General features: G+C 52.7%; 1 protein-coding gene, 1 long non-coding RNA gene and 1 other non-coding gene across 5 annotated transcripts; 1 reads left to right on the forward strand and 2 right to left on the reverse strand.

Annotated features, from left to right (window-relative positions):
- The first annotated feature begins 484 nt into the window (after positions 1 to 484).
- EPHA2 (EPH receptor A2) lies at positions 485 to 35,718 on the forward strand. Its single transcript, XM_001519901.4, has 17 exons — positions 485 to 902; positions 7,947 to 8,014; positions 9,510 to 10,179; positions 21,479 to 21,634; positions 21,972 to 22,304; positions 22,684 to 22,799; positions 23,037 to 23,190; positions 23,730 to 23,829; positions 24,258 to 24,313; positions 24,693 to 24,818; positions 24,975 to 25,160; positions 25,268 to 25,329; positions 25,588 to 25,797; positions 26,355 to 26,504; positions 27,111 to 27,304; positions 27,787 to 27,942; positions 34,446 to 35,718. Exons 1-17 carry the CDS (start codon positions 824 to 826, stop codon positions 34,549 to 34,551), a joined length of 2,922 nt encoding a protein of 973 aa, XP_001519951.1. The 5' UTR covers positions 485 to 823; the 3' UTR covers positions 34,552 to 35,718.
- Positions 27,593 to 39,643, reverse strand: LOC103168114. 3 transcript variants are annotated; one of them, XR_003759834.2, is made up of 4 exons: positions 39,416 to 39,643; positions 36,751 to 36,997; positions 30,700 to 30,809; positions 27,593 to 27,903 (listed from the first exon to the last, which is right to left on the reverse strand). It is a non-coding gene; the product is annotated as an uncharacterized LOC103168114 (long non-coding RNA). The 3 variants fall into 3 exon arrangements; XR_485324.3 differs by lacking the exon at positions 36,751 to 36,997 and having other exon boundaries at positions 39,443 to 39,643; XR_003759835.2 differs by lacking the exon at positions 36,751 to 36,997.
- Positions 39,644 to 62,452: 22,809 nt separating this feature from the next.
- On the reverse strand, positions 62,453 to 62,590 carry LOC114812387. The gene has a single exon (XR_003760041.1). It is a non-coding gene; the product is annotated as a small nucleolar RNA SNORA7 (small nucleolar RNA).
- Between the last annotated feature and the right edge of the window lie 7,180 nt (positions 62,591 to 69,770).

Genomic DNA, 69,770 nt, shown 5'->3' on the forward strand with positions numbered 1-69,770 from the left:
ATCTATCTGCCCCTTCTGCCCAGGCCTTGCGGGGGAGGGGGACGGAGGGGAGGTGTCCGGCACTCCAACCCTGTTTCAGCGCCACGAGGCTTACCGGGCCTTGCCAGGACCTAACCCCCGCAGGCTCCTGAAGCCCGGCAACAAAGAAGCGGGATCGGGGCCCCTCGGACCCCGTTCTCATTTTCGGCCCATAAAAACGTCCGGAGAAAGGAGGGTGGCGGTGGCGGGGGGCTTTCCTGGCTCGGCCATCCGCCCAGCCTTCCCTGAGGTGAGAGGCACTGATGACTGAGATGAGAGGGCTCATAAAAGATCAAAGCTGCGGGGGCCGACTCCCCGCACAGACGGTTAACAGGGTACTTAGCGGCCCCTCGCCCCCCGCCCTTCCTCCTCCTCCTCCTCCGGGCTTCCCCCCGCCCCGCCCCCTCCTCTCCCCGCCGTCCTGCCCCTTTAAAGACATTCCTCAGGGAGTGGCCTCGGTGACATCAGCCGAGGCATGAATGAACAGGATGAGGAGTTCTCACCGAACTTCCATTAAGCACTTGATGGCAGGAGGGAGAAGTTGAGGCAGAGGCCGGGGCAGAGGCCGGGCAGCCGGACCAGCAGGACCGGCGGCACCAGCAGGATCAGCGGTACCAGCTGCACCAGAGGAAGCGAGATCCCTGCCACCGGCAGCACCAGCAGCACCAGCAGCACCAGCAGCACCAGTGGTGGGGAGATCCCTGCCACCAGCAGCCCCGGCAGCACCAGGGGCACCGAGAGTCCAGCAGGAGAGGGGTCAGAACGTCCAACCTTTGGGGGCACCGAGAGACGCAGAGAGCGAACCATGAGGACCACCTGGGACCCGCTCATCTCCCTCCTGGTCCTCGTCGGATACACGCTGTCCGCTTCGCAGGGAAAAGAAGGTGAGGGTCCGAGAGCCGGCCTGGGGAGGGTCTGGGGACAGGGCGGGATGTCGTCGTCCCTCCCTTCTCGCCACACCACGCCACTTCTGGCAGAGGGTCCCCCGGGGAAGTCGGGGCCTGGGCTGGGGGCGGCGGGGTCGGAGGGGCCACCAGGTTGGAGTCCGTGCGGGGAGTCCGGCGGGTCCGGACACCGATCAAGAGGGGCTTGGGAACAGCGCGGGGCAGGCTGGTGACCCTCGGGGGCTCGGACGCCTGGTTTCTGGGGGTCTGGGGGGGATCTCCTGGGGAGAGGCGGGTATATTCCCCTTTGCCCCCCCACATTTGGGAGAGGGTCCCCGCTTCTTTCCAGCTCGGGCCTGGGACGGTGAGGGGGACGGACAGTGTCCTGTCCCCGCCCCTTTCCCCGCACCCCATGAAAATAGAGATTTTTCCATTACCAGGAAACTTATTGGGGTGTCGAGGGGCGCGACAGGAAATCTCTGGGCCCCGAGTTCTGAGAAAGGGGGTGACTCAGAGCACGATCACTCAGCGGGTGGGCGAGGGTGCTGCCTCCCCACCCAATTGCATGGAGGCTGTCACCCCACCTCGGGGGGAAAGACAGTCCGGGACTCCCTCTGGGGCCTGAATCACCCTTGGGGGCCGCTTGCCCATCCCTGCCCCGCCCCTGCCCTCTCCCCTGCCCCTGCCTTGGGGCAACCGCTCCCCTCTGCCTCCTTTTCTCCCCCAAACATTTGGGACGGGGAAAGGAGGGTGGGCAGAGAGAGAGGGTGAACCAAGGGAGTTGGAGATGCATCTGGGGGTCTGCCTCTCTGTAACCCCCTCCCCCATTAACCCCCCGGGATCTGCCTGGACCAAGCTGCTGGCCCAAGGGGCCACTTCAGCAACTTGACATTCCACCAGTGAAGGGGACATTCTCTCCCAGCGCTTAGCAGAATGCTTTGCACGCACTACTGAGAAACAGCGTGGCTCAATGGAAAGAGCATGGGCTTAGGAGTCAGAGGTCATGGGTTTAATCCCAGCTCTGCACCTGTCAGCTGTGTGACTTTGGGAAAGTCACTTAACTTCTCGGTGCCTCAGTTACCTCATCTATAAAATGGGGATTAAGACTGTGAGCCTCACGTGGGACAGTCTGATTACCCTGTATCTACCCAGCGCTTAGAACATTGCTCGACACATGGTACGTGCTTAACGAATACCAACATTATTATTATTATTATTATTATTATTACTATTATTACTACTACTAATAATAATGTTGGTATTTGTTAAGCGCTTACTATGTGCAGAGCACTGTTCTAAGCGCTGGGGTAGACACAGGGGAATCAGGTTGTCCCACGTGGGGCTCACAGTCTTAATCCCCATTTTACAGATGAGGGAACTGAGGCACAGAGAAGTTAAGTGACTTGCCCACAGTCACACAGCTGACAAGTGGCAGAGCTGGGATTCGAACTCATGAGCCCTGACTCCAAAGCCCATGCTCTTACTATATATCAATCATATTTATTGAGCACTGACTATACGCAGAGCTCTGTACTAAGCGCTTGGAAAGTACAATGCAGCAATAAAGAGAGACAATCCCCGACCACAACGGCACAGTCTAGAGGACTATTATTCATTCGTTCATTCAATCGTAATATTGAGCGCTTACTATGTGCAAAGCAATGTAATTAAGCACTTGGAATGTACAATTTGGCAACAGATAGAGACAATCCCTGCCCAACGACGGGCTCACTGGTGCTGCTGCTGCTGCTGCTCTTAGGAGGGCAGGCTGGCTCTCTCCTTGGCTCAGTCATGTTCCTGGTCCCCGAGCTCTTCCTGGACCCCTCCCTGTATCCCTCCACCACCTTGGGATTTGAGATTTCAAAGTTTCAGGGTAGGGACCCAGCCCCGGACCAGAGACAGAGCGAGTTTGGGGGAATTACCCTCATGCTCTCTGCTCAGCTGCTCACTGCTCAAAGGCCTGGGTTCTCCCCAAGCTCCCTCTCCTCAGCCTCCTTAAACAAAATTCCACTGCCCCAGGGCTCGCTGGACCCCGGAAAAGCTGTCTCCTTTTCGGCTCCAACTTAGAATATTTCAGAGCCGTGGTGGCCTGCATATCGGCCTCGATCCCCAGTGGTTTTTAAGTGAAGAAGAGAGACGATGTGGATAGATTAAGGAAAGAAAGATTAGGGAAATCCAGATCACCGTGGCTCTCTGTCTCGGAAGGTCTGGAGCCAGTACCTCGGCCGGGGTGGATATCAAAGGGTGTGACAACCTCATGGGGTCCATCATTCACCCCTCCCCCACAACCCCCATCGACCTCTCTTGCCCCTCCTGGATCTGTAGGAAGGCAAGAAGCTGCCCTGCAGTTCCAACCCTCCTGCTCCAATGAGTCCCTCTCTGCTCCTCTCCATTCCCAAACTGCAGGGGACTTGGGCCAGCTCAATCAATCAATGGTGTTTATTGAGAGCTTTCCGTGAGACTAAGCGTTTGGGAAAGCACAGTACAACAGAGCCGGTAGACACGATCCCTGACACAGGTTCCTTCCTGGTCCCTGGTTGTATGGAATTGGTCACTTGAGAGAAGAGAGATTTTTGATCTTGCCTCAGCCCTGCCTTGGTAGGAGGCGGGTGTCTGTCCAGAAGTCATCCTAGCATGAGGGTCCCCCACATGCCTCTGGGCTACTGGCCACCTGGCAGATGAGAACTTCCAAAGAGTTGGGAGTCACACTTTGATTATGGTATTTTTTATGGTGTTTGTTTGGTATCTGCTATGTGCCGAACACTGTTCTAAACTCGGGTAGATATAAGTTCATTAGCTCAGACACAGTCCCTGTCCCACATGAAACTCACAACTTGAGCAGGAGGAAGAACAGGTATTTAATCCCCACTTTACTGTTGCCGAAACTGAGGCACAGAGAAGTTAAGTGACTAGCCCAAGGTCACCCAGAGCCCAGATTAGAACCCAGGTCTTCTGACTCCCAGGTCCATGCTCCTTCCACTAAGCCAGGCGACTTCTGCTCCTGTTCTGTTCTCTGCTGCCACCCCCCAAAGGAAGAAGGGGAGGTTGATATATCTGAGTTGGGTGCCTGTGGTAGGGTGAGGGTAGTGGGCCTACAAGGGGCTCAGTATTAATTTAGAGCTCTGAGATCGCTAGAGGGCAAAGGTCTTTGGGTGGGTATGGGGGGTAGGGGACATTCCCTTTGGGAGGGCTACTAGGATGTTTACCAATGATTTACATCTCCTGACCCAAGCCTCTGTGCTGTGTATTCTAAGACAATTTTCAAATTACAGTGTTTCTCTTTGCTACCAGGGAGATGTTTATTTCTCTTCTCTGGTCTCTCAGTTTCCCATCCTCAAGCACCAAATCCCATAACCAAAAGCATGGGGACCCCTGAGGGTATAGAGAAAGGGAGAGGAAGGTAGACAGAGAGAGCCTCTAAAAATCTACTCCTGGACATTGGCTGCCTCCAACCCGATAATACAGCTCTGGGGACACTAGTGTAGGAAGGGACAGAGAACCCAGACTCAACGTCCCAGGGATTGTGTTTATCCACTCTATTGTAGTGTACTTGCCCACCTGCTTAGTACAGTGGTCAATACATGGTAGCTACATGCTAAATACCATTCACTGATTGATTGGAAGTGACAGTGACTTCAGGTGCAGCCGGCCAAAGGACACCTCTCATCCTCCAAGCTATTTCCTGAGTTTCACTGTATTTTATCAATCAGTGGTATTTTCCTGAGCACTTACTATGCACAGAGCACTGTATTAAGCACTTGGGAGAGTATAATACAGCAGAGTTGGTAGACACGTTCCCTTCCCACAGTAAGTTTGCAGCCTAGAGAACTGAGGCCATATCTTATGCCATAAAATGGGTGGAAGTGGGCAGGGGGCTGGCGTCAGGGGCAGCCAGGATTCCCGGGGAGGGAGATAGAGCTGCATGGGCTGTGTTCCCAAGAGGGAATGGGGAAGAGAACGTGGATATGAGCTCTGACCCACATCAGTAAAAGGAAACTTCTGCCACAGGTGACAGACTCTGGGTGGATAATTGGGCCGCGTGGGATCTGCAGAGGGGGAGTGGGTGAATGTTAGCTTTGTGGGGTGGTGCTGGGGGGAAGTCCGAAATCCAGCCTGAGGCCTGGGAGTCGGGAGCGTGAGGGGAACAGATCCCAGGGAATTTCCAGGCAACAGAAACTCCTAGAGGAGGCATTCTAATCAATCAATCAGTGCTGTTTATTGGGCGCTTACTGTGTGCGGAAAGTTATTGAGCACTTGGGAGAGTCCAGTACAAATAGACAAAGTAGGCACAATCCCTACCCAAGCTGATGGACCCCATAAAAAGCTGGTGAGGGTGACTCTGGGGAACGAATAGTTTATCACCAGGAGAGAGGGGATCAGGCTCCAGAAAGGGTGGAGAGCCCCGGGGCTCTATGATGCCTGGGACCTGTCACCCTAATCTGCTTCCTGGCCTCACGGTTGCCTCAGCCCAGTTTAGGGTGAGCCAGGCTCAGACAGGGCGGTGGTGCTTTAACTCTTACCAGCCCAAAATGACGTCCTGCTTCCTCTCCACCCGTCCATGTGGACTTTGGCACCTCACTGGCTCAGGGGAGCTGACGCCTCCAGTGTTGTAGGAGGTCAGTGACCAGTCACGCCACGTGCTGGGATAGGAACCAGAAATTCTAACTCCCAGTCCTAGGCCCCAGGCTCCAGAGCTCACTGCCTCCCCAGAGCTCACCGCCTCCCCGATCATGGTCGGCTCCTGCGGGGGAGCCGGAAGCCCCTGTGGATTCTTTCCTCTTCAGCCTGGAACATTCCATTTCCCAGCGTGGTCTGTGATTTTCCAGGACTTGGCCCTGGGCATGCCAGAACAAATCCTCTCCCGCTCCCCGGCGCCCCCGCCCCCTGCTCCCGTGGAGGTTCGTTGGCCGTGGGACGCTGCAACCTCTGACCTGAGGACAGAGCCACGTCGGATTTCCGATTCCGGATCTGAGAGCGGCTGATATCCTGCCTCTGGCAGGGCAGGGTGCCAGACCAAGCCCGGCCAGACCAGCCCCACCCCTCCGGCTTACTAGCCATTGTTGCCAAGGCCAGGAGGAGAGAGAGAGCAGTGAGGGCTCTTCCCCGGCACAGACCATCACAGCTCTTCCCTGCAGTGCTCCATTCTCTGTGCCTCTTGGCTCCCGGGACCTGCCTGCCTCTTGGTACCCTGTTCCTGCCCTATCTGAGTTCACCCAAAGCCAGCGGTCCCACCCCCAGGATCCAGAACAGAGGTGGCTCCAGAACATTCTAATTGGGCTAGTCTGTGCCTCAGGTTCTCCATCTGGACACCCGAAGCTAAGAAGGGTCTTAAGCTTATAGCCTGGGGGTTAATGGTGTCGCCTCCAGTGGTCTCCAGTAGCTGGCTGGGGCCTACTGGGCCCAAATGGTCTTTTTTTATGGTATTTGTTAAGCACTTACTAAATACACCAGGCACTATACTAAGTGCTGGGATAGATATAAGATAGTCACATTGGACACAGACCATGAGGCTCATAGTCTTAAGTGTCTTGAGACCTCACTGGATGGCCAGGGAAATAGCCACAAGGGAGCCAGACCTTGAGGTCCAGGGGGAGATAAAAGTGACTGTGGCAGTGAAGCCCAGATTTGGTTGGGGGGAATGGGCAGGGCAAAGGCAGAGTGAGTGATCTTGTCTGGACTAGGCAGAGGTCATCGGTTCCTTTTGCCTTTCTAGGCCCTATCTGTTAGAGCTGCTCCTCTCTCCTGCTCCCCAAAGGTATCCTCCTATCTCTCACCCCAAGATGCCTAGTCTACCTGTGTCACTCAGTTCACCAGCCCTGACAAGCCTTAGGGTGTGCTCCCCCAGCCCTGCCCCCCCGTCAGTCCTGACCCCTGAGGACCCAATCATTCAAACAATTTTAGATGAGCTGGGGTGGGGGTGGTGGAGGGAGTGTCAGGGGGCAGAGGGGAGCAGGGAGCTTGGGGTGAGTGCTGGTGGGGAGGTGTGGAAAAGAGAGGAAACAGCGGCTGCTCAGTGCTCCACGAGAAGCTCTTCACCAGAAATCAGGGTGCACAGGCGGTCTCCACCAGCTGTGTGTGCTTTTGGGGAGGGGGAAGGGCCCCTCTCTGCTGTATGCTTCATGCCTCATTTGTGGATTCTGTGGTTTCCCGGTGGGAAAGAGATTTGTTTCCCGTTTTTTTCTCTCTCCTCCCCTTGAGCCCTGGCAGCTTTCCCACCTGTTAACTGCTCTGTCCTCTTGGATGTCCTAAGCTGTCTCTCTCCCTACCCCCTCCCCTTTCCTTGGCCCCTGCAGGGTGTGTGTGGGCCAGAGGGGGGAGAATGCATCTGTGAGCACGTGTGTGTGTGTGTGTGTGTGTGTGTGTGTTTGTGTGTGTGTGTGTGAGAGAGAGAGAGAGAGAGAGAGAGAGAGTGTGTTTGTGGTGTGTGTGGCGGGGAGGGCGGGGACAAAGCCGGGTGGAGGGATGGGGAAGTGCTTGGGTGCTGGTACTTGAGGAGACCTGTGTGTACCTGTTGCAAAGAGAGGTGTGTAATCCTGCGTGTGTCAGTGAGTGAGTGTATTCAGGGAGCCAAGGAGTTTGTAGGCAGAAGTGTTGGGTGTGAGGGGATGGTGGACGGGGGGCTGCGATGTCACTTAATCCCCTCTCCCCTCTGCAGCCCCTCCTGCACATACAGCCCAGCTGCCGCTCTCCCACTGTGCAGTTTCCCTGGTCCTACTCCCTGGGCCTCACTCTGTCCTCCCTCTTTTAGGCTAGGGCTCCCCAGTCCCCGGTTGTCCCCACTCTGGTGGTGGGGGTTGATCTCCTTGGTCTGAGCCCCCACTTGCTCTGCGGGGTTCTCTCGTCCACTTGCACCCACTCCCTGGTCTTCCCCAAGTCTTTTCAAAGAACAGGATTCTTTCTGATCGGAGGTGTGGGGCCCCGGCCCAGGGAATCTCCCGGGCATATGGTTGCCCCTGCGGGTTAAGACTGTGCCCTCTACACTGCAGAAACCGTAGGCTGGGGTCCTTCTCACTAATGCCACCATCTTTGTGCTCTCTGTTTCAGTTGTGCTCCTGGACATGGTTGCAGCCAAAGGCGAGCTGGGTTGGCTGAAACATCCCTACAACCAAGGGGTAAGTAGCCTCTGCCGGGTTGACGTTCCTCTCTGCACCTGGGAAGAGAGGGAAGGGACAGAGACCTTAAGCAACTCCTCAGCTCAAGTCCCTCTCTCAGAGCCTCCTCAGAAGAGGGTAGTCAGGAAAAGTTGGAGGAGGGAGGGGCCAGGTCCCCCGAGCCCACAGCTCCGAGTCTGACGCCGAAGCCAGGACTGGTCAAAGACTCCAGGGTGGATGGGGAATCCCTGGAAGAGGGAGCCCCTCTCTCTGGCTTTGACTGACCGGAAAGAGGGCATGGTGTGGTCATAGTATGTTCTGTTCCAGGAGTCAGGATCCCAAAAAGATTTCTGGGAGAACAGGAGGGGATGAAGAGCTGGGCTCGGCCTCCTTCTGGAGTCTTAGTCGCTAAGATTTGGCTCATTCCCTGGGAACGGGATGCCCTGTCAGACTGGCTCTGGCCCGGCTGCCCCTGCACTCCCTGCTCCCTCACTGCAGGCACCAGACTGGGTTCCTTCCTTCCAGAGTCCTCCCCCTACCACTCCCGCATCCCCAGCCCAGCTTCTGCTTCCTCTTCCTGCTTCAGGGTTGAGGGTTGTTTTTCTTTGTTCCCATGGGTTTCCTATCTCTGCCCTCCCCAAGTCTGAGCCTGGGAGGTTAATTAGTGATGCTCGTGGCTCTGCCAACAGCATGTGTGGGGAGGGTGGGCGAGGGGGGGTTGTTGAGGGAGGGAGGGCAGGAACCCTGCCAGAAGCTCCCAGTTCTGTCCCTAGTGAGGGGACAAAATGAGGCCCCAATCCATCCTCACTCCTCAATTCATTCCCTCAGTTCTGGAGCACATTAGATTGAGGTGCTCAATAAATACCACTGATCGATCGATCAATTGATTGATCAATAGCATTGTCTACTGGGGTGTCCCAGTGGTTCCTCTTCAGGATAGGGAGTGGATGGAGCAATTGCCCCGAAAACCAAGCATGAGGTGAGAAAAAGGATGCTGGGGTACCTCCACTTTGGGGTCGGGGATCCAGCAGCCAATCTTTGTCCCCCGGAGGGGTGGTTGTTCAGAGGCTGCTCCTGCACCTGGGTCTCCATAGTCAGATCCCACACCCCTCAAGTAGCCAGACACTGATCTCAAACCCTCAGGTAGATCCAGACGCTAACTGCAGCCCACTCTCAATGATCTCTGGCAGACTTTTTGAGCAGTCACTAGCTGGGAGTCTGTCCGCTCTTTGACCTTCTCCCTGTGCCCTCCTGGGGCACAGCGAATCCTTAGCAGAGTCTGTTCGGGTCCCACTGGTCTGGGGCTGGTGTCGGGGGAAGTCCCGGGGGCTTCTGCAGCCCAACCTCCTCCTCCCTTATCCCGGCTACTCCACCCCACCGGACCTCTGCGCGAGCCCCGATAATTAAGGAGAGATCACTGATCGAGGGGGTTGGGGGAGGGAGTAAGGAAGTGGGGTCAAGGAGACCCCGGTCAAACTGTAACCCGGGTGTCCGTCCTTCCGGCTCCCCTCCCCAGTGGGACCTGCTCCAGAACATCATGGACGAGGCTCCCATCTACATGTACTCGGTGTGCAACGTAGTGGAGGGCGACCAGGATAACTGGCTGAGGACGAACTGGATCTACCGGAGCGAAGCTGAGCGCATCTTCATCGAGCTCAAGTTCACTGTCCGTGACTGCAACAGCTTCCCTGGTGGAGCCAGCTCCTGCAAGGAGACCTTCAACCTGTACTACGCCGAGTCGGACGTGGACTACGGCACCAACTTTCAGAAGCGCCAGTTTAGCAAGATAGACACCATCGCGCCCGACGAGATCACCGTCAGCAATGACTTTGCCACCCGCAACGTCAAGCTCAACGTGGAGGAGCGCTCGGTCGGACCGCTCACCCGCAAGGGCTTCTACCTGGCCTTCCAGGACATCGGGGCCTGCGTGGCCCTGCTCTCCGTCCGCATCTACTACAAGAAGTGCCCCGAGGTCCTGCAGGGACTCGCCCGTTTCCCCGAGACCATCGCCGGGGCTGACTCCCCTGCCCTGGCCAAAGTGGCGGGCATCTGCGTGGAGAATGCCGCCGTGGCCCCCGGCGGTGAGGAGCCCATGATGCATTGCAATGTGGACGGCGAGTGGCTGGTGCCCATCGGTCAGTGTCTGTGCCAGGCAGGCTATGAGAAGGCGGAAAACACCTGCCAAGGTAAGTGCTGCCCCCTTGCCTGTGTCAGGGGGTGGGGCGGGAGGGCCGGGTAGAGGGGTGGCTGAGGCTCATGTCCCCCCTTGCTGCTACTCTCCTCCATCTGGTTCTTTCCTTTGCTTCCCAATGCTGCTGAGGCTGCTGCTCCCACCTGCCTCGCTGTCCCTCACCCCCTCTCTCCCTCCTTCTCTCCTCCCTCTCCCAGGGTGCACGTCTTCCTGCTTGCCCAGCTTGGGTCCCCTAAACCTCTGTTATCCACATGCCTTCTCCCCAGCTGGCTCCTCTTAGGGATTTTCTCCAGGGCGGCTTCGTTAGGATCCGCTTCCTCCCCCAGTGCGGACCACTGGACCACGGCTCCAACCCGGCAGAGCCCCAGGGGCCACGTGGCAGCCCAGCCAGGCGGATAAGCCCGCTGGAGACAATGGCTGTTGGGCTCGGAAGGAATGGGGGGCGAGCCGGGGCGCGAACCAGCAGGCAGCGCTGCATGACATCCTCCAAGAGGAATGCCTGGGGCGGGGAGTTCAGGGAGAAGCCGGGGGGAGTGGGGAGAGCCCTGCCCAAAACTTTCCACAAGCTGATGATTCAGTCCCCAGAGAAAAATGTCGGGGTCTTTTGGGGGTGCTGCCAGCCGGCAGAGTCGGGCTCTGTGGGAAATGTTCCCCACTGGCAAGGGTCAGGAGTACTGGTGGGGTGTACTTTATGGAGATTAAGGGCTCACAGTGGGGCTGGTGGTCCTGAGAGTGGGAAGGAGGGAGATGGGTTTCAGAGAGATAAATCTTGGGCAGATTAGAGGAGGGCAGCTTCTGGCTTCAATGGGCTGGTGAATCTCCTCCTTCCCTCTCCCGTCTCTCCTCCTCCTTCCGCAGGACTGTCTGGTGCAACAGTTCTCACAAGGAATGTGTCTGTTATATTGTTCTATTGCACTGTCCCAAGAGCTTAGTACAGTGTTCTGCACCCGTAAGCACTCAGTAAATTTGATTAACTGACTGTGAGACATGAGAGCTGACAGAGACACCCCCAGCCTTTCCCCCAGGGCTCTGGACTCTCAGAATCCAAAGAGCCAGAATCTAGAAGCCTGATTTCTGGGACTCTGGTGGGATCAGAGTGGAAAATCCAGATCCCCATTGGTGTCCCTTTGCCTCCATTACTAGCAACTTTGAGTCTGGCTCCCCACAGAGAAAGCAGACTCTAGTGAGAGGACAGCTGGAAGGGGGAGACTGCTAGGGTGGTGGGCCCTGGGGTTTTGGTGAGCCTGACCCTTGGAGCGGGGGCGTCACAGAACTGTGGCTGGGAGGGGCCCTAGCTGCCAGTCCAAACGTCCCCTCACTGAGGATCAGGAAATGCCTTCTCTGAGGAAGGAAGTGGCAGAGGAAATGGAGAGGTGGGAACAGAGAAAACAGCGGGGGGCTGAATGGGCCAGTCCTCCCATTTGGCTGGTTGCCGGCTGGGCAGTGGCCTTGCCTCACCACGGGATGGAGTGTCCACAGGAGGACACCCCTTCCCAGGAGGGTTCCTCTCCCTTGACAGTCCCCTCCCTGGGAAGCAAGCCATGGCTTCCTGACAGAGATGGGGAGGTCCAGTTTGGGCAAGGGGCTGAGCTCGGGGCTAGGCCTGGGCCCTGGAGCTCTGAATCTCTTGAACCCACAGGGAGGCAAAAATGTGCCCAGAAACCATTGCCCCTCTCCAGCATTCCCAGTCCTTTGCCGGAGAACCCAGGGAGGTAGGGAAAGAGTTAAGTGTGAACAGCACTACAGTGCGATACCCCCAGCCCCAGGTGATCTGTGTGGCAGGGGCTGGGCGGCCTGCCCGGGAGAGCTCAGAGCTATGTTAGGAATGAGAGGAGCTTCATTCCAGCTTTCAGTACCCGCATCCGTCTCCCCCCTCCCCCACCCGGCCCTCACCTCCCCATCTCTTCCACTTCTCCCTAGGGTGGACGGGAAAAGATACGAGAAACTTACAAGCTAGACTTGCCTCCCCAGGGCCCCCATCTGTCTCTGCTTCCCCGGGCTGGCATCGGGGTGGGATGGTCAACCCCGGCACTGTGAAAGTGCCAAAGAGGTGGCCGATAGGGTGAACAGCTGGCAGGCATCAACTACCTTCCCTGGGCAGAGCCTAGAAGGTGAGGGAATGGGAGAGGGGGTGACGAGGCTCCCAGACTGGCCCCTTCAGGGATCCTGGATTTCACTCTGCCTCCCCCACCAACTTGGCCCAGAGCAGGAGGGGAGGGTCAGAGCGTGCTGCTTTTGGCTTTGTCTTCCGCAGACACATCCGGATGACGAGTTTGGGTGCTCTCGGCCCCGCCAGCCCCCTTTAGCCCCGGCCCAGCAGAGAGGAGGTAGAGAGGGCGGAGGCAGTGGCAACCTGCATTTCAGGCCAGCCAGGTTGTTTTGCTCTCCAAGGACTGTCCTGGTTATCCCTTCCCCGCCCCCGGGAATGGTAGAGGGCCAGATGCAGACGAGAGAGTCTGGGAGAGACTGGCTAGCTGGGGCCCCACTGCTACATGATTCCTCTTCTGCTGCTTCCTTGGCCTGCCTTGGGAGAAGAGAGAGGTACTTCCTTGGCTTGTTTCCTACACGCATGACTCTGCGGTCAATCTGTCAATCAATCAATGGCATTTACTGAGTGCTAACACTAACCGTGTGTAGAACACTGTGCTAAGCGTTTGGGAAAGTCTGCCCCACCTTGAAGTGCCTTTTCTTCAGGTGGGCAGATATGCAGACACCAAGCTACCTCCGGAAATGGATAAAACAAGGGAGAGGAAGTCCCCCAACCATTAGCTGCAGGCTGGCTGGCTTTGAAGCAGGCTGGTTTTTGGAGGGCTCCAGCAGGAGGGAAGACCATACTCTTTGGAAGGTGTAGACGGTCATCTGGGGGTTAAAAGGCAAGGGAAGAAGTCCTCTCCAATCCTTAGTTCTCTGCAAGGAAGTACAAGTCTGTAGAACTGTGAGAGAAGCTCCTGGGGCTAGCCTGGTGGGCTGGAAGTTTCCTGTTTCCATCGGTTTTCTCCAGAGTCATCACTAAACTTGCCCTCACTAAACTTGCCCCCTCTCCCCCCATCCAACCCCGGACCCCACCACCACCATACCTCCAGGAGAAGGAGGGGGTGGAGGGGGCTCCAGAGGTAGATGGATTTATTGATTGATAGGAGGAGGCGGGGAGGAGGGAGGAAATTGTGGTCAAGGGGTTTCCTAGAGCTGCTCTGGCTGAGGTTGGAGTGGCCTCCGGGAGCTGCCATCTCAGGACCGGAGACCTGAGGGGAAGGTGGCAGGATCACTGTGGGCTGGAGCTCAGGGGTAGGGCACAGAGGGGCTGCCAAGCACTGTCAGGATCCAATTAGGGGGTCAGTTGACTAAGGGGCTTTCTCTGTCCTCCCTCCCCTCTACTGAAAGCCTTGAGTCTTGACTCATTCTCCTAGGAGGGATTGGGCTCTGCTACCTGATTAATGATAGTAATAATAATAATAATTCAATAATGATTAGTTCCTCGTCCTCCTTGTCTTGGTGAGGTGACTCCTTCAGCGCCAACCCCCCGGCCCCTCCCATCTTCGGGGCAACCTCTGTGCTGAGAGCAGGATGGGGGCAGGACCGCCCTGGGGCGCCCGGACGGATGGCCCGCGAGATTGGCAAACACAGTGACTGGCAGCATTGCTTCACTGCAGCCGTATCCTCCATGTCGGGGAGATAAGTGGGTCCCCAGCGGAAGGAAAGAAGGGAAAGCAAACAGGATAACAAGACTTTGGATTGCAGAGGTGGAGGGAGAGGGACGGAACTGGCTGGCTGGCGAAGGGGGGAGTGGGGTTATCATGACTGGGTCCAGGAATGCTAAGTGAGATAAGCTCTTGGGATTTGGATAAAGAGTGTCTGTGATGCCCAGGGGAGGGGGCGCAAGGGGCCTGGATTTGAGGGGGAGCCGGGACAGGAACCAAAACAGGGGCGGATTCTCTAGGGGCAAGTCCTCGGACTGGCCCAAACTCCCTATTTGCCCTCCCAGTCTTGGCTGAACATGAAAAGCCATCAGTGGGGAGCACGGGGGAGGGGAAGAGGGTCAATGCACCAACGACTCTGCATTGCAAAGAGCTGCCCTTATCGGCCTCCCTTTATTTGTTGAGATAAGGACACTCTGATTCTCCAGCCACTCACCACTGGCTGTGAGCAACCAGAGGACAGAGTCCGGGCCAGGGGGCGTCTCTCTGTCGGGGCTCTGGGAGTTAGGGCCTTGGGGTCAGGGAAGACTCGGCAGACTGGGGGCCCAGGGGACTTTCTAGAGGTGTGCTGCCACCATGGCCTCTTGACCTTGTGACCTCCCCGCCACCACCAGGTAGGGAGGTGGCTCGGGCCTCCGGGGGAGAGGTTCAGGTGGTGCGCCCGGATAGGGACCGGGCCTTGCGTCACCTGGGAGGGCGTCTGCCCTTGAGTCAGTGAGCGGGGTGCCACCTGGGGGCGGGCATCCGAAAAACTGGAAAAACCAGGGGGCAGCGCCCGGGCACAGCCACACTGCCCTAGTTTCCCTAACTGACCTGGGCTGCCACCTGCCCCGGCACGATAGGCGGGCAGCTTAGCTGCATGCCAAAGCCTTGCTCCCGTGCCCGGGTGGGTGAGAGTGAGGAGAGTGTAACCAGCTCTCCCTATGGGCAGGATCAATTGTCTCAACATGGGCAGGCGCACTCCCGCCAACAGCCTGTGACGAGCTGGTCTTAATTTGGGCGCTTGGCGTTGACCTCCCGCGACCCGACGCCGAGGAATCCCAAAACATTTTGGGATCTCAAGAGGATTGGCTGCTGGAGGGCCAGACAGACGAGGCAGGGTTGGGGGTGGCAGAGAGGCTACAACCCGGCGGTCCTCAGTCTGAGCAAGGCCTAGTGGAATGAGCATGGTCCTGGGAATGAAAAGACCTGTGTTCTAGTCATGGTTCTGCCCCATGCCTACTGTATCATCTTGGGTAACTCATTTCAGTTCTGTGCTTCAGTTTCCCCATCTGTCCCATGGGGATTTTTCTCCATTATACTGTGAGCCCCATGTGGGACAGGGACCGTATCTAACCTGATTATATTTTTCAACCCCAGAATTTAACACAGTGCTCCACACATAGTGAGCACCTAACTAGTACTTATTCTTAGACCACCCCAGTCTAGGCAGCCGGGTGCATAGACTCTTTTCCACAGGTGCTGAGATGTCAGTGGGTGGGAAAAGCAGTCGGGGGTACGAGGGGGAAGGAAGGCAAGGAGTGGGGAGCCTGACGCATTCCTGTCAGGTGAACACATGCTTTGTTTACTCTCTCTCCCCAGCGGATTCCAGCACATCCTCAACGGAAATCTCTCCAAATTCTTCCTTTCCTGCCGGTAGTTAGGCTGCCCCTCGGGCATATCTGCCCGATGAACCAGAGCTAACTCTTTCTGCATAGGAATATTCCAATTTCGTTTTCTTCTAGTTCCAATCGTTAGAGTTGCCAGGGGAACCAGAGAGGACATGGTGTTCTGCCGGGTCTGGACCAGGGCAGGGGGACGAGAGAACTGAGACCTAGCAATACCTCTTTCTACTCCCTCCCTCCCCATTCTGGGCCTAGGCTGGTGGGCATTGGGTTTCACTGGAGAGTTCAGGGAGTTCAGAGTTCAGGCACTGGGCAGGCCTAAAATAACAAGGAGGGGTGGATATCTGCAGGTGCTCAGCGATGGTCAGAGAATCCCAGTGGCACTCAGCGTCGACCTTGGCATAAACTACCCTCTCAACTGTCAGTGTGGGGCTGCTGGCTTTGGCATAGGCTCTTCCACATTCAGAATTGATCCATGCAAAAGGAGTCTAGACGTGTGGGAGGACCAGTTTCAGCTCATGTCTCTGAAGGCTCTACAGATTCTTTTTTTTTTCTTTTAATGGTATTTGTTAAGTGATTACTGTGTGCCAGGCACTGTATTAAGCACTAGGGTAGAGAAAAGATGATCAGGTTGTCCCACGTGGTCACATAGTCTTAATCCCCATTTTACAGATGCGGTAACTGAAGCACAGAGTAATTAAGTGACTTGTCTGAGGTCACAAAAGTGGCAGAGCTGGGATTAGAAGCCAGGTCCTCTGACTCCCAGGCCCCTGTTCTTTCCACCAGATCAAGCTGCTTCTCTTTCAAGAGGCAGATTGAAGCTCTGGACTGGATGCTCAGAGGTTTTGGGGTTTTCTGACCCATTGAGCTAGATGTCTCTCTTTGTCCCCAGATCCCATCTCCCCAATCAATCAATCAATGGTATTTATTGAGTGCTTACTATATACAAAGTACTGTACTAGGTGCTTGGAAGAGTACAACAGAGTGAGTAGACAATATGCCTGACCCTGAGGATCTTACAAGCTAGCTGGGGAGATATACACTAAAATAAATTGCAGGTGGGGGAAGAAACCAATTATAAAGATGTGTACAAAAGCTCTCTTAGAGGGGATGAGTGTCTAAGTGCTTAGTGAGTAGCGACTCAAGTTCACAGGTGACACAGTAGGGAAGGAAGATAGGATGGGGAGATGGGAGATGAGTCAGGGAAGGCTTCCTGGAGGCTTCCTGGAAAATATGTGATTCTAGTAGGGCTTTGAAGATGGGGAGTGTGGAAATCTGTCTGATATGAAGGGGGATCGAGTTCAGATGTCTGCACCACCTGATTCAAGACTCTGCTCTGGGCAGGCAATCCTCAACCTCCAATGAGGGACTCTCGCTAATGACCAGAAGGTGGGCAGTGAAGATTGGGTCAGGGATTAGGAATGGGAGAAGGGGCGAGGGAGGATAGCAAAGATCACAGTTTTCTATCCTGGAGCCCTGAGTCCTGGGGACCAGCGTGATTACTTCTCAAGGATTTGGGCTCTTCTCCACTGTTGCTCAGGAGAGACGCTCTGAAGGAGAAGGGGAGGTTAGATTAACCCATTACTAAGAACAAATCCTCTCAGAAGGTAGAAATCCATCCTGAAAGTTGGGCAAGTCAACCCCCTTCCCCAGCCTCCTCTGGGACTCTGCCGACAGGCACTTTTTTATTCTCGAAGGGATGGAAGAGAGGGATGGGGATTAAGGCTTGTGGGAGTCCATTCGAAGATGAGAGCACAGATTCCCCAGTTTTGGAGTTAGTTCTTGCTTCCTCTGTGGTCCCTGCTGTTTGCCCCCCTGCTGATGTCTCTCTGGGGGTGGGCCTGGGAACTGGAGGAAGGGGGGTAGTGGATTGGACACAACGGCTGGAATTCCCTGGTCTGCTCTGCAGTTGGGAGGAAAAAAGTTGAGGTTGGAATTCAGAACAGGGACTTCAGTGGGGGATTCTCTTTCCTGGATTCTCCTCTGACAAACCCTCTGACTCCAGGGTCAAATATCTGAGAAGCCTCCCTGTGACATGCCCCCAACCCCTCCAGAACCCTCTCCTTCTACGAAGTCCCTGAGGCCTGGTCAAAGGCGAGCTTAGTAACTATAACAACTGCCCAATGATTTCCCTTCCAGTTCTGACCAAGGCCCTCTGCCCCATCCCTCACAGATTCTTGTTTCCCCCCTGGCAGCCAGCCTGGAGGCCTGACCCTCATCAGGTGACCTCAGCACCCCATTCCCCAAATAACAGCGTCTCTTGTGTCCTTGTCCCCTCCGAGTGAGGAGGGAGCCAGCCTGGCTGTAGCAGTGCCAATATCATTCTGCCAGAGGGGCCCCTGGACACCCACGCTGGGGTCGGGCGGGCAGGCGGGCGGGCGGCCAGCGGGCACTGGCACCTCCCGCCTACCCTCTGGGCCAGCTGCCCTGCTTAGAGCCCGATACTGGCCTGGGTCCCCCGGTCTCCCTCCTCCTCCTCCTCTTGGCCTGATCACAGGCCAACCACCCTCCCTATAAGGCCTACTCCCAGGAGGGTCCCATCGCTCTTATTTTAGGGAAGCAGCATGGCCAAGTGGAAAGACCATGGACCTGGGAGACAGAAAACCTGGGTTCTATTCCCAGCTCCACCAGATGTTTTCTATGTGAGCTTGGGCAAGTCACTTCACTTCTCTGGTCCTCAGTTTCCTCATCGTTAAATTGGGGCCTAAATACCTGTTTTCTCTTCCCTTTAGACTTGAGAACCCCATGGGGTAAAGGGATTGTATTTTATCTGCTTATCTTGATCTGCCCCAGAGTTTAATACAGTACTTGGCACTTAATAAACACTTAAATGCCACAGTTATTATTATTATTATCATTTTACTCTAGAATAAGAAAGATTCAGTGACTTAGCTTTCAGTTGGATCACCCTGACCCACCGTCAAGCAGGGCATTAACACCTCTTTTTCTGCTTCTGCCCTATCCCTGGGATATCTGGGAAATGAGTAGAGCTGCAGGGGTCAAGGAGAGAGAGTCTGGTTGTTAATAAACAAGACCTAAAAGAAGCAGTGTGGTCGAGTAGATAGAACCCAGGCTTGGGAGTCAGAGGACCTGCATTCTATTCCCAGCTCTGCCACTTGCTTGGGGCTTGGCCTTGGGAGTCAGAGGTCATTGTTTCTAATCCCTGCTCTGCCATTTGTCTGTGTGACCTTGGGCAAGTCACTTCTCTGTGCCTGTAAATGGGGGTTGAGAATGTGAACCCCATGTGGGACAGGAACTGTTTCCAACCTGATTAGCTTGAATCTACCCCAGAGCTTAGAACAGTGCTTGGCACATAATAAGCACTTAACAAATACCCTAATTATTACTATTACTATTACTTAACTTCTCTGGGCCTCAGTTACCCCATCTGTAAATTGAGGATTAAATCCTCCTCCCTCCAATTTAGACTGTGAGCTCGCTGTGTGGCAGGACTGTATCCAACCCGATAAACTTGCAACTATCCCAGTGATTAGAGCAGTGCTTGTTGTATAGTAAGCACTTAACACATAAAAAAAAAATTTAAAAGGGACTTCATCTCCCCGTCTTCCTCCTCCACTTTCTCTTCCACCTCTTCCTTTACCTCCTCCTCCTCCTCCTTGTGGATTTCTGAGTGACCCAGCTGTGGGATGGAAAGCCTCAGGGTCAGAAACCCAAGAAGTCCAGGTCACTGCTAACATTTCAGAGCTGCATTCCTGCATGGCAAATGAAGACAGGAAGATGAGCTGTGGGAGAGGACGCTTAGATGAACAATGGAAGAGTTTCAGATATACACTTTCTGTCTTAGCGGTTGTGGGAGTGAACCTCCAAAGAAGTGACTCGGGGCTAGGGGCTTGGCTGCCCTATGAGGGGGTGAGAGAGTGACTCAGTCAGTGGTATTTATTGAGTGCTTACTGTGTGCAGAACACTGTACTATGCACTTGGATGAGTACAAGAGTTGGTAGACTCTTGCCCACAAGGACCTTACAATCTAGCGGCAGGAGATAGACATTGGAATAAATTACAGATGTGGATATAAGTGCTGTGGAGCTCCTGATAATACCATTGATTGATTGACCAGCAGTGAAGGCTCATGCCGGTATCCATGTTTTGTGTGTACAGAAAAGAGATCTTTATATAATTTGGGGCTTGGGGTGAAGCAAGTACTAACTCAATAAAGCGTTCCTCTCTGGGGCTGTAGGATCACTAAGGTTGCTCTACATTAACCTCTTTGGACCACCCCACAGATAAAATTCTGCACCAACTCCATGTGCCCAGCTCGGCTGGGATGAAACATTTTCTCCTCCTTCCTTCAGTCTCCAGGGGAATTTGATCTGGGTAGCCTCTCTCCTGATCGGGTGCCCGGTCTGAGGTTCTGCAGAGCTCAGAACCGGCTCCACTGGGGGCTTACCAGAGGGGATCTGGGCTATCTGGGACAGATACAGACGTGGGAGCTCTGGGAAAGGACAAACCCCAGAGCTGGTAGTTTCTATCGGCAGCACTCCCTTCCTGGCCCTGGCTTCCCTCCTCTGTGGTCTGTGGAAGTCCTACATTTTCTCTCATCAGTCAGTCACTAAGTCCATCAGACAATAGTCTGCATTGAGCACGCCCACTGAGAGGGGGGCCCCTGTGGGAGGAGAAGACGCCTTCCTTCCTTCCCTCTGGGAAATCAGTGCCCTGGAAGCACTATGACTCCATCCCCTCCCCCCCCCCACTCCCTGGGGGCACAGGATTGAGGAGCCGGAGAGGAATCATTCTCCCCTCTCCATCTCGGTTCTCAAGCTCCTGAGTTTACAGACCTGCCATTGTTTTTGCTCTCTTGATCTGCTGTCTTCCGGGGCAGCTGAACCTGAGTGGAAGGCTATCTGTCTGTTCAAAGGGGAAGCGGGAGAATGGAAAACTTTTCAAACCTCAAGGCCCGGCTCTTGTTTCCCCTCCCCTCCAGTCTCCTGTACCAGGCAGAGGGGAGGTGTCAGGGGCTGGGTGGACCTCTCCCCGGCTCCCTGTCCTGGGACGGACATTGCAGCTGCCTCCTTGGAGGGGGCCCCTGTGTTTGGGCAGCTGCCTTCTGGGGAGCGGGGAAGAGGGCAGAGGGAAGGGAGCAAATGGGTGGAGACAAAGGTGGAAATCGGGGAGCAAGGGAAAAATCCAGTCAGGTGCAGAAAGGATGCAGCAGCACCAAACTCAGAAAAAGCTTCCGGAAACAACGCTTCCCAACTCTTTCTTCTCAAAGGAAATGACTCTGGGGCTCATGGGACCAAATTCCGATGGAAAATCCTTCTAGGATGTTCCCTTTCCCCTCTCCTTTGCTGGGCAGCAGCGGTCACTCCCCAGAGAGGCAGTGGGGCTCTTTAATGAGCTTCCTCTCCCTCGACCTCTTCCCCTCCCTGGACGTTTTCCTCACTTCACCCTCCCCCATCTCCTACTTCCGGCCTGCATGGGAAGGATGCTCTATGGGCTTGGGAGGCTGGATGGGGCTGCAGGGGAAAGAGAAAGCAAGCTGAGGGTGGAGGAGGTTAGGAATCAGTGTCTGACACACATCATGACCACCACCTGAGCCATAAGGCTGACACAGTTACCTGGGCATTAGATCCTTTCATAGTAATAATACTGTTGGTTCTTGTTAAGTACTTACTATGTGCCAGGCCCTGGGGTATACACAAGATAATCAGGTCAGACATTGACCCTGTCCCACATGGGACTCGCAGTTTAAGTAGGAGGGTGAATAGGTACTGAATCCCCATTTTACAGATGAGGAAACTGAGGCTCAGAGACGTGAAGTGACTTGCAGAAGGTCGCACAGCAGGCAAGGGGGCAGAGCTAAGATTAGAACCCAGGCCCTCTGACTCCCAAGCCCACACTCTTTCCACTAGCCCACGCTGCTTCCACCTGCCTGAGCTCAGTATATTGCTCTCCCCATCTCTCCCTCCCCCTAAATCAGAGGTGTAGCAGAATGAGGTCCACGTGTCCCATACGATCAGCCTTTTCTTTTCTGCAGCCTGCGCCCCTGGCTTCTTCAAGTCCGAAGCCTCCAACGTTGCCTGCGAGGAGTGTCCCCCGAACACGCTGGCCTCACCCGAGGGTGCCACCTCCTGTGCCTGTAAAGAAGGCTTTTTCCGGGCTACAATGGATCCTGCTTCCATGGCCTGCACAAGTAAGTCAGCCCCAGCCCCGTTCCCACTCAGTTCCGAGGAAGACGGTTCTTGGCTCTTGTGGGCTCTGTCCTGCCCACTCTGAAGAGCAACTCCTGCAAGGAGGTGAGAGGTGGAGGGAGGGCAGGCTCTGGCATGTGGCCACAAGCACACACTAAGCACTAACTAAATACCACCGGTTAAAGGGAAAAAGATGCTCCAGCTGTTACAACTCAGGGGAGCTAAATCCTCTAGTGGGGGTATGTGTGCCCAGTTATCTCGGCTATACTGTCTCTTGCCCACTTTCAAAGTGCCCGGGTGAGAGCACGACTCAGTCCCTCCCTCCCCTCCACCCTTTAGGTCCCCCTTCTCCCCCTCACCACCTCACTGCCATCGGCATGGGGGCCAAGGTGGAGCTGCGCTGGAAAGCCCCCCAGGACACAGGAGGCCGGACGGACGTCACCTACACGGTCACCTGTGAGCAGTGCTGGCCTGAGACTGGGGAGTGTTTCCCCTGTGAGTCTAGTGTGCGCTACTCAGAGCCACCCCAAGACCTGAGCAGCACTAGTCTGACTGTGAGTGATCTGGAGCCCCACATCAACTACACCTTCGCTGTGGAGGCCCGCAACGGGGTCTCCGGCTTCGTGACCACCCGCAGCTTCCGCACAGCCAGTGTCAGCATCAACCAGACCGGTGAGGACCCAGGGGGCAGCGAGGGCCCAGGCCAAGGGGCTGTGGGTCCCCACCTATCAGCTCCCCACATGACCTAGACTCCCGGGCTAGCTTTGGGTTTCCTGGACTTTGTCATCCCTTCATCCCTGTAGGTGATTGGGGGTCAACTATATCATAGAGCTTAGAACAGATGAATGGGAGGGAAGTGGGATGGAGTTTAAAGATTGTCAGAGGGTCAGGAGGGAGCTGGGGCAGAGTGGAACATGACTACTGGGGAGAGGAGGAGCAGATACCTGGATAAGTGGCAGAGGACAAGGGGTCCAGGGGAATGTCTTTGGGAAGTAGCGTTATTCTTGTCCCAGCCCTTACCTGACCCCAGTCTCCCGCTCGGGTCTCCCAGAACCACCAAGGGTGAATCTGGACAGCCGCAGCACCACTACCCTTAGTGTGTCGTGGACCATCCCTCTCCGGCAGCAGAACCGCGTCTGGAAGTATGAGGTCACCTATCACAAGAAGGTAATGAGGGGGCCTCCTCTACGATTGCCAAGGAAACAGAGGCTGGGGTTGGAGAGGCTTTGGGGAAGGGCCCCCGGATGGCCATGGGATGTTGCCCTGATGGTAGAATGGAGGCCCCGGGAGATGTGAGAGTTGGGCTGGGCCCAGGTCAGCCCTCCGGGGTGGAGTCCAGGGTCCATGGAGGGGATGGCAGAGAGCTGTGCCAACAAGGCTGACCTCCCGTTCTTCCTCGGGCAGTTGGACCCCAACAACTACAACGTGCGTCGCACTGAAGGCTTTTCCATGACACTGGATGATCTCATACCGGGCACTACCTACTTGGTACAAGTTCAGGCCCTGACTCAGGAAGGCCAGGGAGCTGGAAGCAAGGTGCATGAGTTCCAGACCCTCGGTAAGAGATGATGGGTGAAAAAGGAGAGGGAAGGAGTCAGTCAGTCAGTCAATTGTATTTATTGAGTACTTACTGTGTGCAGAGCACTGTACTAAGCACTTGAGAGAGTACAATAGAACAATAAACAGACTCATTCCTTGCCCACAGTGAACTTAGAGTCTAGAAGGGGAGACAGACATTAATATAAAAAAATAAGAAGGGAGGGTGGCCACCCATTGAGTTTCTGAGGGGGAACAGTCCAGAGGATCCCCCTGGCAGGATCCCAAAGTTGACAATGAAACCAACATTCCTTAATCACTAGGGGGAAGCAGGCTAAAACCACGGTAGGAGCTATTCAGAGAGCAGAACTGAGATTGGCTCCATAGACTGAAACAGAAAATGATGGGCTGAGTGGGCTTTGAGATTCTTTTGGCAGAGGATTAGGTGGGGCGGAAGAACCCGTTGGCTGGGATGGGATTTGGGAAAGACAGTCAGGACCCAGGGACCAACATTTCTCTGCCTGTCCCTTCACCGGACCTCACCCTTCTTTTCCCCTGCAGCCATTGAGGAATCCAGCAACATGGCGGTGATCGGAGGAGTGGCTGGAGGCTTGGTTTTGCTGCTGGCGCTGGCCCTGGCTGGGCTTTTCATCCACCGCAGGTATGGTCTTCCCTTGCTCCTCCCGGCATGCTCTCGCCCCTCATGTTCAGGGCCCCACCTGGCACTCCAGGGATCTAGCTGCTAGTCAGGGCACTGAGACCTTGAATTTGAGGATTTGAAACCACCTGAGCCTATTGTTTTTCTCATCATTGCTATTAACCAAGTATGCACATATGAACAATGCAAGTAGGAAAGGCTAATTAAGGGTCATGATTAAAAGTCCAATTATGGTCACTTAATAGGACAGCGAAGGAGGAATAAGGGAGCTGAGTTTTCCACTGGACAATTTCCTCCCAGTTCTCTCCCCTCCCTTTCCCCTTTACGTGGTGAGTTGTGGCAGAGTTGGGGGGGGGTCTCCCACTGGAGTTGGCAAGGAGGGGTTGGGGAGTTGCTCTTCCCCAGTGCTTCAACCAACGATGCCATTCCAGGAGGAAGAGTGCTAGAGCTCGCCAGTCTTCAGAGGACGTTTACTTCTCCAAGTCCGGTAAGGACGAGCCCCTCGCTGCTCGCCCGGGGTTTGGCTCAAGTCCCCTTTCCTCAGTCTTCCCTGCCTTCCAGTTCTGTCCTGCCCAAGGCTCAGCTGCTCCTATCTCCCTGCCCATCCCCTGCTAGCCACCCTGGGAGGGGCCATTTGGCACCGGGAGAGGTTTTTCTTTCTTTGGGAGTTGGGGCTGCTGGAACCCCTGAAGCTCAGGACCCAGGCGGCTCTGGGTAGTTCTCCCTGGAGAGGTCTGGAAGTGGGAGAATGTCTCAGGACACAGAGGATTCTCCTATCAATAGTGTCCCTTTTCCCCACATGCTCCTGACCTCCTTATCGGACACCTGGCTCCTGGCTCCTGTGACCCCTGCCTTTTTCTCTCCAGAACAACTGAAGCCCCTGAAAACATATGTGGACCCCCATACCTACGAGGACCCCAACCAGGCTGTGCTGAAGTTTACCACTGAGATCCACCCCTCCTGGGTCACACGGCAGAAGGTGATTGGTGCAGGTAAGGCCAGCCCCCTCCTACATGATGAAAGCACTTGGTCTGGGTGGATGGCCCCACGCCTCATAATGCCCCAGAGTGGGGGATGTCCCAAAGTCCTGGGAGGGGCCGGAGGCCGCCTCCAGGTGGCTCAGATCCTCTTCCCCCCACTGGTGGCAGGAGAATTTGGGGAAGTCTTCAAGGGATCACTGAAGGCCCCAGGCAAGAAAGAAGTTCCGGTGGCCATGAAGACCCTGAAGGCTGGCTACACAGAGAAGCAGCGTGTGGACTTCCTGAGCGAAGCCAGCATCATGGGCCAATTCAGTCACCACAACATCATCCGCCTGGAGGGAGTTGTCTCCAAATGTGAGTGCTTTCCTCAGTCCTGGGGGAGGGTGGCCGGGGCAGGGCAGACCAAGGGGGGAAGTGGGGAGAGGCTGCCGAGCCCCTCTTAACTCTCTGGGCCTTTGCAGATAAGCCCATGATGATCATCACAGAGCACATGGAAAATGGTGCCTTGGACAAGTTCCTGCGGGTGAGTAGGGAAAGGGAGAAAGGGGACTTCCCCATCCCTGGAGGGTGGGAGGGGGCACCCACCAATCAAAAGGCCAAGCTGGAGGAGACAAAGATCAGGGGCAGGAGCCAGAACCTAAGCTCATGCCAGTTCTGGGGGAGCTGTGCCCATCCCCTGTTGGGGGAGGAGGAGGATGCAGCTGTGGCAGGAACAAGAGGGATGCCCTTCTTTCCCGGTCTCCCAGCATTTTAAGTGTCTGTTTGTCCTGTCTCTGGTCAGGAGAAGGATGGTGAATTCTGTGTGATCCAGCTAGTGGGCATGCTGCGGGGCATCGCGGCGGGCATGAAGTACCTGGCCAACATGAACTATGTCCATCGTGACCTCGCTGCCCGCAACATCCTGGTCAATAGCCAGCTGGTGTGCAAGGTGTCCGACTTCGGGCTATCCCGGGTTCTGGAAGACGACCCCGAGGCCACCTACACGACCAGCGTGAGTGGGGCCGGATCCATGCAGGATGGCAAGCGGGCGGTGGTCAAAATGCATTTAGCAACAGGGCTGGGCATCTGGCGGGAAACTCTGTAGAGTTTAGACATTTCCCATTGAGATAATGGGTCATAGTCTAGTGGAAAGGGCACAGGGCTGGGAAGGGGTGACCTGGGTTCTAAGCCTGTCTCTGCCACTGGCCTACTGTGAGACCTTGTGTATGTCGCTTAATCGCTCTGGGCCTCAGTTTCCTCATCTGTAAAGTGTATGGGAGGTGGGCAATAGATTGTCAGCTCCATGCTGGTCAGGAACTGTGTATGATATGATAGCCTTGTATTGACCCCAGTGCTTAGCACATGATAACTACTTGATAAATCCCACAGTTTACTATGATCAGGCAAGGGCAGGTTGTCTGGAAAAAGAGGCCTGTGTCTGAAGAGGCCATGTGAGCCTCAGACCGATCTCTACAACTGTTCAGGGATGTCTGCCCTCATCAGGCCAGTTTGCTCCAGGGGTTTGGTCTGTGGCACCCATGGTGACAGTGGCTCATTGCCTCTCTATAGGGTGGGAAAATCCCCATCCGCTGGACGGCACCTGAGGCCATCTCCTACCGCAAGTTCACCTCGGCCAGTGACGTCTGGAGCTATGGCATCGTCATGTGGGAGGTGATGTCGTACGGCGAGAGGCCCTACTGGGAGCTGTCCAACCATGAGGTGAGGGTCAGTCAGGTGGGACTCTGGGGGCTCCTGGGGCTGCCTTTGGGGCCCAGCTCTGCCCCGAGCTGACTTGGAGGGTGCCTCTCTAACAACCTCCCCCTTCTCCCGGCTGAGCTCTGAACCCTGGTGGGTTGTTCTGTTGCCCTCCCACGCCTGTGACTAAGGTCACCGGAGGTGCTCTGCCCTCTTCGGGCTTTCCCTAGGCGAATACCCTTTCACCCACCCAAGGGTCCTGGGGGTGTGTGTGTGGAGAAGGAGCTTGCTTTCAGCTGCCATCCCCTCCTGAGAGGGGCTGAATCCTCTTCCCTTTAGTCAGCGTCCCTTCTCCAGGCTCTCTGGCCATTTCCCCAGTACTACCTCTGCTGACTGAACCCCAGTCAGTCCACAGTTCTTCCTCCAGGGAGGGATTCTTCCCTCCACTGAGGGCTCAGTTCTGGAATAATTGTGCCCTCCCCGGCCCTCTGGCCTTCAGAACTTGGGGGCCAGAATCCTGGGCCCAATTTGCCAGGTTCACCACCCCCCTGAGAGCCTCTGGTGCCTTTCCCCACACCTGCCCTCTGAGCCAGAGCCCTGTCCCAACTCTGGATGGCCTTTTCCTGATAGGTTATGAAAGCCATCAATGAGGGTTTCCGGCTGCCTGCCCCCATGGACTGCCCCTCCGCCATCTACCAACTGATGATGCAATGCTGGCAGCAAGAACGTGCCCGGCGCCCCAAGTTTGCCGACATCGTCAGCATCTTGGATAAGCTCATCCGAGCTCCCGATTCTCTCAAGACCCTGGCTGACTTTGATCCCAGGTGAGGGCCCCCCCAACCCCTCCTGAACCCCAACTTTCCTCTCAGAACTGCCCTCTGCTCTCCTGCTTGGGCTTTCCACCCTGTGATTTCAGATGAAGCAGGGAAAGCAGGGAATGGTAGAATATGAGGCATCTCAGTCCTGGTGCCAGGAGCCCTTCATGCCAAGTGGGCGGAAGCTCCCGGGGGGAGGGTGGCTGCGCGAAACTGCCTGCACGATAGGGCTTTTTCCTGGCATTCTCGCCGGTGCCAAAGGCTGCCATACAGCGAGGGAAAGACCAGGGCCGACTGTTGAGGCTGCATCCTGTTCCCATCCACCGGGGATTCCCATGTGTGGCTGGCTGATTGGTCCTGGCTCCTGTGGGGTGAGGCTGAGGGGGCTGAATGGAGCAGAGCCTCTGGACCCTGGGAGGTCTTTGGTGTCCTGGGGGTTGCCTCCGGGGCTCCACCTCAGCCCCTTATCCTGAGGATCTGGGTCCTTGCAGAGTCTCCATACGCCTGCCCAGCACCAGCGGCTCCGAGGGAATCCCCTTCCGCACCGTGTCCGAGTGGCTCGAGTCCATCAAGATGCACCAATACACAGAGCACTTCATGACATCCGGCTACAATGCCATCGAGAAAGTGGTACAGATGACCAATGAGTAAGTCTTAACTCCCATTCCCCAGACCCTACTAGCAGCAGTAGTTGTAGTAGCGATGGAAAGAGTCCGGACTTGGGAGTCAGAGGTCGTGAGTTCTAATCCCGGCTCTGCAACTTGTCAGCTGGGTGACTTTGGGCAAGTCACTTAACTTCTCTGTGCCTCAGTTACCTCATCTGCAAACCTGGGATGAAAACTGGGAGCCCCACGAGGGACAGTCCGATTACCTTGTATCTACCCTAGTGCTTAGAACAGTGCTTGGTACATAGTAAGCACTTAACAAATATCATCATCATCATCATCGTCGTAGAAGCAGTAGAAACAATAATAGCAATGGCATTGATTGACTACTGGATGAATGTACTTGGGAAGTACAGCGATGCCCCAGATATGTTCCCTGCTACAAGGAGCTTCCATTCCAATAGGGAAGAAAGACTGCGCTCTTCTCTGGGCCCCCATTGTCCACCCTCCAGCCTGCCCCCAAAGTCTTCTGTGCCTTCTGAAAGCTCTACCCAGATCCTTGCTCATCCTGTCGGTGGCTCCCTTGCCTGCAGGGGAAGATAGCTTTGGCTCCCAGCCACTGGCACGGCAGCGACCAGAGAAACTAGCTTCTGGATTCCGAAACAGCTGTTAGGATGGGCCAAGGGCCTCTCCCAGAGTTGAGGCTGGGCTCTCTCCCCATCCCAGCCTTCCACTTCCTCTACCTCTGAGCCCCAACCTGTGGATACCAGCCTCCAGGGCTCCACTCAGGAGGCCAGAGTTCCCTCCCCTCTCCTTAGCCTAATACCAGCCACCTACCCCACTTTGGATCCTTGGGAAGGGGAGGCCTCCCCCGCACCATCCCACCTGAGTCACTCTTTAGCCTTCTCCCCTTGGACTTGGGATGGAACTAAAGGCCTTCCCTTGGAGGAGAAAGCAGGGTGGGCTCTATCTTCTTCTGCCTCCCCACATTTGCTCACTAAATGCTTAGAGGAATCCACTGAAATGGTCTATCCTCTTCCCTCGTCCTCCCAGCATCTCGAGCCTTGGCTGGCTTCCGATCAGTGCTGGGGATTGGATCGCTGAAAGATCCCAGAGAAACGTCCTCCTTCTCTGGCTCTGGGAGAATCTCTACCAAGTGCCGGGACCTTTCCCGGAATTGCCTTGCTAGGGAGGTGACTCAGGGCCTGGGCCAGGCCTTAGTCACTTCCCATGGACCGACCCCTCTGCCTGGGGTGGAAGGAGGCTTACTGTTCTCTCCCTAGGAGGGGGATAGTTGCACTCAGGGTCTCTGGCCTTTTAAAAATAGTCACAAGTTTAAATAACCCAACTTGGGCTGGGAGCTGAGGTCTTCACTGCAGTGAACTCTCAGAGCTGAGGAGTTTTCCCTGGGATGAACTTGGTGACCAGCCCCAGGGGAAAGCAAGGAGGACTAGGCCCCGGCACGTTTCCTGGACCATGTCTGGTCCATGAGCCATTCCTGGGGGACTGGCCAGGAGCCCTTGACTGGGACTTTTATTTTTTAATGATATTTCTTAAGTGCTTACTATATGCCAGGCACTGTACTAAGCATTTAGGTAGGTACAAGATAATTGGGTTGGACACAGTCCCTGTCCCACATGAGGCTCACGGTCCTAACCCCCATTTTACAGATGAAGTAACAGAGACACAGAGAAATGAAGTGACTTACACAAGGTCACACAGCAGACAAGTTGGGGAGTTGGAATTGAAACTCAGGTCCTTCTGACTCCTGGGCCCACACTCTTTCCACTAGACCGTGCTGCTTCCCTCGCCCTTGTTCTCATGTCCTCTCCCATCCTGAAGACACTGAAGGATCGCTTCTAAAGATAGCAGTTAAGGTGGGGGATTTTAGGGACAGCAGGGAGCCTCCAAGGCAAAGCAGAGGGCATCTCAAAGTCTCCTCCTTTTTTAAATGGTATTTGCTAATTACCTACTATGTGTCAAGCACTGTCTAAGTGCTGGGGTAGATTCAAGATTATCAGGTTAGACACAGCTCCTTTCTCATATGGGGCCCAAAGTCTAAAGTGGAGGGAGGAAGATTTAATACCCACTGTATAGATGAGGTAACTGAGGCCCAGAGAAGTGAGGTGTCTTGCCCAAAGTCACACAGCAAGCAATTGGTAGAGCTGGGATTAAAATCCAGGACCCCTGACTTCCAGGCCTGTGTTCTTTCCACTAGGTCATGTTGCTTCCTCCCTTTCCTTTCATCTCTGTCCTCACCTCCAGGCATGGTCTGACCCTCCCTGCGCTGCTCAACACTGGGGGTGGGGAAGAAAGGACCTCGGGTCTCCTTGGGACACTATGAACCCCACCCTGCCCCAGGCCTATTGGGTTTAGGAGGAAGTCAGTGGAGAAGGAGTTAAAGGAAACACACTCAATCCCAGAAGACTCTTGAAATAGCCCTGGGTTCTCCTTCGCTAATTCCTTTCCCATGAGCCAGGAGAGCACTATCTTGGTTTGAGGGTTTTTGTTTTTTCTTTTTTTAAGCATTGGATAAATGCAGGAAATAGTTTAAAGATCTCCTCCCCCACTTGTGTTTGCCCAGAGACTGAGCTCTGATGAGCAAGCCAGAAAGTCATGCCCTTCCGGTTCTTGTTATTCTGGGATCTCAAAGCACTCATTCCTTATTTCCTTCCTGCACCAGGATGGAGGGCAGGGGCTGGAGAACTTAAGAGCGTAGGCAATATGACGGCCAGATCCGTTCCGTGGTCCGTCCGGCCCAATCAATCCATCAAACGACGGTATTTGTTGAGTACTTACTGAGTGTAGTGCACAGTTCCATCTTGGACGGTGGCACCAAAAGATGCTGGGAAGAGCAGTGTGTTGGCTGACCCACTGGGTACTCGGCCTCATGGTTTGGACAAGGAGACCTGTGAAAGGGGTGCAATTGGCTCAGGCCACCTCCCCATCTCTCACAATCAATCAGTTGTATTTATTGGGCACTTATGGGGTGCACAACATTAGACTAAGCGCTTGGGAATGTGTACATTACAGTGCAGCAGGGAGAGACAGTCCCTGCTCACAGACAAGGAGCCTACAGACTAGAGGGGGAGACAGGCATTAATGACTCAATTAATTGTATTTATTGTGTACTTACTGTAGGCAGAGCACTGTTCTAAGCACTTGGGAAGGTACAGTATAACAGAGTTGGTTGACATATTCCCTACCCACAAAGAATTTACAATCTAGAAGATTATAGGACAAAGTATAGATGGATATATATATATATATACATAAGTGCTATGGCGGTAGGGTGAAAATCAACTGCTTAAGGTTTACAGACTGCCTTCTGCTTCACTCTTGCACTTGGATTTGCTCTCTAGGTTCACCTTTCCCTCAACCCCAAAGTACTTATGTACTTTTCCATAATGTATTTATTTATATTAATGTTGGTTTTTCCCTCTAGACTGTAAACTCTCTGTGGCAGGGAAAATGTCTACAAACTCCATTATAGTGTACTCTTTCCAGCACTTAGTACAGTGCTCTGCACATTGTAAACACTCAAAAAAAATACTATTGATTGATTGAGAGGGCAAATAGAGGAGATGATGCAGAAGGGAAGGCAAATGAAGAAAGTGACGCAGAAGGGAGGGCAAATACGGGAGATGAGAACTTAGTCAGGAAGGTCTCTTAAGAAAAGGGTCTGCAAGTGGGACCCAGATGTCCTACTGACCCCGCCCATCGATCTAAGCATAGGAATACCTGCCGCCCTGTTATAGGGCCTCTGGTTAGGAAAAGAGAAGGGGAAGTGGGGGAATCCCACAGAGGTGCTCAGTGGAGTGTCGGGGGATCCAGCCCCTAATCACGTGAACCTACAATGAAGTGCTGGACGTACAGTTGGGTGGAGGAAATCCAGGGCTCATACTAACCCTCCCTGACTGGGTCAGAGTGTCCCAAGGGGAGATGCTAAAGTACGCTATGAGAGGACCAGATCCAGCCTGCTGTGCCTTCATCACTAATGTGGTAGCAAGAACCTTGAGCACTTTTTAGGATCCCTGGCTAAGAGACTTTTAAAGGTCATTTAGTCCATTCTCCTGCTTCCAGGAAGCATCACACTTAAACTCTGCCACATTCCCACCCGCCTTGTTTTTTAATCTCTCTAGAGAAGCATGGGCCTAGTGGATAGAGCACAGATCTGGGAGTCAGAATGACCTGGGCCCAGCTCTGCCACTTGCCTGCTGTGGGACCATGGGTGTGGGACCATGGGTAAGTCACTTAACTTCTTTGTGCCTCAGTTACCTCACCTGTAAAGTGGGGACTAAAAATGCGAGACCCATGTGGGGCATGGAATGTGTCCAACCTGATTAGCTTATATCTACCCTAGCACATAATAGTAATAATAGTAACTATGTTATTTGTTAAGCACTTACTATGTGCCAGGCACTCTATTAAACTCTGGGGTAGCAGATAGGTTTGGACACAGTCCCTGTCCCATGTGAGGCTCACAGTCTCAATCCCCATTTTACAGATGAGGTAACTGAGGTACAGAGAAGTGAAGTGACTTGCCCAAGGTCACATAGTAGACAAGTGGTGGAGCTGGGATTAGAAGCCATGCCCTTCTGACTCCCAGGCCCGTTCTCTATCCACTATGTGATGCCACTCCAGTGCCTGGCACATTGTAGGTACTTAACAAATACTATTTAAAAAATGGAGGGATCCCACTTCCATCCATGACTTGTTCTCACTTCTTACATCTCACCACCCTTCTAGTAGGGAAGTTCTTTTGCAAATCCACCTACCATAAATCCCTGCTGCAGTTGGGAGAACATTCTGAGGTCTGGGACCCCTCCCTGAGATAGATATGGGAGGTGCCTCCGTCCTCTAAGACAGGCCCTAAGGCCCACTCCCCCGTCCCCCGCCCTAAGGAGAAGCAGGGAACGCCTGGGTTTGCAGTTATCCTGTACAACACACCCGACTCTACTGGCTCCCAAATTGTGTGGGAAAATCATGTCTCAAGAGATGCAAATAGGAGAACACACTATATAATTAACTCCCTTTACAACCCAGGAACAGGCTCATAAAAACCTGGGTGTTTTCATCTGTTTGGCCTGGTGGTGACAATGTTATTATAGAAAAGTAACAAAGTATGCAATAAAAATCTGCTTGGGGGCTGCAGGGAGCATAAGTGATTTTACAAGGAGAGTCAAGAGAAAGAGGGAGCAGGGAGGGGGCCAAAACCCTTCAGGGCTGGGGGGAGAAGAATAATCAATGGCTTCCAGCACACCCCCTCCACCTCCCCCATCCCATTTTGTAGGGCCTTATTGGGTGACTCATCCTCTCCAGCCTCAATTTCTCCCTCTTGGAGGGGTGGGGAAGGAAGTGTTTCAGAAGGTGATGAGGAAGAAAGTTATTGTGAAGTAGAGTGCTTTGAGATCACTGTAGAGCAAAGAAGAGGGTATGGGCCTGTTGTAGCCCAAGTCCATTTGCAAAATATCTACTGGAACGGAAGGTCCCTGGGGACAAAATCGTGACCTTGGAATGGAGGGTCTAGTGAACAACAGTGGAAGAATCAGAATCCTTTCTCACTGGCCCAGCAAAAACAGTGAGAGCTAAGTAGCTGTTTGCAAGATGAGCTAGTGGGATGTGTTATTATTATTATTATTATTACTATTATTATTGTGTTTGTTAAGTGCTTACTATGTGTCAGGCACTGTTCTAAGCATTGGGGTAGATAAAAGCTGATCAGGTCGAACCCAGTTCCTGTCCTACATGGACTAACAGTCTATGTAGGAAGGAGAACAGGTATTGAATCCCCATTTTACAGTTGAGGGAACTGAAGCACAGAGAAGTTAAGTGACTTAGCCAGTAGTCACACAGCAAACAAGTGGCAGAGTTGAGATTAGCACCCAGGTCCTCTGACTCCCAGGCTCATACTCTTTCCACTAGGCCATGTTGCTTTCCTCTCTGTTGACCTCTCTGTCCAGAAACAGGATCCACCCAGGTGTCCATCTGGCCAGTGTGGCTCTGGAGAGCCCTGTAGCCCTTGCCTAATCCCAAATAATAATAATAATAATAATAGTAATAATAATAATTAAATGCTTACTGTGTAGCAAACACTGGGGAAAATACAAAACAAGCAGATTAGACAGAATCCCTGTCCTACATGGGATTCTCAGGGTGGAGAAGGGATTTTATTCCATTTTATAGATTTTTTTATGGTACTTCTTAAGTGCCTACTATGTGTCAAGCACTGTTCTAACTGCTGGGGTAGATACAAGTTAATCAGGTTAATCAGACTCAGACCCAGACCCTGTCCCTCACGGGGCTCAAAATCTAAATAGGAGGGAGTAGGATTTAATCTCCACTTTTACAGATGAGGTAACTGAGGCACAGAGAAGTTAAATGACTTGCCCAAGGTGACACAGCTGGCAAGTGGTGGAGGCAGGATTAGAACGCAGGTCTCCTGGCTCCCTGTCCTGCGCTCTTTCCCCTAGTCCTCTCCAGCTGTCCACAGTGCTCACTTCTCTAACTCTGCCCCCCACCTTTTCTCTCTCTTTCTCTCTCAGTGATATCAAGAGAATCGGAGTCCGTTTACCCGGCCACCAGAAACGCATCGCCTACAGCCTTCTGGGCCTGAAGGAGCAAGTCAACACTGTGGGCATCCCCATCTGAACTGAGCAGCAGAGGGAGGGATCCAAGCGTACGTGCAAACCGGAAAATACTTGAAGAAATGTAGAATTGAAGTAAACGCTGGTGTCGTCCCCCTCAGCCTAGAGCATCGGAGGACACTGACTGCGCCCTAGAGTCCTCCCCCTCAGCTTTTTGGATCCGTGTTTTACCTCGACAGTGATTGCTTTATTTATTTTTTGTGTACTATTGAGCGGTAAATCTCCGGTGAATATGGACCCTCAGCCGCAGCTGTGCAATGTGACCAGCCCCAACACGGGCTGAAGGGGTGCCAGATGTTTCCGAGCAGTGGACGGTTTCCTCAAAGACTTCAGCCCCTGGGATGTACGGGCCCTGGGATCCTCCCTCTGACCGTGGAGTGTCAAAGACTTCCTCTCCCTGTCCTCTCAGGGCCATTGGTAGGTGCCGTGAGGGCTGGCCAACCAAAAAACCGCTCCACAGATGCACAGCTCTGAATTTTCTCAGAAGTCCTCTCTGGCATTTTCCCCTGTGGCCTTCACTCTGGTTTCCCTTCTCATGAGGCATTGGGGGCTGACCAGGGCTCTGACATTCGCCATGGGAACAGGGTAGTGCAACCCTTCACTCTTTATAAGAGGACGGTGACCAAAGTCTGTGCAAACGATTCCTCCCTGACAGACTGCGACAAAGAAGCCAACTGACTCCCAAGTTTCAGGGAGGCGGGCTGTCTCCGCTGTCTTCCCCGAGCACTGAGGCACTCTTCCTCTTCAACTGTGGCCTTTCGAAGGAGCTGAGGATGGAGAGGGCCCACTGGCTGTGGTTTTTTTTATACTTTTTGTACTTAGTTGAGAGTGTGTTTGTGTGGTAGCCTCCCAAGGAGAGGAGGGGGCGGTGGCCCAGGTTTAGCCTGACATCCTACGTCTCTGAGCTCAGCTGGGACGTGGCTCTGCCGGCAAGAGAATGAGGCAGGTCCCACTGGTGTGAACGCCTCATCTTTCCTCCTATTTATTTCTGCTTTCTGAACTCTCCCTACCCTTCGCTTCTTTAACTGTCATTTGCTAGCCTGTCAGTGTTACCTTTGATTTATTTTTGGGACCCTAATTTATTATATTTTTTTTATATTTATTGATAGAAAAGTTATTTCTACTTGCCCTGAATTGCCGTTTGGAATAAAATTACAGACAATTCCAACAATGTCCTGGTTTGGATCGTGTCTTTCTCGTGGGATGGCACCATGGTGGAAAGACACCGTGACTCCTGGGATTTGCCTCTCCCTCTTTTGGTGGTGCCTCTCTCTGCTGCTCAGGCCATGGGAACATCCCTCTCACCCCCAACCCAAATGTTCCATTCCATCATCACCCACTTCTGACTGCTCAAAATTTATTTACGCATTCTTACTCAGAAGGACAAACACATTGTGTTACTTTGGGAAAAGGGTCAGGGCTGCCTTCCAGGATGGTGGACCCAAACAACTCTCCTCTGTTCTTTGGTTGTCCTGCCCCATCCCATGGCTCTATTGCGTTTGAAACTTAAGTTACTGAAGTTGGGCAGTAGAAGAGGAATTAGGGTGGAGGGAGAGGAAGTGAATAAAAGAAATTGGACTCAGGTACCTACAGAGCTCTGCTGAGAAGACAGAATTTCTTCTCTCCTGGCTGGATCAGTGCTGTCCCATCTGCGACCAAAAAAGCCACCTAATGGCCCCCAGCAAGTCATCAATCAATCAATATGTGGTGTTTATTGAGGCTTACTGTGTGCAGAGTCCTGTACTAAGTGCTTGGGAGAGTACAACAGAGTTGGTAGGCAGATTTTCCTGCACACAACTGAGCTTATAGGCTAGAGGAAAAAATGCAGATGCAAAGTACACAGAGAAATTTGAACTCACAATCTCCAATTTACAAGACCAGCACTCTAACCCCTGACCTACGGAGTCAGCATTCAGTGTTGCCTCTTAACTTTCCATCGTTCCCATCAGCCAGCTGAAAGAGTTTGGGTTGGGAGTAGTTCCAACTTGAAGGCTTCTGGGTAAACAACCAACCAAATAATAATAAATAATAATAAATATCTGTTTAAAGCTTTGTGCTGAGCACTGTATGAACCACTGGGATAGACACAATCTGCGCAGATCTCCCAGAACAGAACTCATATTCTAAGGAGGGAGGAGAACAGGTACGTTAACCCCATTTAACAGATGAGGAAACTGAGTCATAAAGAAGATAAGTGACTTACCCAAGGTCACTCAGTTGACTAAAGAATGTGGGCTTCCTTCTCTTTGTTGTAAGAAAAGACTAATGCAGTGAGTGAGTTGGAAAACAGTTAAGATGAGAAAGCTGAAAGCCTCAAAAGAGCTTATTGTCTCTGCCTGCTCACATTGGCAAGAGCAAATGTTGGATAAGTTTCTGGAGCTAGTGGAGGGCTTATCTTCTCCCAGTAGGAATGAAGTCTTGAGTCCAGGTGTCCTCAACCTGGGTTAAAGCTAAAAAGTGGGGAGTTGGTAATAATAATAATTATAATTATGGTATTTGTTAAGCGCTTACTATGTGCAGAGCACTGTTCTAAGCACTGGGGTAGATACAGGGTAATCAGGTTGTCCCACATGAGGCTCACATTTTTTAATCCCCGTTTTTACAGATGAGGTAACTGAGGCCCAGAGAAGTTAAGTGACTTGTCCAACAGTTGCCGGCTGGAGGCATAGCCTATTGGATAGAGCACAGACCTGAGTCGGAAGGTCACGGCTTCTAATCCCGGCTCTCCCACTTGTCTGCTGTGTGATGTTGGGCAAGTCACTTCACTTCTCTGTGCCTCAGCTACCTCATCTGTAAAATGGGAATTGAGACTGTGAGCCCTATGTTGGGCAGGATCTGTCCCAGACCTGACTCCCAGTCCTGGACTCTGTCCACTAGACCACACTGCTTCTGAGAAGCCTCAAAAAAGGTCTGTCCGGGAAATTAGAGCTTGTCTTGCTCCGCTAGCCCAAATGGCCTCGCAGGGACGGGCAGACCTGCCGTGAGGGTGCCCCCGGGTGACCGAACCGAGCCCGGCTGAGTCATGGGCACTCAGGGGTGGCACCACCGCCGTCCCTCCCCACTCCCTGAACACTCCCCGTTGGCAAACCAGTTCTCCCCGATGGATGGTGGATTAGTTTAGGAAAGGCCGGGGTGTCCCTACGGGGACCGGCCGGCCGTGGGAGCGCAACGAGGCCACACTGGAGCCCCACAACCTGGATGGTCAGCTTCCAGGGGGGCAGTGGGAGTAGCACCTGCCGGTGTCAGAGTCTGAGGTCAGGGTCCGGGGTCGGCACCTGGGGTCAACTCCAGAATGGTGCCTCGGGAACATGTCCTCCATCCCGCTGTGATCTCAGGTCATCTTAGGCCCAAGGGCCGGGGAAGTGGGAGAGGGATGCCCCCAGGAAGTCCTCTGGGTTGACCCCAAAATCTGGGGCTTCTTTCAGTCTGTTCGCAAACTTCTGGGGGGCAGGGTTCAGATGGACAGAATGGGATCTGGGTTCCAGGGTCTGAGGGTAGGGGGGTGGTGAGGCAGAAGGATGCTTTGATTCCTCCAGATGAAAGGGTCCTGAGCCCTGCCAGGGGCTAATTAGCCGGTGTAGGGATGAGTGTCCCTCCCCTTCCCTGCTTCAGGCACTACTCGAGCAATTAAAGCACAATACGATTAAGCACCGTGCGATTATTATTTTCTAATTAATTAGTGAATTTTAGAGGGGAGGGCAGGGGGAAGGCAGAGGACTGTTTTCGGGCCAATTGGAGAGACCTTCCCCTCCCCAGATCCCAGAAGGGGCAGGGGTCCTGCAGTGCCAACCCCTGAGGCAGGCCAGTCCGGCCCAGCCCAGCCGGGGTGGGGGTAGGGAAGTGGGAGGGAGCACTAATCCCGGGGTCAGGGCCCCTGGGCTGGAGGAGCTGGATTTTCCAGCCGGGCAGGCCCAGGACTCTTCCTTAACGGGAAGCGAGCGGCGGCCGGTTCCCCTTAACCGCAAAGCCCAGTCCATCTTAAGCCCTAGGAAGCAAAGGCCGCTGCCGGCCTTTCCCTGGCTAGGCAGATTGTGGCAATCCCAAAAAAACCCAGGGCTGCCTGCTTGCTTCCTCTTGGTATCGCTTTCTTAAACCAAATAACCTCAGCTAATCACTGTCGGCAGAACTCAGCCCAGATTTTCTTGGAAAGAAGCAGGCTGATGATCGAGTTGTTAGCCCACTCTCTGATTTTCTCCCTACCGGATCTGCTCCAGAGAGCTGGGCTCATCTGAGCCCCCCTCAGACCACTGGGACCCCCTTGGGGCGATGGGAGGTCCTGATTATCCGGGCTGACCAGCCCTGGGGAGGGAAGATGCTGTTGGAACTCATCAGAGGGTGATTGAGGGCTTTGCTAACCACTTACTATTTGCCAATCTCTGGGTAGTTATAATATAATCAGGTCAGACACAGTCCCTGTAACACATGGGGCTCATAGTCTAGGGAAATGGGAGAAAAGGTATTGAATCCCCATTTGTCAGATGAAGAAACTGAGTCACAGAGAAGTGACTTGCCCAAGGTCGAGGAGCCAGGATTAGAAGCCACAACTCCTGCCTCCCAGTCTTGGGCATCTTTTATTAGACCACACTCATTGTCAGAGGGAACAGAGAGAACGTTTCCAAACTTTCATGCAGGAAAATCTGTTGATCTTGGAGGGTCAGAGTCCTTGAGATATTGCAGAGAATGGGGTAACCAAGAGAGAGGCTCACAGGGTTAGGGTGTAGTACTAGGTTCTCCTGGAGAGAGGTTCTAACATGTCCTCCCACCCCCGCAGTCTGATTCCAAAAAGGGCTTGCTTTGCTGACTCAAATTCGAGAAACTCATTTGCACAAAATTTACATGTTGGGCTCACAATATTTAAATTCACAAACCTCATTCTGTCCTTCTGGTTTCCTCACCTCCTGCTGTTTTCCTCCTTAGTGGTCCACTTCCATCCCCTTTCTGGCCAAACCGGACTGAATCGCCATTCTGGAAACACCTGTTGCAGATGAGTAATTCCTGACCTGGGACTGTATATTCGCAAATCTAAGTGATGAGGTGGATACAGGTTAATAAAGTTGTCCTTAACTGGGCTCACAATCTAAGTAGAAAGGAGAAGAGGTATTAATAATAATAAAAATAATGTTGGTATTTGTTAAGCGCTTACTATGTGCAGAGCACTGTTCTAAGTGCTGGGTTAGATACAGGGTAATCAGGTTGTCCCTTGTGAGGATCACAGTTTTCATCCCCATTTTACAGATGAGGTAACTGAGGCACAGAGAAGTTAAGCAACTTGCCCACAGTCATGTAGCTGACAAGTGGCAGAGCTAGGATTTGAACCCATGACCTCTGACTCCCAAGCCCCAGCTCTTTCCACTGAGCCACGCATTTTTAGTTGAGGTAACTGAGGCCCAGAGAAGTGATGTGACTTGCCCATCATTACCCAGCAGGCAAGTGGTAGAGCTGGGATTAGAACCCAGGTCCTCTGACTCCCAGGCCTGGGCTTTATCCACTAGGCCACACTGCCTTGGAATGAGAAAGAAGCCAGGTGTCCCAATTTCCCACTCCTGGCTCCACCCAGCCAGGGTATTGCCCTTCTTAGTCTCCTCTTGCCCTTGAGCCCTGGCCCATTTCTCAGGGGCCCCTATGTCAGGGGTTGAGCTGCAAGGCAAGGTAGACCTGAGTCCAGGTTGGGACTGGCGGGTGCCAAATTCCTTTTCTTGCCTGGCTGTGCAACGTTGGCCCTGTTTGTGACATCACAGCAGGAGATCGTGATGTCACAGGGCTTTGCATTGTGGCATCTCAGCAGGAGCCAGGAGGCTAGTCAGCCCCCAGGCCTGCAATCCTGTTAATGGCCAGGCATGGGGGACAAAAGGGACATGGGGGAACAAAAGAGAGTGAAGTTTATGTTTTAACTGTGTCTGAAGTGAGTCACTGGCAGAGAAGAGAAGAGAAAGGCCTGGCAGGGGGGGCCTCCAGAAAGACCAAGAGACAAGCCGCTTCAATGCATTCCTGAGGCCAGGCCACAGCTCTGCCCAGATCTCTTTAGGAGCTGCTCTCACTGAGTCTACAGAGAGTTCTGGGCCATCGCTGGCCTTCTCTCTCTCTCTCTCTTTTTCCTATGGGATGGGGCCTGGCTGTCTGCCTTGTCCCAATTCTCCAGGCAAACCAGGAGACCAATCTAAGGTTAGGTTAATGCCACAGTCGGTTCACAGGTCTTTACTAATTATCACCCCCCCTTTGTTAAGAGACCCCTGGGGTTTATGTTAAAGAACAGGCAGGGTCTCTGCTCTCTGGGAGCTTGCAGGCTAACGGGAAAAGAAGGCTGACTCTTACCTCTGAGTAAATTCAGTAACGACAAGATTCAGTTGTCTATCAGTCATTAGATCAATCAATCAATCAATCCCTGGAATGCATTGAGTGCTTATTGGGCTCACTGTGTTATATACTTGGGAGAGTACAATAAAGTAGACTGGATCCCTGCTGTCAAGTAGCATATTCTAGAAGGGGTAGGCAGACATTAAAATAAATTTCATATAGGGGAAACAATGGAGTTCAAGAGTATAAACATGAAGTCTGTGAGATAGGGACGGGTGAGTACTTGCTTGGGGTAAGACAGACTCAGTAAGGAGGGAAAATGGATGGGGGGGAGTTGAAAGACTAATCAGGGAAGGCTTACAGGAGGACAGATAATTTTAGTAGGGTTTTGAGGATGGGGAGAGTAGTGGTCTGTCGGCTGTGAGTTAAGAAGAGGGAGTGGGAAGGGGAGTGGGAGGGATTGAGAGTGAGTAGAATGAAACCAGGATGCCATGTTGGAGAAGGCATCCTTATACTAGGGAATAAAGGAGGAGAGGGAGGGAGGGGGCATGGCAGGCTGCATCTGGGAAGCTGGTTTCTTGGTAAGAGACAAATTGGACATGAGCCCTGCCTGGGGGGCCTAGGGGGCCTGGGGTTTGGCATCTTAATCAGGGACTTTTGGGCTTGATGAACCTCCCTCCCCCTCCCATCCCCCTACCTCCAGAGCTCCAGGGCAAGGATGCTGGATAACTGAAACCTCCTTCTTAAGCCCCCCTCCAATCTTTCTCTCTCTCTTTCCCTAGCCCCACCCTCTCAACCTCAGAGCCAAATCCCCTGCCAAGACTGAGAGATTCGATCAGGAAGGAGCTGTTGTTGATCCTTTGATCTGTTCAGACCGTTTGGTTTTTGATGTCTTCTATTAGTTCTGGATCTGAGTTTTCTTCTGGTTCTTTTTTTCATGAATTGAACTGTGTGTGTGTGTGTGTGTGTGTGTGTATGTGTGTGAGAGAGAGAGAGAGAGAGAGAAAGAGATCTCACCTCTAGATTGAAAGACCCTTGTGAGTATGTGTATATATTTATTTACACACACACACACACACACGCAGAGCAACTCTTTCCACGCTCTGGCTATTGCCAGTTGAAACTCTCCATCTTCCTCCTGTTTTCTCTACTAGTAAATAATTGGCGTCTGCCTGTCACTACCTGAGAAGGCATTTTTTATTTGCACTGTCCTCTCCCAAAAAGGACAAGATTCTGCATACAGCAGGTGCTCAGTAAATACCATTGATGATGTAGCTACATTAACTGAATCATCTAAATATCTCTTAACTTGCCTTCAGCAGGCCCAGGTGGTCCACCACACCCGTCTCCAGATCTTTCATCCCCTGCCACTTATTCTGGTCCCCGTAGCTGTTTCCCTCCCTGAGTCTGGTAGCTTTTCCTTGAGAGACCCATTTTGTTGACTGGAGGGGAACAATTACAATAAATGAATTATTATTACAATGGCACTTGTTAAGTGCGTACTATGTACCAAGCACTGTACTAAGAGCAGGGTTAGAGAGAGATAATCAAGTTGGACCCAGTTCCTGTCCCACATGACGCTTGCAGTCTTAAGGAGGAAAGACTGGTATTAAATCCCCATTTTACAGATGAGGAAACTCAGGTCCAGACACGTTGAGTGACTTGCCCAGAGTTACCCAGCAAGTCAGTGGTAAAGCCAGGATTACAACTCAGGTTCTCTGACTCTCGGGCCCTTTCCACTAGGCCATGCCCAGTTCCTCCTAGTGACAATGACCTGTTGCCACCATTACACTGGATGAACTGTCCAGCGTGAGAAGCAGCATGGCCTAGTGAAAAGAGCATGGGCCTGGAAGTCAGAGTACCTAGGTTTTTAACCTGGCTGCACAACTTGTCTGGTGTGTGACCTTGGGCAAGCCACTTAACAAATAATACAAAAAAGTCCATCTGACCCAGTCAACACATTTATGGTCTGATGCTCCTCCTGTTGCTCTACTCTGGGTTGCCAGGGGCACCAGTTTCCTCCCAGGGAAGGGGCCACAGAGGCAATGGGCAGGAGTGGGGAGAAAGAAGGAGGCAGTGGAGGGGTCCCAGGGAATCATATCAGCATCTGGCTCTGAGATGCCCCAGCCTATTGGGGTTGCTGGGGTGGAGCAGTCTTGGTTCCAAGGGGAAGAGGATCCATGAATGGGGAGTCAAGAGCAAATGAGAAATGGATGGATGGAAGAATGGATGTTACAGGGAGGAGTGGTGGGGGGACTGGCCAAACCTAATGCTCTAACAGCTAGCGCAGAAATGTTTTCCGGGATCTTGTGCTATCCTTTGCCTGGGGGGGGGGCATCGACCTGAGGTCATTTTGGATCAGGCACGGTTAATGTGCTCCATCCTTTCTGGTAATTCCAGTGGAAGAGTAGGAAGGGGAACAGGGGGATAAGGTCTCAAAGGGGGACCCCATTATTATCTGGAACAACTTCTCCGCTTCTCTAAGACTGTAAGCTCCTTGAGGGCAGGGATCAACCCCTCTAAGTCTATTGCACCCTTTCAAGCACTTAGGATAGTGCTCAGAAACTATTATGGATTGATTCTGAACCATCTTGCAGCCTAGGGGAGGAAGCGGGAGCTGGCACCTGGGATGATAGAGTCCCCTCTAGCCCCCCTCACCCCGGCTCCTCCACCCCCACTCTCCCCATAGTCCTGGAGCTCAGAGAGTGGGTTGTCCAGTGGTAGCTTCCTTGTCTTGTCCCCTGCTTCTCTGGAACACCTAAATCTCTGGGTTACTGCTGCCCTTAGTAGGGTGCTGGTTTCTGGGAGCACTGGAGGAAGGGCTGGGAGGCTTCTTCCTTAGCCTTCACCCTGAGCACCATGGGAACTTAGGACCAGCCGGGAGCAACCATGTCCTTTCCTAGTTGGCCCCAGTGCCTGGCTAGAGCTCACCATGCCAAAAAGCAGCATGGCCTCACTGGAGAGAAAGCACAGGCCTGGGAGTCAGGGTACCTGGGTTCTCATCTAGGCTCCATCACTTACAGGCTCCGTCACTTACCTGTTATGTGATCTTGGGCAAGTGACCTCACTTTTCCATCCCTCAGTCTCCTCATCTGTAAAATGGTGATTCATTACCTGTTCTCCCTCATCCCTCTACAGTGAGCCCTTTGTAGGACAGGGACTGTGTCTGACCAGATTTATTTAGATATACCCCAGCATCTAGTACAATGCTCGGCGTGTAATAAGCAGTTAATAAATACCAGAATTATTATATAATGCCGGCATCTGGTTTAGACTGGCACAGGGATGGGTAACTGCCCCAGTCTCTGGCAGCTCTTCCCTAGGCCCTTGATTAGGGTTAACAAGACTGGGGGTGGATGATGTGATCAGCTGGTGGGGGTGGCTGGTGCTCAATGGAGCCCAGCCCCTGATGTCCAAGGTGGAGTCAGGGGGCTCCTAGAGCCCAGAGTTACATCAAGTGCAAGGTGACTAATTAGAGGCACTTGTCTTATCTTGCCATTTTAAGGTGTCACAGACAGGCTGGGGCTGTGAGGAGTGACCCTGATGACCTGTAGCAGTGAAGGAGTCTTGGGCCAGGGTCACTGGGGTCCCGGCCCCCGTGAGGTCACATTGCCAGCCATGTGTCTGTGGCTTGCCTAGGGCCTGCCCCCAGCATTTGCCAGGCTAGCCCAGCTCTTGGAGGGATCCCGGCTGAGATGAGCAATCTGAACCCGCTTGTCCCTTCCAGGGCAGCCCTGCCAGCTGACCTGTCCTGCCCTTGACCTCCCCAGGGCAGATCTGGCTGCTGGCCCTGGCCGCAGACTTGTGGCCCAGGCTCCTTTAGGCTCAGGAATGTGCCGGTGGCTGGCTGGAGGGTGGGGGGAGGGGCGTTCCCTGACTGCAGAGGGGTGAGGGGGATGAGAGAGCAATGGCTGGGGAGTGTGGAGGGGGGACACAGAAGAGGCAAAGGGGTGCTCCCCTGCCTCTCCCTCATCCCAGCCCCAGGAACTGGGGTAACGGGTCTGTGTTGGTCCCTTAGTTGGGGGATTTGGACAACTGAGTTCAGTACCCTGATCTTCCTGAGATTGCAGGGCGATGGCAGCAGCTCAGCCAGGCCAGGGGGCCCTCCCAGCCACCACCCTCCCTGGGTTACTGTGGGGTGGAGAGAGGGGCTTCCCCATCTCCCCCTCCACCCGCCTCAGGCACCGATGGGCAGGGGGCAGCAGCCTGGTGGGAGGCCTGGACACAACTTCAGTCTCTAGCAATTGTCTGGGGGCAGGAGGAGGGGGGTCTGTGGAGGCAGGCGGGATGGGGGCTCTGCATTCCCCAGTGATTATCCTCATGGCTGGCCCTCCTTCAGATTCAGCTGAGACCCTGCTGCCAGCCGCAGCCTCTGTTGTCAGGTTAATTACAGTGCCAGCCTCCCAAAGCTTCCTGCCATAAAGCCAGGAATCTAAATTAGAAGGCAGCAGCCGCCTGCCCGCCCGCCCGCCCCCTTCCCCCTTCCCACCGTCTGAGGGGCCCCCTCTTCAGGGACACGCCGGCTCCCTGGCTCTGAGCCCCTGATCCTCTAGGCCAGAGGTCTCTGGACCAGGCATGGGGCTGGGGGTAGATTGTGTCCACAGGAGGGGAGACCTGGCTTCAGGCCTCCAGTTCTGGTGCCCAGCCAGCAGGACCAGGCTATGGGAGCTTTGACTGCCTGGTCATCCTTAGGTCAGGGTCAGTCTGTTTCCAGGTGACACCCCCCCCCAATATTGGGTGGGGGGTTGGTTTTGCCAGGATTGATCTGGGGAGATCCTGCACGGGGGGCCAGTGGCCTAAGGGAATAGATCCCCAGTCCTGAGGACCTTAGTCAGACAGTCAGTCAATCATATTTATTAAGCTCATACAGTGTGCAGAGCACTGTATTAAGCACTTGGGAGAATACGATACAGTAATATCAAGACACATTCCCTGCCTACAGTGAGTTTACAGTCTAGAGACCTTAGGGAAATGGTTAGTCTGGCCCCCACTCGCTGTGGTTCCGGTCCATTTTACTATCTGGAATGGACCAGGGATCTCTCTGGGACATCCCTAACCCAGACTGTCCAGGGTCCCTGGGGTCCTAGGTGGAAGCAGCCCTCACCCTCAGTCCCAGGATTCATTCATTCATTCAATAGTATTTATTGAGCGCTTACTATCTGGACTCTGATTCAGTTTCCTCCATGCCCAGATCTCATGCCGACCCAGGGCAGACTGGGCAGAGTATTCAATCAATCAATCAAATTTATTGACTGTTTACTCTGTGCAAAGCACTGTAATAAGCACTTGGGAGAGTACAATAGAATAGTGGGCTCATTCCCTACCATCAAGGAACTTACAAGATCGCCTGGCAGGGAGAATCAGTTAATCGATCAATCAGTAGTACTCATTGAGTTCTTACTGTGTGCAGAACACTGTACTAAGTGCTTTGGAAAGTGCAATAGAGTTGGTAGTTTCAATCCCCGACCTCAAAGAGCTTACAATCTTTCTAAGAGGTGTCCTCTACCCCCAGCTACCACTTGACTGGGAATTCCCTCTAAGGGGCAGATGTCCTGGGGCTGAAGGGTAGGGTGGGAAGGATAAGGGGTAGGAGGGAGGGAGGGAGGTGGTAGCCTTGGCTGGTCTGGCTATGGCTAGCCAACCTCCCCTCTTTCTCCCAGGGCTGGGCAGGAGGGAAGGCCTGGGAGGATGGTATAGACAGGCAGACCCCAGCTTAGGACAGGATGTAGTCAGAGGCCTCAGGAGAGGGCATTTCTGTGGGCAAATAAATCCTCAGCAGGGGTCTAGTGGGCCTTTCTGCTTTGCCCAGAGTGAGCCAGCCCCACAGCACTTATATACATAGCCTTATACTTTGCTGTTCTCCCTGTCATTTACTTTCAGAGCCGTCTCCCCAATTTGCCTGTAAACTCCTTGAGGTTAGAGATTGCAACCATCACTCCATTGTACTGTACTCTCCCAAGAGCTTAGTATAGCACTCTCCCCAAAGTGAACGTTCAGTAAGTACAAGTGATTAATCCATAAATTGACTGATCCAATTGTCAGGGCTGGGGGCTGGAGAGAGATCCATGGGTTCTTTCTCTCTATCAGATGATGATTCCTTCTCCAGGCCCAGATGGTCCTGCTTCACAGTCTACCAGTTCTTCTCATCCTCCTCTTCCTCCAGAGCAAGATTCCATTTTTCAGACTTCCTCTGCTCAGGTTTCAAAGTAAAATTCAACGTGTGTGTTTATGTGTGCATTCATGTGGGTGTGTGTACGTGTGTGCATATGTGTAGAGGATGGGATTAAGGCTGAGGGAAAAAGTGCTTGAACACGGAGCTCTTCCAAGGAGTGGCCTGAGGAGTTGAGAAAACGGTGGGGGGGGGGGAAGTGCGGGGGAGGGAAGGGGGCATCCAAACTGTTCAAACCGCTGGATTGTGCCCTGGCCAGGGATACCCAGCCACAGAGAGACCGCCAGGAATGGGGGGGGGGGGGGGGAGGCGATGAGGGGGGGCAGAGGGGAGGAGTGGAGAGACACGGAGATGGAGTTGAAGGGAGAAAGAGAAAGGGAGAGGGAGAGAACCTGAGATACAGAGACAGAGGAAGGTAGAAATGGAGAGAGGTGGCAAAGGGAGCGACAGAGAGGTTAAATAAAGAGATGGTGAGAAAAGACAGAGACAAAGATTAGGATGGAGAGTTGGAGAGGGTCTGAGAGACAGGGATAGAGAGATGGAGAGGCAGACAGATCGGAGAGACCAAAAAAGAAAAACTAATGGATTGGAGAGAGAGCCAGAGAAGCCAGAGAGATGGAGAGAGAGCCAGAGAAGCCAGAGAGATGGAGAGAGAAACTGAACAGAGACTGAGAGAGAAACAGACACAGAGGGAGGAAAATTCCCCTGCCTCATTCCGTGAATCAGGGGAGAGGAATGCAGAGGAAAGCTGGGGAAACAATTGGGCAGGTGATTAACCCAGCGGGGGCTGGCGGCCTGGAGGGGCCAAGCAGGGGAGGAGGCAAAGCTGAGCCTGGCCCTGGGCCAGGGGGTCCAGGGGTCTCGCCTGGCCCTCCCCTCCCCTAGTTCCACCTCCCCGGCCCTTCATAGTCAGTTCTTAAGGAGTGGGAGTAGAGGATTCTCTCTGCTCTGCCGGCCGGGTGACCTTGAGCAAGTCACCTCATTTTGTTGTGCCTCAGTTCCTTCATCTGTAAAATGGGGATTCATTATCTGTTCTCCCTCCCCCTCATATTGTGAGCCCCATGTGCGACAGGGGCCATATTTGATTGTACTGCATCTACCCTGGTGTTCAGTACGGTGTTGGACATAAATTAAGCACTTAAATACTGCATTGATTATTATTATTATTACTACTATTAATGAGCATCTCCCTTCTTTCTCCCTTCTCCCGTCCCCTTCCTCCTTGAGCAAGTCTCTCCATTTCTCTGGTTCTCTCTGTCTCCCCAGTGTCCGAGCAGTGGGGCAGGGAGTAGCATGGCTGTGGAGTATTCAGATCCTGGGCAGTGTGTCTCTTCTCCATTTGGTCTACTCTTTCGCACCTGCCATTTCCTCATTTCTTTCTGTCCCTGAGCCAGTAGGCCTGAACCGCTGACTGGGGAGGCCTAGGGGAGGGGAAGAGGGTCAGTCTGCTGGAGAGGGGACCACCCCCATCCCGGTTGCTGGGCAGTGGGTTTATGGGCTGTTTCCTAGCTGAGAACTGGTATGTATTCCTGGGGCCTCTATTGGGATGGAGATGGCTGTTGGAGGGTGTGGGCCTGTGGCCTATTCAATGGCTCACACCTTCCCTGTTGCCAAGATGATCTCCCTCTTTTCTTCCCACCTCCATCCCTAGAGCTCCTCCATTCCATGCGATCTCCTGGAGCAGCTGGAAGGGGCAATTGCTGGGGGAGGCGGGTGCGAGCTAGACCTGAGTGGGCACAAGCCAGCCCAAATCCTGGGAGGTGGAGGCAGGAGGCCTGGCTGGTGTGAACTCCAGCACTCCTGCCAGAGGGGGAGGATCAGTGGAGAGGCTGGCTGGAACCCTGGAGCTCGGCTCTGGGTTCAGCCTCCTGTTGTCTCTCAGGCCTCCCAAAGTCCCCTGCCAGCCAGGGGCTTTCCATGGGACAGTGGAGTCCAGCAGCCTACCCAGAAGATAACCCAAGGGCTCTAGTGGGAAAGGAGTGGTTTGGAGGTGTGTGGAGAGGCCCAAGGGAGACTGGCTTCAGATAGGGTGGGACTATGGGTGGTGGGGAAAGTCCTGGGCTTGGAGTCAGGACATCTGGGTTTCCCTCTCTGCTCTGTCCTGTAACCCTCTCTTTCTCCCCCAGCCTCAATCAATCAGTGTTATTTACTGAATGCTTACTATAGGCAGATACCTGTGGTAAGCATTTGGGAGAATACAGTAAAATGTGATCTCCCTGTGGATTATAAACTCCTTGTTGGCAGGGATCATCGTGTCCACCAACTCTCTCTAGTACTTTCCCAAGCATTTACTACAGGCCTCTGCCCACAGTGAATGCTCAGTAAATAACATGGATTGATATTCTAGACTGTAAACTCCTCCTCTAGACTGTAAGCTCTTCCTCTAGACTGTAGGTTTCTTGTAGGCAGGGAATGTGTCTACCGACTCTTTTGTATCGTACTCACTCAAGCACTTAATACAAGAGCTTTACACACAGTAAGCATTCATATAATACCATTGACTGATGGTAGGGGACACAGACATTAAAATAAATTACAGAGAGAAGAAGTGGTAGAGTATAAGGGTATGTACATAAGTTCTGTGGGACTGGGAATGGGGTGAGTATCAAAGTACCTAAGTACAGGCCCAAGTGCATAGGTGACACAGAAGGAAGAGAGAATAAGCTGGGGAATAAGGGTTTAGTCAGGGAAGGCATCTGGGCGGAGATATGAGAAGCAGTGTGACCTCGTGGAAAGAGCATGGATCTGAGAGTCAGAGGACCTGGATTCTAATCCTGCTTCAGTCACTTGTCTGTTAGGTGAACTTGGGTAAGTCACTTAACTTTTCTGTGTCTCAATTACCTCATCTGTAAAATGGGGATTAAGATTGTGAGCCCCATGTGGGACATGGGCTGTGTCCAACCTGATTAGCTTGTATCTACCTCGGGGCTTACTTCAGGGTCTGGCACATAATAAGCACTTAAGAAATAAACCCCCCCCCCCCAAATATTTCTGCAGGGCTTTGAAGCTGGAGGGACTGGTGGTCTGTCAGCTGTGAAGGGGGAGGGGGTTCCAGTCCAGAGGAAGAGGGCAGGCTCAGGTCCAGCGAGGCCCAGTCCACCTCCTCCAAAACTGGGGCAAAGGAAGGTGCAGAGGTTGGCAGCCCTGGGGTAGGTTATTTCAGTGGAATTCTAGAATGGGTGGAATGAGGGTGCAGAATTCAGCTGGACTCCCTGGGTCTGCCCTGGAGTGACCCTGAACTGGACCCTGAACTGGAGTGACCCTAAACTGGAGATAGGCAGTCTGCTGCTCTCCCCCACGAGCACATTTAGCTCGCAGCACCTCTCTTCCCAAGGATCTCTCTCTCAGGCCAGCTGAAAACAGGCCAAGATGTCAGCTTCCTCTCAAAGTGTTCCCTCTTTCCTCCAGGCGGCTGGGTCTTCCGACAGGGAGTTCAAGTTCCTGGTAAGAGCCGCCCCAGAGGGAGGACGAGACCCCTCTCCCCTCCTCCCCACCACCGCTATGCGGTAAGAGGCCAAGGTTGGGGGAGCTGGGGGAACCCAGCCCAGCACAGACTTCAAAGCCTGAAGCTCCCGGCTTCCCCCTGGGTGGATCCCGGAGCCCCCGGTGGCCCCTGGCCCCGTTAGAGCTCCAAGTTAGTCACTGGGCCTCAGGGAGAAACCGCCTGGTCTGAGTCACCCGAAACTGTTGATTTTTCCAATCACGGGTCCCTTCCTGCCCGCATCTCCACCGCAACAATGGCCTGGGGTGGGGTGCGATGGGGTGGGCCAGGCCAGGTGGGGCAGACAGTGGTTTGGGGAGGGGCAAAAAATTTGTTCCTCTTGTGGCAAGGTACGGTTTGGGGGCCAACTGGAGTCCCCGGGTCAGGCCGAAGCAGGTGGGGTTGGGGTTGGGAGGGCAGGGACTCCAGGTCAGGAGTGGTGATTTGGGTCATATGGGGTGAGGTTGGAGAAGCATGAACCAGGGGTGACCAATCAACCAATCTGGGAATTGGAGGACCCGGATACTAATTCCAATTTAGCCATTTGTCTGCTCTGTGACCTTGTGTGAGACGCTTCACTTCTCTGTGCCTTTGTTATCTCATTTGGAAAATGGGGATTAAGACTGTGAGCCTAATGGGGACACCGACTGTGCCCAACCTGATCAAGTACTCTGCCCCAGTACTTAGTACAATGCCTGGCACATAGTAAATGCTCAAGAAATATCATTAAAAAAAATCAGTGGAAATTACTAAGCACTTACTGTGTTCCGGGTCCTGTACTAGGTCCTTGAGGTCTCAGAGGGCCACAGGCCAGAGAGATCAAAGAGTTTAAGGGAGAGAAGCAGGTGCAGGTGCACCGGATCTGGTCCTTATCAGCGGATGCTGATTCAGACCCCTGGGGGGGCTGTTGGTGTGGCCCTGGGTTTGATATAGGTGAAACAGCCATGGAGAAGCCATCAAATGGCCTCGGGGGCAAACTTCCTCATGGCAGGTGAACTTGAGAGAGAGGCTAGGGGATGTGAAGCCCCGGCTAGCTCTAGAATCAATCAATCAATGATATTTATTGAGCATTTACTGTGTACAGAGCACTGAACTATGAACTTGGGAGAGTGCAATGCAACAGAGTTGGTAGACATGGTCCCTGCCCAACAAGGAGATTACAGTCTAGAGGGGTGACAGACAATAGTATAAATAGATGAATTACAGATATTTATGTAAGCGCTGTGGGGCTGAGGGTGGGGTGAATAAAGGGTACAATTTCAAGTGCAAGGGATATGCTGGGGAGTTGGTGTATAGCTCCTTCAAGGTAGGGATTGAGAAGCAGGGTGGCCTAGTGATATTATTATTATATATCCCTATTATTATTCTTTGGGAGGATTTTGTTGGGTCTCTGAACTTTAGATCTATGGATACCATGGACTGAAAACTGATGGTGATGATGATGTTATTTGTTAAGCACTTATTACAACACTACTGAGTGCTAGGGTAGACACATGGGGCTCACAGTTTAAGGGGGATGAAGAATGGGTATGGAATCCCCATTTTAGAGATGAGGAGACTGAGGGACAGAGAAATTAAGTGACTCATCCTGGATTATAGAGCAGGTCAGAGGCAGAGCCCGAATTAGAACTCAGACCCTCTGACTCCCAGGCCTGAGCTCTTTCCACTAGGCCATGCTGCTTTCCCAGTAGAAAGAGGAGTGGGAGAAGTTGGGAAAGAGCAAAGGCTGGGCCTCCCTTCTTCCCTCTCCATTATCCCTGGATGTGCCAGCCCCACACGCCTCCACTGAGTCACAAGGAAAGGGAATGGGACTGACATCATTGCTGGTTCCCAGGTATGGGCAGGTTCCTGTGTGCCCCTCATGGCCTACCCCCTTCTCCCTTTCCATCAGGCCCCAGAGTCCCACCTCCTTGAAGAGGAGGCATTGTGCGGGTTCCCCCTGGGCTGTCAACCCCACTATGAGCACAGGAACTCTGTGCTCATTTACTGTTGTACTGTACTCTCCCAAAAGCTTAATGCAGTGCTCTGTACACAGTAAGTGCTCAATAAATACGATTAATTGAATGAATGAACAGAGCAGGCTGAGCTTCTCCAGGAGCTCTTCTGGAAGTGTCCTGGGCTGGGTCCCCCTGGCTGGGCTTGGCTCCTCTGCAACCGAACGTTCTGGGCAGAAACCCTAGCTCTGAGGTGCGAGAAGAAGGGAAAGAATACAGACCCAGGAGTCAAGAGAAGCAGTGTGGCCTAATGGAAAATGCATGGGACTGGGAGTCAGAGGGCCTGGGTTCTAAACCTAGGTCCACCACTTGCCTGCTGTATGACCTTGGTCAAGTCTCTCAACTTCTCTGTGCCTCAGTTACCTCATCTGTAAAATGGGGATTAAATCCTTTTCCCTCCAATTTAGGCTGTGAGCTCTATATGGAACAGGGACAGTGTCCAACCTGATTATCTTGTATTTAGCACAGCACTAAGTACAGTGTTCATTCATTCATTCATTCAATAGTATTTATTGAGCGCTTACTATGTGCAGAGCACTGTACTAAGCGCTTGGGATGAACAAGTCGGCAACAGATAGAGACAGTCCCTGCCGTTTGACGGGCTTACAGTCTAATCGGGGGAGACAGACAGACAAGAACAATGGCAATAAACAGCGTCAAGGGGTAGAACATCTCGTAAAAACCGATGGCAACTAAATAGAATCGAGGCGATGTACAATTCATTAACAAAATAAATAGGGTAACGAAAATATATACAGTTGAGCGGACGAGTACAGTGCTGTGGGGATGGGAAGGGAGAGGTGGAGGAGCAGAGGGAAAAGGGGAAAATGAGGCTTTAGCTGCGGAGAGGTAAAGGGGGGATGGCAGAGGGAGTAGAGGGGGAAGAGGAGCTCAGTCTGGGAAGGCCTCTTGGAGGAGGTGATTTTTAAGTAAGGTTTTGAAGAGGGAAAGAGAATCAGTTTGGCGGAGGTGAGGAGGGAGGGCGTTCCAGGACCGCGGGAGGACGTGTCCCAGGGGTCGACGGCGGGATAGGCGAGACCGAGGGACGGCGAGGAGGTGGGCGGCAGAGGAGCGGAGCGTGCGGGGTGGGCGGTAGAAAGAGAGAAGGGAGGAGAGGTAGGAAGGGGCAAGGTGATGGAGAGCCTTGAAGCCTAGAGTGAGGAGTTTTTGTTTGGAGCGGAGGTCGATAGGCAACCACTGGAGTTGTTTAAGAAGGGGAGTGACATGCCCAGATCGTTTCTGCAGGAAGATGAGCCGGGCAGCGGAGTGAAGAATAGACCGGAGCGGGGCGAGAGAGGAGGAAGGGAGGTCAGAGAGAAGGCTGACACAGTAGTCTAGCCGGGATATAACGAGAGCCCGCAATAGTAAGGTAGCCGTTTGGGTGGAGAGGAAAGGGCAGATCTTGGCGATATTGTAGAGGTGAAACCGGCAGGTCTCGGTAACGGATAGGATGTGTGGGGTGAACGAGAGGGACGAGTCAAGGATGACACCGAGATTGCGGGCCTGCGGGACGGGAAGGATGGTCGTGCCATCCACGGTGATGGAGAAGTCTGGGAGCGGACCGGGCTTGGGAGGGAAGATGAGGAGCTCAGTCTTGCTCATGTCGAGTTTTAGGTGGCGGGCCGACATCCAGGTGGAGACGTCCTGGAGGCAGGAGGAGATGCGAGCCCGAAGGGAGGGGGAGAGGACAGGGGCGGAGATGTAGATCTGCGTGTCATCTGCATAGAGATGGTAGTCAAAGCCATGAGAGCGAATGAGTTCACCGAGGGAGTGAGTGTAAATGGAGAACAGAAGAGGGCCAGGGAACTCCGACAGTTAAAGGATGGGAGGGGGAGGAGGCTCCAGCGAAGGAGACCGAGAATGACCGGCCAGAGAGGTAAGAGGAGAACCAGGAGAGGACAGAGTCCGTGAAGCCAAGGTGAGATAAGGTATGGAGGAGGAGGGGATGGTCGACAGTGTCAAAGGCAGCAGAGAGGTCAAGGAGGATCAGAATGGAGTAGGAGCCATTGGATTTGGCAAGAAGGAGGTCATGGGTGACCTTAGAGAGAGCAGTCTCGGTAGAGTGGAGGGGACGGAAGCCAGATCGGAGGGGGTCTAGGAGAGAATGGGAGTTAAGGAATTCTAGGCATCGATTGTAGACGACTCGTTCTAGGATTTTGGAAAGGAAGGGTAGTAGGGAGATAGGACGATAACTGGAGGGGGAAGTGGGGTCAAGAGCGGGTTTTTTTAGGATGGGGGAGACGTGGGCATGTTTGAAGGCAGAGGGGAAGGAGCCCTTGGAGATTGAGTGGTTAAAAATAGAAGCTAATGAAGATAGGAGGGCAGGGGCGATGGTTTTAAGAAGGTGAGAGGGAATGGGGTCCGAGGCGCAGGTGGAGGGGGTGGCACTTGCGAGGAGGGAGGAGATCTCCTCTGAGGATACTGCAGGGAAGGATGGGAAAGTAGGGGAGGGGGTCGGCGGGGGGGAGGGGAGAGGCGGAGGGGTGACTTTGGGGAGCTCAGACCTGATCGTGTTGATTTTCGTGAGGAAATAGGTGGCCAAATCATTGGGGGTGAGAGATGGGGGAGGGGGAGGAACAGGGGGCCTAAGGAGAGAGTTAAAGGTCCGGAACAATCGGTGGGGGTGACGGGCATGGGTGTCGATGAGGGAGGAGAAGAAGCTTTGCCTGGCGGAGGAGAGGGCAGAGTTAAGGCAGGAAAGGATAAATTTGAAGTGTGTGAGGTCGGCTTGTTGCTTGGACTTTCGCCAGCAGCGCTCAGCAGCTCGAGCATAGGAGCATAGGAGGCGGACGGAGGAGGTGATCCAGGGCTGTGGGTTAGTGGAGCGAGAGCGGCGGAGGGAAAGGGGGGCGAGAGAGTCGAGATGAGTAGAGAGGGTGGAGTTGAGAGCGGAGACCCGATCGTCGAGAGTGGGAAGAGAGGACAGGGTGGCAAGGTGAGGAGAGATGCTATTGGAAAGACGAAGGGGATCGAGAGAGCGGAGGTCTCTGTGGGCAGTAGCGAAGATTTGCAGGGGGAGGGAGTGTGAGAGATGAGGCAGGTGAGAAGGTTATGGTCAGAGAGAGGGATTTCAGAGTCGGTGAGGGAGGAGATAGTGCAGCGGTAGGAGATGACGAGATCGAGGGTGTGACCGAGTCGGTGAGTGGGCACGGTATGGTGGAGGAGGAGGTCGGCAGAGTCGAGGAGGGATAGCAGGCGGGCGGCAGAGGAGTCGTCGGGTACATCCATATGGATGTTGAAGTCTCCAAGGATCAGAGTGGGCAGAGAGAAGGAGTGCCTGGCACATAGTAAGTGCTTAAGTGCTTAGCAAATATCATAAACAAAGGAGATGTGGGTTCTAATACCAGTTGTATAACTTGCCTGTTAGGTGACTTTGGGCAAACCCTGTGACTTCTCTGGGCCTTAGTTTCCTCAACTGTAAAATGTGGATTCAATCAATACCTGTTCTCCCTCCCCCTCTGTGGTACAATCTCCTCAAGGATTATGCCTGATTTGATGATTTTATATCTACCCCAGGGTTTAGTACAGTGCTTAGCCCATAGTAAATGCTTACCAAATATCACATTTATCCTTATAACTAGCTGTGAGCTGTATCCTGGCTGAGAATTTCCTGTAGTTCCTGTGGTTCCCAAGGGTTGCCCTGCTGGAAAGTCCAAAGCCCTGAGTCTGAACTGGGGCCTGTAGTGAGGGGGGTGGCCTCACAGCAGAAACACACCAAGAACCTGCCCAGAGCAGGTAGAAAGGCAGCGTGAGGCAGCGCCTGGAGAAGCCGAGCCTGGAGTGCTTACTCTAGCAGCAGTAGAAGCTAACCAATCTCATGATCCCTGGGGGAAAGAAATCCGGCAGCTGGCCTAAAAGGAAAGGGATTATCTTTGCAGCTCCTCTCTATCAGGTTTCCACAGTTAGCAGAGGGGAATTCTGGGAGGGCTTTCCTGGGACAGTGGCAGATTGGTGTGCATATACTCTGTTGTCGTTGGCTCTTCCAAGCCGGAGGGTTGGCACGGTTGGCTCCGCAGTGGCCTGGAACATGTGTGAGTGTGTGTGTGTGGAGAGGGAAGGGCACCACTGGCCTTTTTGACCTCAGCCCAGCCCAACCAGGATGGGGTTCTAGGAGGCGGTCTACCCCTTCCTGAACTCCCTTTCCCCCAAATCTGCCCAGACCACAGCCCTCCTCGTCTTAGATTGTGAACACCTTGAGGGCCAGCGTGAGCCTATTGTGGGCAGGGATTTTCTCTCTTCATTGTTGTATTGTACTTTCCAGGCACTTAGTACAGTGCTCTGCACACAGTAAGTGCTGGATAAATATGATCAAATGAATGAATAACACTAATAATAATAATGATGGCATTTAAGTGCTTACTATGTGCCAAGTACTGTTCTAAGTGCTGGGGTAGATAGAAGGTAATCAGGTTGACCCATGTGGGGCTCACAGACTTAATCCCCATTTTACAGATGAGATAACTGAGGCACAGAGAAGTTAAGTGACTTGCTCAAAGTCACACAGCTGATAAGTGGAAGAGTGGGGATAAGAATCCACAACCTCTGACTCTCAAGCCCATGCTCTTTCCACTAAGCCACACTGCTTCTCTAATGAATCTAAGTCTCTCCTGTGTATCTTTTCCCAGTGTTTAGTACACTGTTTTGCACACTGCAAGTGCTTAATACATACTATAATTACAACCAATACTCTCCATCTTCAATGCTCCCCTAAAAGTGTACCTCTTGAGTCTAAGGTCAACAGAGTTTGGGGGATCTGGGCACTCTAGGCTAAGGCCTGTGATCCAAGGTCAGCAGAATTTCGGATGCTCTGGGGAGTCCTAGACTAAGGCCTAGAGTCAAGGGTCAGAGCTAGAGGCAGGACCCAATGTCTGAGGTCCAAGAGGAGGAGGAAGTAGATGAGGACATGGGGAATCGGGTAGGAGCAGAGAGAGCACTGAGCAGTGAGACACATGGGGGTGTGGATGTCTGTTCTTTGGGCTGGGCTGGTTTCACAGGGGAGAAATAAGCAGCAGTGGAGAATCTGGGCCCTGAGGGAAAGCAGCTGGATGTCAGAGCAGGAGGTCAGAGCAGCAGCGGTGGGATTCCTGCTAGACACTGCACCTGTCTGGGGATCTGCCCATTAGCAGAGGCCCATCCATGTCAGTGCAAGCCAGGCCTGCCCCACAGGGCAGCTGGGAGGGCCCCACCTGGCTGGGTCTTGGCGATGGTCTTCTGCTCTCAGGATAGCTCTCTCTCTGTTTGGTTGTTTCTGTTGCTGTTGAGTCTCAATAATAATAACTGGTATTTGTTATGGTCTTACTATGTATCAAGCATTGTACTAAGCACTGTGGTTTGTTACAAGGTAGTCAGATTAGACACGGTCTCTGTCCCTTATTGGGCTCACAGTTTAAGTAGGAGGGAGAACAGGCACTGAATCCCCATTTTACAGATGAAGAAATGGAGACAAGGAGAAGTTAAGTGAGTTGCCCTCAGTCCACCAGCAGGCAAGTAGAGGAGCTGGGATTAGAACTCAGGTCTTCTGCCTGCCGGGCCTGGGTTCTTTCCACCAGGCCATGCCAAGATGCTGCTTTGGCCTGGCTTGGTCTCCTGCCTGGCTTCGCCTGTGCATTTGACATGCTCCTGTTGGAGTTCTGCTTCATTTTAGTGCGGTTGCGGTGTGCTTTGATGGCCTGCCCTGCTGTTCCCAGGGTTCTTCCCACAGCTGCTTCCTATTTGGTTTTGATGTCTTCCTTTAATGTCAGAGACCCGAGGGAAGAGGCCAGGAGTGTGGGCGTTTGGCCGACATCCGTAGAGGCTGCTGGGAGGACCGAGGGCTGGAGAGCTGGTGAGATGGCACTCCGGGGAGGGTTCTATGTGTTGCTGTGGAAAGGTGTGGGGGCTTGGAGCTGGCTTGGGGGAAGCCAGAGAGAACTCAGAAGTCCTGGCCCTTGGGCAATGCTTAGAGGGGAGTGATGCCAGGTGGGAGAGTCCCTTTGGGTCCAAGGAGACCTGAAGGGGATATGGAGCAGTGGGGTTTGGATCTGACAGGGGTGAGAAGAGAAGGAGGGAAGATTAGCTGCTTTTGGTCACTGAAGTCGATGAGGCCAGTTAGAGAACCACTGGCCCTGATCTAGTCACCTTTGATCTCTGTCTCCCTGACTTGTGGGTGGGGAAAGATCCTGAACCAGGGAGCCCAAGCCACCGTCCTGCTCCCACCTGGGGTCTTAGCTCACCACCCTCCCCTCTGAGGAGGCTCCCAAAGGAGGAGGGGTTTCCTTCACCTCTTTCCCTGTTTCTTCTCCCTTTCCACAGCCCAGAGGCTTCCAGCTGCCCCACTAAAAATGTGCTTGTGGAGGAGAGGACCTGCTATAAATATTGGCACCTTTCACCCAGCCAGGGGACTCAGAGTGCAGCCAGCCCCTTGCCTTCCTGGGCACCCACATCCAGTCCTTAGGCCCTAGGGGAGCAGAGGGAGTTACCCATATGGAGGAGCTGAGTACTGGAGCACAGAGAGAACCCAGGGTTGGGGAAACAAAGTGAGGGACCCTCATGGAGGAGCCAGGGATAGGAGTGGAGAGAGAGCCCAGGCCTGGAGGAGTAGAGGGAGAGAGTTCCTCATGGGGGAGCTGATACTGGAGTGCAGAAAGACCTCAGGGTTGAGGAAACAGAGGAAAAGAACCTCATGAAGGAGCTAGGGACTGAGGTGGAGAGAGAACTCCAGCCTAGAGGAGCAGAGGGAGAGACCCTCATGTAGGAGCTGGGGACTAGAGCCAAGAGAGAACCCAGGATTAGGAGAGCAGGAGAGACACTCTCTGCAGCAACCTTCCTCCAGCCTCTCTCTTGGCTGGAGTCCCTCTTTGGCAGGGTCTGGATTGCTCTCTCTAGGAGACCAGATTCCTGGTCAGCACATACACCTCCAGAGTACCTGGGGGAAGACAGCCAGCAGGGGCTGGGCCCCCTTCAAAGGGCTTGGAACCTAGAGGGAGGGGCTGGCAGCTAATTGGGGGAACAGGGGCTGGCAGCTAATTGGGGGAACCAGATCTTCCCAACGTTGGGGACTTTCACTCGGGGTTTGGGATTCTTGATGCAGGGTTGTTGTGGAGGTCACTGAAGGCAATTCTGACCTCTTATGGTCTAGCCTCACCTTGACCTCTTCTCCCTTCTCTTGGCTCCAGCTGTCTGTCCATCTGTGTGTCTGCCTTTTGTGGGCTCTTTTGGTCTGCCGGTCTGCCTGTCTGCCTGACTCTTGCTCAGCTCTGATTCCCTGTGCCCTCTTACTGAGAGAGGAGGGGGGTCTAGGTGCTCTGGAGACCTGGGGTAAAGGGCGAGAGTCGGGGGCAGTGGGGAGTGAAACCAGGCAGTCAGGGCAAGAGAAGCTTGCTCTCTGGGGCCTGCCCCCTGTCCGCCACACCAACCCCAGGCTTGGAAGGTGTTCAGCACAGAAGTCCCCTCAGGCTCCTTGGAAGAAAGGCAGCCAGAGCACAAAGTGCGATTATACTAGGGGTAGGAACCTCCTACCTTCCTTCCTTCCTTCCTTCCTTCCTTCCTTCTGGCTTCCCTTCAGCCTCCGCTTAAGGGTAAAATGGACTTGGAATGGAGCCAAGCCTAACTTTGCACCTGGGGGGGCTGGGGAATTGCAAACCACAAAGAGGATCTGAGATTCAGAATCGCCCCTGAACAGAGCTGGGTGGAAGGGGCCAGGAGAAGGAAGGGGTCAGAGGAACTCTTCCCCTCCTCCTCTCTCTCCTCCACCTCCCCCAGCCACCCTGATCGACCAGAGCGACAGTAATCTTGGTCCCTGCTAGGAAACCTCAGAGAGGAAATGGGATTAAATGGACAAGGAAGGGGTCCTAGCTACCCCAACACTTGGTCTCATCTCTCCATCACTATCGGCCTTAAGATATTAGTCTGTTCTCCCCTTCCAACCCATCCTGGATCCTCTCCCACGACAACCTCGGCCTACACACTTAGATCCTCTAATACCAACCCACTCACTGTGCCTCCATCTCCTCTCTGGTCACGGACCCCCTTGATCACCCTCCCTCCTCCCTGGAACTCCGTCTTTGCATCTGACTCACCCTATCTTCAAATCACCACTAAAATCCCACCTCCTCCAGAAAGCCTTCCCAGACAAATCTCATCTTCACACTCTATTTTCCCTTCCTTCTGCATCACCCATGCACTTGAGTACCTATCCACTAAGCAGTTACCCCATCCCCAAACCCTAACATCTTAATACTCAGTTATTCCCCCATCTGTAATTTATTTTTCCTTCTAGAATTTAACCTCCTCAAGAGCAGGAGTTGTATCTCCTTTTTCGATTGTTCTTTCCTAAGCACTTAGTACAGTGCTCTGTGCAGAATCATCATTAATTCATATTTTTTGAGCACTTGCTATTTGCAGAGCACTGTACTAAGCAGTTGGAAAGTACAATCACAACCAATAGAGACAACTGAATGATTAATCATCAGTGTGGATTGAGGGAGGACCTGCTAAATGCGAGAAAGGGTTCCTGAGCTAGGTGCCAGGAAGGAATCAGTTAATCAATCAATTGTATTTATTGAGCGCTTACAGTATACAGAGCACTGTACTAAGCACTTGGGAGAGTGCAGATAAAACAGAGTTGGTAGACACATTTCCCGCCCACAATAAACTTACAGTCTAGAGGGGAAGAATTTGCCCCGACACCCGAGGACACAACAGTCCAGTGGGGAAGGCAGGGCAGACACCAATCTGGAAGCTACAGATGACAGAGTGAGTAGACAGTAATAATCCCAGAGCTGACTGCAGATGCATGGTCCAAGCACAACATCTTATGAGGTTACTGATGGATTGAAGAGCCTGGAGCAAAGCAGAATTCATCTTGGAAGTCTTCATGGAGGAGGAGAGCCTTGGATGCAAGTGGCCCCCGAGTGCTCCGGGCGGTTCCATCATACTATTCAAACAGCCACTGGGGTTAAACATGGGGCACATTGCTACAGTCCCCCTAGCAATTCTATTTTCAGCCACGGCCCTGGTGGTTTTGCTGCCACAAAGCCACTGTGGTCGTGTTTTAAAACAGAAGTAGCGCTCTGATCTGCCGGGAATGAGGCAGGGCAACTTGGGGTGGGGTTAGTGTGCTGGGAGGGCCTCAGATAACCATCTCTCTAATCCCTGGGAGTCTGATTTTTGGGGATTACTTCCACTGTTGGTGGGTGTCTGCAGGAGAGGCCTGTGGACACCCCCTGACCCCCTGACCTTGGTCCTAGTTTCAAGGGGATTGGCATGTTTCTGGGAATCCCAGACTATCTCCAGAGACTCCCCACCTCAGCCACAGGAGGGGCAGGAGAAGCAGTGTGGCCTAGTGGATAGAGTGGGGGCCTGGGAATCAGAAGGATCTGGGTTCTAATCCTGACTCTGCCACTTGTCTGCTGTGTGACCTTGGGTAAGTCACTTCACTTCCTCTGTGCCTCAGTTACTTCATCTCTAAAATGGGGATTAAGATTGTGAGACTGTGGGATGTGGACTGTGTCCAACCTCATCAGTTTGTATCCACATCAGCATTTAGTACAGTGCCTAGCACAGCACTTATGTATATGCCCATAATTTATTTATATTAATGTCTGTCTCTCCCTCTAGACTGTAAGCTTGTTGTGGGCAGGGAATGTTATTATATTGCTATATTTTACTCTCCCAAGCACTATGTACAGTTCTCTGCTCCAAGTAAGTGCTCAATAAATATGATTAATTGATTGGCACATAGTAAGCCCTTACGGAATTGCTGTTGTTGTCTTATGCCGTCGAGTCGTGTCCGACCTATAGTGACATCATGGACACATCTCTCCCAGAACGCCCACCTCCATCTGCAATCATTCTAGTTAGTGTATCCATACAGTTTTCTTGGTAAAAATGTGGAAGTGGTTTACCATTGCCTCCTTCCGCACAGTAAACCTGAGTCTCCACCCTCAACTTTCTGCCATGCGCCGCTGCCCAGCACAGGTGAGTTTTGACTTGTAGCAGATTGCCTTCCACTCTCTCGCCACTGCCCAAGCTAGGAATGGAATGGATAAGCCTCTGCTTGACTCTCCCTCCCATAGTCGACACTGGCAGAGTAATGGGAACTCTCCAGGTGTGACCCTGAGAGGGGGACTTAAGAAATACCACTCCAAAAAAAGAAAAGAGGGGCCCTCCCCACCTTCCAATCCAGTTCCTTCCCCCACGTAGCTCAGGTGCCTCTACTCTGGCCTGGAGCAGGGTTCGGTAGGTAGGCCCAAGTTGGTGGCCAATAAGTCTTGTGGGCAAGGAATATGTCTGTTATATTGTACTTTCTCAAGTGCTTAGTACAGTGCTCTGCACACAGTAAGCGCTCAGTAAATACAACTGACTGACTGAATGACTGGAGAAGAGCAGGAAAGGCCTTTCAGGCCAAGGGATTGATCCATTTAGTGGATCAGAGGTGGGGAGTCTTACGTCAGGAATGGTAAGATTTTACTGGCTGGATCCAGGAGCCCAACCCAAGGTTTTCGCTTGGATCTCTGACCTTTGGACATTGGCTATTAGCCCCATCCCCCAGCCCCACAGCACTTATCTCCATATCTTTAAATTAAATATTATATATTACTGATTTATTTCTACTAAAGTCTGCTCCCCCTCAGTTCAGTGGGGGAAGGGAATGTATCTGCTAACTCTGTTGTATAGTTCTCTCCTAAGTGCTTAATAATTATGGTATTTGTTAAGCGCTTACTATGTGCCAAGCACTGTTGTAAGCACTGGAGTGGATACAAAATAATCAGGTTGTCCCATGTGGGGCTCACAGTCTTAATCCCCATTTTACAGATGAGGTAACTGAGGCACAGAGAAGTTAAGTGACTTGTCCAAGGTCACACAACAGACAAGTGGTGGAGGTGGGATTAGAACCCACACCCTCTGACTCCCAAGCCCATGCTTTTGTCACTTGGCCATGCTGCTTCTCTTAATAATAATTTTTTATTAAGTGCTTCCTATGTGCCAGGCACCATATTAACTGCTGGGGTGGATTCAAGCAACTTGACCCTGTCCAATATGGGGCTCACAGTCTCAATCCCCTTTTTACAGATGAGGTAACTAAAGCACAGAGAAGTGAAGTGACTTGCCCAAGATCACACAACAGTCCAGTGGCAGAGCCTGGATTAGAACCCATGACCTTCTGACTCCCAGTCCCTTGCTCTATCCACTATGCAATACTGCTTAGTACAGCGCTCTACACATAGCGCTCAATAACTACTATTGCTTGATTGACAGGCAGGCAGGCCGATCGGGGGTGAGGCAGGGCAGTTGAGGGACATGACTGAGGCTCCCCTGGGTGGAGAAACTGAGGCCAGGAGGGCCTGTCCTCAGGTGGTAAGGAAGGGTAGTAGTGGAGGGGAGAATGGTTCTTGAGAGTTCTGCACTTGAAGTATGACTTTGGATCCTCTCTCCCCACTGCAAGCATCTCCCTGGAGCTTCCCTGACATAGGAGGTGATGCATTCTGCACTGGGGAACCCCCATTCCCTTTCTCAAACACTTGGGCTTTAAGGACCCCTGGTGTTCTGAAGAAGTAGCCTGGATCTTCTTTATTCTCCCCTGCCACTTCCACCACAGCGACCTTGCCCTTATGTCCCCGGCCCCTCTGTCCTGCCTTGCGTCATTCAGTTCTCCAGCCCTACTGGGAGGAGTGGGAGGCAGCGGCGGTGTAGGGCAGATGGACTGGGCACTGCCCACTTTGGCCAGGAAGGACCCTCTGGGCTGGCTGGCAGTGGCTGCCAGGAACCTACCTTGATGGAAGGATGTGGTTAAAGATGAGTCGTGTGGGCAGAGGCAGGACGGGCTTGTACGTGTCTGTGTGGGCCTGGTGGGGACAAGTGGGGGCCTGTGGGGGTGACGTGTGGTGTGGGTGTGTAGCAGTTGGTGTGTACAGAGCAGTGTCTAGGCGGGAAGCAGTGTCTGAGATGGTACCTGTAGGTGTGCCCAAATGGAACAGTGTGTGTTTGCATGAATATGTGAGAGAACAGGGGCTTGGAAGCATTATCTAACCTTGGCTTCATTGACACTGTCCTCTCCTGGTTTTCCTCCTATCTCTCTGGCCATTCCTTCTCAGTTTCTTTCTCAGGCTATTCCTCTGTCTCCTAACCGCTAACTGTGGGAGTCCCTCAAGGCTCAGTTCGGGTCTCCTTCTACACCCACTCTCTTGGAGAACTCATTCACTCCCACAGCTTCAACCACCATCTCTACATGGATGATTCCAAAATCTGCCTCTCCAGTCTTGACTCTCCTCAGCATTCTCGCATTTCCTCCTGCCTTCAGGACATATCTACTTGGATGTCCCACCAATACTGCAAACTTAACATGTCCAGGACACTACTCCTCATTTCCCCAGCCCAAGCCCCATCCTTCCCCTGAATTATCTATCGCTGCAAACAGCACCACCATCCTTCCTGTCTCCCAAGTCCAGTACTTTGGCATTATCTTTGACCCATCTCTCTTACTCAACCCACACTATTCAGTCTGTCATGAAATACTGTCGGTTCAACCTTCACAACGTCTCTAGAATCTTCCCTTTCCTCTCCATCCAAACTACTACCATGTTGATTCGAGCACTCATCATTTCCCACCTCGACCATTGCATCAGCCTCTTCACTGACTTCCCTGCCTTCTGTCTCTCCTCACTCCACTCCACGCCACACTTCACTCTGCTGCCCAGACATTTTCCTGATAATACATTCAGTCCCTCGCTCCCCACTCCTCAAAAACCAGAAATGGTTGCCCATCCAAAACAGAAACTCCCTATTATATTTAAGGCACCAAGTCTCTCCCTCCTACCTATAACCTCATGAAACTCTTACTACACCCCAACCTGTACACTTTGCTCCTCTACCATCAACCTACTCACTCTACATGATCTTGTCTATCTCGCTGCTGACCCCTTGCCCATATCCTCCCTCTAGCCTGAAACTCCCCCTTCAAGTACTACAGTTCACTACTTTCCCCACCATCATAACTCTTTAAAAATCACAGAAACCTTCCCAGATTAAGCCCTTTATTTCCCCTATCGGCCTTTACCTTCTGTCAACTGTGAACTTGGCTTTGTACCACTTAAGCACTTTGATATTCGCTCCAGCCACACAATACTTATGTAAATATTTTGACATTACATTTCCCCTATTACTAATCCATTTTAATGTTTTTCTCCTGTAGAATGTAAGCTCCTTGTGGGCAGAGATCACATTTATCAATTCTGTTGTATTGTTCATTCCCAAGAGTTTAGCACAGGCAGGGAATGTGTCTGTTTATTGTTGTACTTGTATTCTCTCGAGTGCTTAGTACAGCGCTCTGCATGTAGTAAGTGCTCAATAAATACGATTGAATGAATGAATACAGTGCTTTGTACACAGTCAGTGTTCAATAAGTGTCATTGATAGATTGTTTCACAGTGAGGGCAGTGGGTTTAACATTGTTTGTGTAACATTATTTGTGTAGGTGCAGTGTGTAACTCTGTGGGTGTCTAACTGTAAAGTAATGTGTGGGTGTGTAGCAGTGAATAACTTTTGTGAGGAGTCGGTGGGTGTAACGGGGTAGGTGTATAGTTAGAGTCTGTGGAGCCTGGAAAGCAGTATGTCCCATGTAGGACGGGGAATGTGTCCAACTTGATTAACAGTGATTAACAGAACAGTGTCTGACACACAATAAGCACTTGGAAATAATAGCAACATTATTATTAATAAGAATAATAATATCAGAGTAACAATTTGTGAGGCAAAGAAAGAGAGTAGCTGAGTATAAGAAGCAGTGTGTGTAATGTATCTAGCAGTGTGTGTGAATGCAGTGAATTTAGAGTGGTGGGTGTGCAGGGTGGATACATTTCTGTGTGTGTTAGCTGTGTGTATGTGTGTTTGAGTGTGAATTTGAGGGTTTGTGGAGCTGATGCATTTGCTGAGTGTTCACCTGGTTTGACATCAGGAGGAAGAGATCAGATTTCCGCCCTGTGGACTAGGTAGGGGGTTGGGGTCCAGGTCTAGTGTTCCCACTCTGGAGGCCATGGCTGGGATGGGGGGTCTCACTGGGGTTCTCCAGGCCACTCATCGCCCACTCTGCTCGGTGTTAGGACCGGGCCTGTGGGGCCCTCGCTGACCACTTACCTCTCTCACTCTGGATGTTCCTAGGACTTTGATGTCCACTCTGCAGTCTCGGGGCCTAGGGACCACCGGGGTCTGGAGCAGGTCTCTGGGGGGAGAATCTGGCACCGCCACATGGGCTCGATTGTCCAGGGGACACCAGGGTCATGGGCAGGACTGGGACAGTGGGGGAGCTGTGGCCGGTGGGGAGGGTGGACTCCTACTGGGGAGAACCAAGGGCTGGGGGGGAGGGGGTGATGGGGCTGACATCACCTCTCTCCTCCTCAATGATAGAGTGTGCCCACCCATGCCCCCAACTCCCAGACCTTCTCTCAGCTGCATCAAGGGCCTCTGACAACCCTTCCCTCAGCCAAGTGCCTCTCTACACTCCCTTCTCTCTCTGCCCCTTCCTTATGCCCACCGGGCACACCCCTGGAAGCTCCAGTTCTGTTGTTTTTGTTCAAGTGACAATACCCCTCTGTCTTCCTGGGCCTAGCACCTAGGGCTTGTCAATCACACTCCCCCTCACTCCTCCAAGAGATTGGCAAGCTAGGGAGAGACACAGGAGCAGGATGGGGCAGTGGCGGGCAGCGGGGGGGTGGATGAATGGGGCCTAGAAACTTCCTGAAAGCAGCGTGGTACAGTGGAAAGAGTGCGGGCTTGGGAGTCAGAGTTCATGGGTTCGAATCCCAGCTCCGTCACTTGCCACATGTGTGACTTTGGGCAAGTCACTTAACTTCTCCGTGCCTCAGTTACCTCATCTGTAAAATGGGGATTAAAGCTGTGAGCCCCACGTAGGACAACCTGATTACCTTGTATCCCCCAGCGCTTAAAACAGTGCTTTGCACATAGTAAGCGCTTAACAAATACCACCATTTATTTATTTATTTTGGCGAGGTCATCAGCAAGCGGAAGGAATTTGAGGATTCCAGGTGAGATGATTTGGGACGCGAGGCGCAGGCCACAGCCAACCAAGTTGCCAAGCAGCTGGCAACTGCACCCAACTGATGAACGTGATTTGGGCATAGCTAACACTCACCTGGCCAAGTGTTGGGGATGTGGGGGCAGAGAGGGGGAGGAGTCATTGCTTCCTGTTCTTCCTGCTGCCTCCCCCTCCCATCTCCTCTCTCTGAAGCCCTATCCTTCCCTCCAGAAATCAATCAATCTATGGTATTTATTGAACACTTACTGTGTGCAGAGGACTGTACTAAGTGCTTGCAAGAGTACAATTTGATAGAGTTGGTATAAACGTTCCCTGTCCACAAGGACAACATTTCACCTTCCCTGTCCACTAGGACAACAGTCCACTGCGTCCAACTTGATTTGCTTGTATGCACTCCAGCGCTTATTTTGGTGCCTGGCATGTAGTAAACGCTTAACAAATACCATCATTATTAAGGAGCTTAAAGTTTAATAATTATGATTATGGTACTTGTTAAGCACATATTATGTGCCAAGTAGTATCCTAAGTGCTGGGATAGTTACAAGTTAATAAGGTTGCACACAGTCCCTGTCCTTTATGGGGCTTACAGTCTAATAGACAGGAGTAGGATTTAATCCCCATTTTACTGATGAAGGAACTAAGGCACAGAGAAGTTAAGTGATTTGCCCAAGGCCACACAGCAGATGAGTGGCAGAGCCGGAATTAGAACTCAGGTCCTCTGACTCCCAGCCCCGTGTTCTTTCCACTAGGCAACGTTGCTTCTGCAAGGGCATTTCTAGTCTAGTAAGGAGGAAAAGCACAGCTCCTTCCCCTCTCCCATCCCTTCCCCTCAGCACTGTACTCCTCTGCTCAACTGTATATCTCTTCATTACCCTATTCATTTTGTTAATGAGATGTACATCACCCGGATTCTATTTATTTGCTTTAATGAGATGTTCTTCCCCTTGATTCTATTTATTGCCATTGTTCTTGTTTGTCCGTCTCCCCCGATTAGACTGTGAGCCCGTCAAAGGGCAGGGACTGTCTCTGTTACCAATTTGTACATTCCAAGCGCTTAGTACAGTTCTCTGCACACATTAAGCGCTCAACAAATACTATTGAGTGAATGAATGAATAGTCAAATCTGCCCATCTCCATGCAATGATTAGATGAATGAGGAGTAGATGTTGGGGTACATGGATTTTGCCGGTGGCCATGACGATGGCTGGAGGTAATCTGGAAGTCTTTGGCTTTGTCTGAGTGACTCTGCTCCCCACTCTCCTCTGTGACTCCCCTTTTCCTTCCCCAAACCATGTCTTAGTTGACTGGAAGATGCCAGAAGGCAGGCCTTGGGGTTTGGGTTTCCTTTTTGTAGAGTGTTTGGCCTTTTCTGGTGCTAATTTCAGGAGGTGATGGGGGAAGCCCCCAAACCCCTAACAGGGTTGGGCCCAGCTAAGGGAACCCAGGCAGGCAGCTGCGGCTAAAAGTAATATTAGTGGTACTAGTATTCACTATGTGCCAAGCTCTGTACTAGAGTGCTGGGGTAGATACAAACTAATCAGGTTGGCAGGCCCTGTCCCAGGTGGGGCTCATGGTCTAAGTAGGAGGGAGAACAGATATTGAATCTCCATTTGACAGATGAGGAAACTGAGGCACAAAGAATAATAATAATTATTATGGTATTTATTAAACACTTACTATGTGCCAGACACTACTAAGCGCTGGGGTGGATACAAGCAAATCAGGTTGAACACAGTCCATGTCCCACATGGGGCTCACAGTCTCAATCCCTATTTTACAGATGAAGTAACTGAGGCACAGATAAGTGAAGTGACTTGCCCAAGGTCACCCAGCAGACAAGTGGTGGAGCCAGGATTAGCCCCCAGGTCCTCTGACTACTAGGCCGGGGTCCTTGCCACTAGGCCACGCAGCTCTTCCCTGTGCAGCTGGCTGCTCCCCTTGCTGCTAGTTGGGAGGTGAGCCAGAGCCTGCATCTTACCAATTAAATGAGAAGTGGGTGAACCCCCAAAATGGGGCAGTAAAACAGTGAAAGTAGATATATGCCAATTGACCGTGATGTGATTCTGGGCTTGGAGCTCAAGATCAAAATTCCCTAGGGGATTCAGGAGGGTGAGGAGCTAGAATTTGGTAGGTGAGCCCCTAGCTCCTAGCCCCTAGCCCCTAGTGGAACAGGGACCGTGTCCAAGTCGATTTGCTTGTATCCACTCCACTGCTTAGTACAGTTAATGGCACATAGTAAAGCGCTTAACGAATA

This window comes from Ornithorhynchus anatinus, chromosome 5, assembly GCF_004115215.2.
Source record: "Ornithorhynchus anatinus isolate Pmale09 chromosome 5, mOrnAna1.pri.v4, whole genome shotgun sequence".
Classification (NCBI taxonomy): Eukaryota; Metazoa; Chordata; class Mammalia; order Monotremata; family Ornithorhynchidae; genus Ornithorhynchus; species Ornithorhynchus anatinus.

What these genes read in the sequence shown, in the direction of transcription:
- EPHA2 (XM_001519901.4), top strand. Translation starts at nt 824, where the DNA reads ATGAGGACCACCTGGGACCCGCTCATCTCCCTCCTGGTCCTCGTCGGA. An exon ending in GGCGGAAAACACCTGCCAAG is followed by an intron (nt 10,180 to 21,478) that starts GTAAGTGCTGCC and finishes TCTTTTCTGCAG; the next exon opens with CCTGCGCCCCTGGCTTCTTC. An exon ending in CCTTGGACAAGTTCCTGCGG is followed by an intron (nt 25,330 to 25,587) that starts GTGAGTAGGGAA and finishes GTCTCTGGTCAG; the next exon opens with GAGAAGGATGGTGAATTCTG.